The sequence below is a fragment of the Salvelinus fontinalis genome, unplaced genomic scaffold (assembly GCF_029448725.1).
Source record: "Salvelinus fontinalis isolate EN_2023a unplaced genomic scaffold, ASM2944872v1 scaffold_0484, whole genome shotgun sequence".
In the NCBI taxonomy this organism is placed as follows: Eukaryota; Metazoa; Chordata; class Actinopteri; order Salmoniformes; family Salmonidae; genus Salvelinus; species Salvelinus fontinalis.
The window spans coordinates 1-54,397 of record NW_026600693.1 but is presented as its reverse complement, the minus strand read 5'-3'; the positions used below and the strand labels follow the sequence as shown (position 1 = coordinate 54,397).

General features: G+C 40.4%; 1 protein-coding gene and 1 long non-coding RNA gene across 9 annotated transcripts; one reads left to right on the top strand and one right to left on the bottom strand.

Moving 5' to 3' along the window:
- The first annotated feature begins 929 nt into the window (after positions 1–929).
- Positions 930–29,202, top strand: LOC129846228 (zinc finger protein ZFP2-like). 2 transcript variants are annotated; one of them, XM_055914230.1, is made up of 2 exons: positions 930–1,492; positions 25,727–29,202. In XM_055914230.1, exons 1-2 carry the CDS (start codon positions 1,171–1,173, stop codon positions 26,947–26,949), a joined length of 1,545 nt encoding a protein of 514 aa, XP_055770205.1. In that variant the 5' UTR covers positions 930–1,170; the 3' UTR covers positions 26,950–29,202. The 2 variants fall into 2 exon arrangements, with proteins under 2 accessions (XP_055770205.1, XP_055770207.1); XM_055914232.1 differs by lacking the exon at positions 930–1,492 and adding an exon at positions 18,292–18,849.
- A 22,163-nt stretch (positions 29,203–51,365) lies between these two features.
- Positions 51,366–54,397, bottom strand: LOC129846225 (uncharacterized). Of its 7 annotated transcripts, none has more exons than XR_008758231.1 (4): positions 53,232–54,391; positions 52,221–53,031; positions 52,018–52,117; positions 51,366–51,695 (listed from the first exon to the last, which is right to left on the bottom strand). It is a non-coding gene; the product is annotated as an uncharacterized LOC129846225 (long non-coding RNA). The 7 variants fall into 7 exon arrangements; XR_008758229.1 differs by having other exon boundaries at positions 52,038–52,117; XR_008758228.1 differs by lacking the exon at positions 51,366–51,695 and having other exon boundaries at positions 51,702–52,117; positions 53,232–53,555; positions 54,324–54,397.

Genomic DNA, 54,397 nt, shown 5'->3' with positions numbered 1-54,397 from the left:
CTGTTCATTATATACATCTACATGATGTATTGTTACACCATGTAGGAGCAGTATAGACCTAGTCTGTTCATTATATACATCTACATGATGTATTGTTACACCACGTAGGAGCAGTATAGACCTAGTCTGTTCATTATATACATCTACATTATGTATTGTTACACCATGTAGGAGCAGTATAGACCTAGTCTGTTCATTATATACAAATACATTATGTATTGTTACACCATGTAGGAGCAGTATGGACCTAGTCTGTTCATTATATACATCTACATGATGTATTGTTACACCATGTAGCAGCAGTATAGACATAGTCTGTTCATTATATACATCTACATGATGTATTGTTACACCATGTTGGAGCAGTATAGACCTAGTCTGTTCATTATATACATCTACATGATGTATTGTTACACCATGTAGCAGCAGTATAGACATAGTCTGTTCATTATATACATCTACATGATGTATTGTTACACCATGTAGGAGCAGTATAGACCTAGTCTGTTCATTATATACATCTACATGATGTATTGTTACACCATGTAGCAGCAGTATAGACATAGTCTTTTCATTATATACATCTACATGATGTATTGTTACACCATGTAGGAGCAGTATAGACCTTGTCTGTTCATTATAGTAGCTAGCTGCGAATTAGTAGCTAGCTGCTAATTTAGATGTAATATAACTTAATGAAACTGCCTTAAATATTAAGTGGTAAACATTTTTTATTCGCACTAATCAATCAACACATTCCTGTCTTTGTATGTCCCAATATAATGGTATTATTTAATTAAATCCATTTACAATAATCTTTGTCTGAAAATAAAATATGATCCTCAACTGCGTTTCCCCTCCAGTCAGCAGACGGCGATGTGCGTCTTTCAGGCGACGCTGCCAGCGTGACGTATAATCTAGTGGACGGTTCTTCATAAACAGCTCGTCAACCACCTCGGTCGCTTGCTAGCCAACATAGCCGTAAGATTCAAGCTATTTATACGCTTTCGGTGTATATTAGCTGCTGTGTTTTCGACACACTTAGGTCGTATCAACTTGTTAACCTATTTAATATTACGTTATTTTGTATTAGTCAGCTATAGTAGCTGGCTGGTTAAGTTAGCACTGGGCTAGTCGCTAATGATAGCTAGCTAGCTAACATCCCCGAACATGAGCTCCATAAACTTCTCCCCTCCTGTTAAAGAAGAGGATAAGGTCTGCTGGACGGAGAAAGGAGGTCTGTGGCTGAACATTAACGTGAAAGAGGAGGAGGAAGAAGAGGATGTCACAGTAAATCAAGAAGTAGAGGGTGAGGCTGTTACAGTGAAAGAAGAAGAGAAAGACGTTTCAGTGAAAGAAGAGGAAGACGCGTTCAGAGTTAAAGAGGAGGAAGATGAGAAAGAGGAGGATGTAGTTTTTGGTGTGAAAGAGGAGGGGGAGATTACTGTCACATTGGAGGAAGAAGAGGAGGTTGGAGATCCGTTTAACACAAGTAAGTACCGTCTCTGCAGTCGTTGAACCAATATGCAGTAAAGGGGTTCTACACTGTAATGTTGTTCTGTAGAAATGGCTGAAGCTACACTGTAAAGTGTAGAACATCAAGAGTGGACCATCAACAAAACGTTAACAAGTGATCAAACGCATCTAATGACAATGCCTGAAATACTGTAGTCCTCAATATCTCCTATTAGATTAGCCCAATATGTAGTCTTAAAGGGGCAATCAGTAGTTGTTACATCCATTTTGGGACTTATACTTTTTTTTACTCCAATGTTTGTAAGTAAATATAAACAAACACTGTATATCCTCTAAACATGGTTAAAACTATAATGTTGATATCATGGATGGTTTCGTTTCTCCAGCCCCATCCCTCAGCTTTTTACCGAAACGGGCAGGGAGTACGCTCATATCAATTGAGAATAATTTCACACAATACTTTCATATCACATCAAAATAAGTAACCAGTCGCAATACCCCAAACGGTAAACCAAATTAGTTTCTCGTAATTTCACCTTCTTTTAGGCTTATTTTTCTTCTTTGGACTTTATATGGCGGTTGGAAACCAACTTTAAGGTGCATTACCACCATCAACTGGACTGGAGTGTGGACCTCAGTTCATCTTTCAATCACCCACGTGGGTATATACGAAGATAGTCATGAAGAGGGCACAACAAAACCTTTTCCCCCTCAGGAGACTGAAAAGATTTGGCATGGGTCCCCAGATCCTCACCTGGTGTGGCAACTGCTCGCCATCTGACCCTAAGGCGCTACAGAGGGTAGTGCGAACGGCCCAGTACATCACTGTGGCCAAGCTTCCTGCCATCCAGGACCTATATAATAGGCGGTGTCAGAGGAAAGCCCACAAAATTGTCAGAGACTCCAGTCACCCAATCATAGACTGTTTTCTCAGCTACCGCAGCGCCAAGTCTAGGAAATCTGTAAAATCACCACCGGACAATTTACATTGACCCCCCCGCACCTCCCTCCCTTTTGTGCACTGCTGCTACTCACTGGTTGTTTGTTACCTATGCATAGTCACTACACTCCCCTACCTTCATGTACAGATTACCGCAACTAGCCTGTAACCCCGCACACTGACTCGCTACCGGTGCCCCCTGTATATAGCCTCCACACTGACTCTGTACCGGTACCCCCTGTATATAGTCTCCACACTGACTCGGTACCGGTGCCCCCTGTATATAGCCTCCACACTGACTCAGTACCGGTGCCCCCTGTATATACCCTCCACATTGACTCAGTACCGGTGCCCCCTGTATATAGCCTCCACACTGACTCGCTACCGGTGCCCCCTGTATATAGCCTCCACACTGACTCGGTACCGGTGCCCCCTGTATATAGCCTCCACACTGACTCGCTACCGGTGCCCCCTGTATATAGCCTCCACACTGACTCGGTACCGGTGCCCCCTGTATATAGCCTCCACACTGACTCGGTACCGGTGCCCCCTGTATATAGCCTCGTTATTCTCATTGTGTTACTTTTTATTATTACTTTTTATTTTAGTCTACTTGGTAAACGTTTTCTTCTTCTTGAACTGCACTGTTGGTTAAGGGCTTGTAAGTAAAGCATTTCACAGTAAAGTCTAAGTTGGTGTCTTGACGGATTTGTTAAAAAAACGGTTTGTCATAAAACACTATATATATATATTTAAATGATGCTGACATCCCTCCCTAGAGGTGTCTCATTATTGGGATTCATTGCTGATTCCTACCTGTAGCTCACTATGAGGTGTCTAGTGATACAGGTTAAGGGCCCTGTTGGAGATTGGTGGTTGGTAGCGGAGTCGAGGGAACAAGCAGGGTTGGACAGGGCCATGTTATTATCCCACACACAGTCTCTGTGGTTCATATGAACCCCATTCCTGGGAATTAGATTTGATTACAAATCGCCTCTGTCTGTTACCACAGAAGGGTTCCGTCTGTCCCATCTATCCTGCTTTGTCACCAGTACCTTGACTGGTTGATAGGGGGAACCTCCATGCTTAATATAGAAACAGTAATTAGGGGAAAACTGTTTAGTAAACTGAAATAAAATAACAAACCTGTTTGACTCCAAAACTAAAATAGCCTAAAATAATAACCAGCATAAATTGTGTTCCGTTTGAATAATTTATATCTTAACTTTGGACAAAAATAGAATTGGGTTTTAAATATATTTTACGTGGGTTTTAAATCTGAACCTGGTGGCTGGTAAATGCTGCCATGGGATGGCAATGTTTCAAATAGACCTAGCTTGTGTATCACTATCACCTGCTATCACCAGAAATACTTTAAGAAATTAGGATATCGGAAACTACTTTCAATTTGTATTAACAGCTTAAAGAAAAGTACATTGGCATTAATTACCCTCCGTGAACAAGAAGCACAACAATACAAATATTTTCAGAGATAATTAGAGATATTTAACTTGTTCTCTGTAATATCGTATAGCTTTGCAATCGTACCATTACGTATTTTCAAGGAAAATAGGCATGTTTCTCGACTTATACCCTGACTTTAAAAAGATTTTGAAGATAGATTAGATGTTAGATAGATTTTTTAGTTAGATTTTCGTGAGAATTAGGAACTGCGTGTCACAGCATGACAATGTGAGCGCGATTGGTCGACAGTCTCTTGGACGGGCGTTATATACGCTTTGACATTTTCTGGAATAGTTTTTATTTGAAAACGTTTTTGTTTACTTGTCTGCCTATTGAATTTGGAATGGACTCTACTGTTCATCTCTGAAACTCACTGAGATAATTCCTTTGATCCAGCAGTAGCAATACAGGGATATAACATCTACAGAAATGACAGGAATGCTTATGGGGGAGGTGTTGCTGTATACAGTGCATTCGGGAAAGTATTCAGACCCCTTGACTTTTTCCACTTTTTGTTACTTTAAAGCCTTATTCTAAAATTGATTAAAAAATTGTTTTCCCTCTTTCATTTAGCTAATTTATTTGGCACACCTGCATTTGGGGAGTTTTTCCCATCCTTCTCTGCAGATCCTCTCTAGCTCTGTCAGGTTGGATGGGGAACATCACTGCACAGCTATTTTCAGGTCTCTCCAGAGATGTTAAATCGGGCTCAAGTCCGGGCTCTGGCTATGTCACTCAAGAACATTTAGAGACTTCTACAGAAGCCACTCCTGCGTTGTCTTGGCTGTGTGCTTAAGGTCGTTGTCCTATTGGATGGCGAACCTTTGCCCCAGTCTGAGGTCCTGAGCGCTCTGGAGCAGGTCTTTCATCAAGGATCTCTCTGCACTTTGCTCCGTTAATATTTCCCTCCATCCTGACTAGTCTCCCAGTCCCAGCTGCTGAAAAACATCCCACAGCATGATGTTGCCACCACTATGCTTCACCGTAGGGATGGTGCCAGGTTTCCTCCAGACGTGACTCTTGGCATTCAGGCCAAAGAGTTCCATCTTGGTTTCATCAGACCAGAGAATCTTGTTTCTCATGGTCTGAGAGTCGTTAAGGTGCCTTTTGTCAAACTCCAAGTGGTCTGTCATGTGCCTTTTACTGAGGAGTGGTTTCCATCTGGCCACTCTCCCAGAAATGTCTGATTGGTGGAGTGCTGCAGAGATGGTTGTCCTTCTGGAAGGTTCTCACATCTCCACAGAGGAACTTTGCAGCTCTGTCAGAGTGACCATCAGGATTTTGGTCACCTCCCTGACCAAGGCCCTTCTCCCCCAATCGCTCAGTTTGGCCGGGTGACGAGCTCTAGGAAGAGTATTCCATTTATGAATGATGGAGGCCACTGTGTTCTTGGGAACCTTTCCCCAGATCTATGCCTCGACACACTCCTGTCTTGGAGCTCTACGGACAATTCCTTCGACCTCATTGCTTGTTTTTTTCTCTGACATGCTCTGTCAACTCTGGGACCTTATATATACAGGTGTGTGCCTTCCAAATCATATCCAATCAATTGAATTTACCACAGGTGGACTCTGAACAAGTTGTAGATACATCTCAAGGATGATTAATGGAAACAAGATGCACCTGAAAGCAATTTCTAGTCTCATAGCAAAGGGTCTGAATACTTACGTAAATAAGGTATTTCTGTTTATTATCTGTTATCATTATGGGCTATTGATGTCACCCCTCTGAAACAAGATAGCCTAACCATCAGAAAAAAACTAAGTATATATATTTTTTTACCTGTTTTCACATTTGTGTTAATTATTGAGGATTCTATTGTGTGTAGATTATTGAGGATTCTATTGTGTGTAGATGAATGAGGATTCTATTGTGTGTAGATGAGTGAGGATCATATTGTGAGTAGATGAATGAGGATTCTATTGTGTGTAGATTAATGGTTGGTTTCTCAAATGACTGCCTCACCTGGTTCACCAACTACTTCTCTGATAGAATTCAGTGTGTTAAATCGGAGGGCCTGTTGTCCGGACCTTTGGCAGTCTCTATGGGGGTGCCACAGGGTTCAATTCTCGGGCTATTTCATATACATCTGACCCTTCTTTGGACACTGTGTTAACAAACCTCCAAACGAGCTTCAATGCCATATAACACTCCTTCTGTGGCCTCCAACTGCTCTTAAACGCAAGTTAAACTACCTTAGACTGCATCCAGTAAATCACAGTGCCATCCGTTTTGTCACCAAAGCCCCATATACCACCCACCACTGAGACCTGTATGCTCTAGTCGGCTGGCCCTCGCTACATATTCGTCGCCAAACCCACTGGCTCCAGGTCATCTATAAGTCTTTGCTAGGCCGCCTTCACTCAGCTCACTGGTCACCATAGCAACGCCCACCCATAGCACGCGCTCCAGGAGGTATATCTCACTGGTCATCCCCAAAGCCAACACCTCTTTGGCCACCTTTCCTTCCAGTTCTCTGCTGCCAATGACTGGAACAAAATGCAAAAATCGCTGAAGTTGGAGACTTATATCTCCCTCACTAACTTTAAGCATCAGCTATCTGAGCAGCTCACCAATCGCTGCAGCTGTACACAGCCCATCTGTAAATAGCTCATACAACTGCCTACCTCATCCCCATGTTTTTATTTACTTTTTTTGCTCTTTTGCACCCCAGAATTTCTACTTGCACATCATCATCTACACATCTATCACTCCAGTGTTAATTTGTTAAATTGTAATTACTTCGCTACTATGGCCTATTTATTGCCTTACCTCCGTACTCCATTTGCACACACTGTATAAAGATTTTTCTATTGTGTTATTGACTATACGTTTGTTTATCCCACGTGTAACTCTGTGTTTTTGTCGCACTGCTTTGCTTTATCTTGGCCAGGTCACAGTTGTAAATGAGAACTTGTTCTCAACTGGCCTACCTGGTTAAATAAAGCTGAAATAAATTCAATAATAATAATCGTAACTTTATTGACAACACCCAAATGGATACTGTCATTAACGTGGTTCTACATCATTCTTAATACTGTAGCTGTTTAGTTACAGTCACATGTTCAACTATCATCAGCTGATCCAGGAAATCATTTTCTGAATTCCAGTCACATGACAAACATCACGACATGCAACAACAACCAAAGTGCTTCTTCATTCATTACTCTGGTAAAGACAGTTATGCCGTGCTCCACGTTGGATCCAACATCCCTAACAAATTGATGTTTATAATGTTATTGTCTGCTTGATTTACAGTAGGGTCTCGTTAGTCTGTTTGGACACAGAGATACTTAGCTCATAATGTGTAGAGAACTGTTCCTTGATGGATAGGCTATTGTACAATACACAGAGCTATTTTCCTTTATTTGTAGTTTGGTAATGTTATGGGTCTTACAGTAGGTCTATGTTGTTGTTAGGTAAAGTTATGGGTCCTACGGTAGGTCTATGCTATTGTTATGTGTCCTACAGTAGGTCTATGTTGTTAGGTGAAGTTATGGGTCCTACGGTAGGTCTATGCTATTGTTATGTGTCCTACAGTAGGTCTATGTTGTTAGGTGAAGTTATGGGTCCTACAGTAGGTCTATGCTATTGTTATGTGTCCTACAGTAGGTCTATGTTGTTAGGTGAAGTTATGGGTCCTACGGTAGGTCTATGCTATTGTTATGTGTCCTACAGTAGGTCTATGTTGTTATGGGTCCTAGAGTACACTGTGTATGTCATGCAATAACAACCAAAGTGCTTCTTTGTTCATTACAGGTATATTTGTTGTTAGGTGCAGTTACGGGCCAATTTGACAAACTGCGTACAAAATCTCATTGTCAGGTTGATGGAAAAGCTAGACAAAGAGCATTTTACTGTTTGAAGTGTTTTTTAAATACAAAGCGGTTGATTTGTGATGATGACACAAACATTATATTAAGCAGGACATTCAAACAAGCCTTACAATTATAATCCAAAGTAGTGTGAAATGTCCTCATAATCAACCTGGAAATGGAGGTTCCTCCCCTGAGTTTTACCCCATTAACATTCAGAATACATTGTGAAAAACTAAAATCTTTGCTCACCATTTTTGCTCCAGGCAGATATACTACGTCCATAACTAGTGGTTTCCTCATTACCAGATGTACTACATCCATAACTAGTGGTTTCCTCATTACCAGATATACTACGTCCATAACTAGTGGTTTCCTCATTACCAGATATACTACATCCATAACTAGTGGTTTCCTCATTACCAGATATACTACATCCATAACTAGTGGTTTCCTCATTACCAGATATACTACATCCATATCTAGTGGTTTCCTCATTACCAGATATACTACGTCCATAACTAGTGGTTTCCTCATTACCAGATGTACTACATCCATAACTAGTGGTTTCCTCATTACCAGATATACTACATCCATAACTAGTGGTTTCCTCATTACCAGATATACTACATCCATAACTAGTGGTTTCCTCATTACCAGATATACTACATCCATAACTAGTGGTTTCCTCATTACCAGATATACTACATCCATATCTAGTGGTTTCCTCATTACCAGATATACTACATCCATAACTAGTGGTTTCCTCATTAGCAGATACACTACATCCATAACTAGTGGTTTCCTCATTACCAGATATACTACATCCATAACTAGTGGTTTCCTCATTACCAGATATACTACATCCATAACTAGTGGTTTCCTCATTAGCAGATATACTACATCCATAACTAGTGGTTTCCTCATTACCAGATATACTACATCCATAACTAGTGGTTTCCTCATTACCAGATATACTACATCCATAACTAGTGGTTTCCTCATTACCAGATATACTACATCCATATCTAGTGGTTTCCTCATTACCAGATATACTACATCCATAACTAGTGGTTTCCTCATTAGCAGATACACTACATCCATAACTAGTGGTTTCCTCATTACCAGATATACTACATCCATAACTAGTGGTTTCCTCATTACCAGATATACTCCATCCATAACTAGTGGTTTCCTCATTAGCAGATATACTACATCCATAACTAGTGGTTTCCTCATTACCAGATATACTACATCCATAACTAGTGGTTTCCTCATTACCAGATATACTACATCCATAACTAGCGGTTTCCTCATTACCAGATATACTACATCCATAACTAGTGGTTTCCTCATTACCAGATATACTACATCCATAACTAGTGGTTTCCTCATTACCAGATATACTACATCCATATCTAGTGGTTTCCTCATTACCAGATATACTACATCCATAACTAGTGGTTTCCTCATTACCAGATATACTACATCCATAACTAGCGGTTTCCTCATTACCAGATATACTACATCCATAACTAGTGGTTTCCTCATTACCAGATATACTACATCCATAACTAGTGGTTTCCTCATTACCAGATATACTACATCCATAACTAGTGGTTTCCTCATTACCAGATATACTACATCCATAACTAGTGGTTTCCTCATTACCAGATATACTACGTCCATAACTAGTGGTTTCCTCATTACCAGATATACTACATCCATAACTAGTGGTTTCCTCATTACCAGATATACTCCATCCATAACTAGTGGTTTCCTCATTAGCAGATATACTACATCCATAACTAGTGGTTTCCTCATTACCAGATATACTACATCCATAACTAGTGGTTTCCTCATTACCAGATATACTACATCCATAACTAGTGGTTTCCTCATTACCAGATATACTACATCCATAACATCCATCATTAGCAGGGAGGAGTTTCTACAATCAAATTGTATGTGCTTTGCCCTCGTGCCGCAATTTTATTAAACACAGAAAGGGGCCTATATTGGAGACCAAAAGTCATCTGTCACACTGCTTAGAGTTTCAACAACATGAATAACTTATTTCTAGCCTACAATCATCGATGTTACTACTAATGTGAAAGCAAGACAAAATATAACTTGTTGCTCATTTTAAGACCAAATAACTTTAAGAGTGTGCGGCTCTCCTTTATTTTTATTTTTTTAAGCATCACCTTTTACAATGGATTTCCGCTGTTGTGGGCCTTTAATCATCTGTCTGACTTTGTTGTTCACACAGGAGAGATACTTCACTATTGTGGATCATCTGGGGAGCCTCAACAATTTCAAGATGCTGAAGAGGCAGAGAAGAGTCTCTCCAGATCAGAACACCTCAATAAACGCCAGCGGAGACCCACAGGGAGGAGAACTCACTGCCGCTCTGACTGTGGGAAGAGATTCACCTCATCAGGCATTAAAATTCATCAGAGAACACACACAGGAGAGAAACCTTATAGCTGTGATCAATGTGGGAAGAGTTTTGGTCGATCTAGCCATCTGACTCAACACCAGAGAATACACACAGGAGATAAATCTTATAGCTGTGGTCAATGTGGGAAGAGTTTTGGTCAATCTTGCCATCTGACTAGACACCAGAGAACACACACAGGAGAGAAATCTTATAGCTGTGATCAATGTGGGAAGAGTTTTCGTCAAGCTGGAGATCTGACAGTGCACCAGAGAACACACACAGGAGAGAAACCTTATAGCTGTGGTCAATGTGGGAAGAGTTTTGGTCATTCTGCCAATCTGGTATCACACCAGAGAACACACACAGGAGAGAAAGCTCATACCTGTGATCAATGTGACAAGAGATACTCTGTTAAAAGACATCTGATCAAACATCAGAAAATACATGAAGCAGTTGTTTCATGATATCAATGAATTAATGTCACAATGTAGAATGTTTTTAACAATGTAGAAGGAGTATTTTAAGGAATTACACAATATAGAACCCTAAACGTTTGCCCCATTCAAATGATTTCAGCCTTAGTAAAAATCCAGGCTCTTGAAAGAGTACTATTTATGTGATTTAACAAAAAAGTGACTAACACAAAAAGAGCTGTGTTACACTTACCATGTTGGTGAACCATTTGAATCAAAATGCAACACTTCAAAATGTGGCGAGCGATCTGTTTCCTACAAATTGTCCTCTATCCAGGGATGTACACATTACTCCCACATTCCGTGTGGTTTTTGAGCTGTTAGTTTTAACAGGATGTGCAACCTCATCTCCCTCCTGTCACACAATTGATTTCAACATGATATCGTTGAGTGATGACAAATAAGTGTTGCGTTCCTTTGTTTTGCGACCCCTAAATTTAAATGCATCACTCCAAAATGTAGCTGACTGTCTTCTGCAGGTTGTCCTCTAATCAGTGAGGTAAAAGATATCTCCCATTTCCATGTGTTTTTTGTTGTTGTTAGTTTCAACAGAACATACAACCTGATTTCCCCCCTAATCGATATCAGTGATTTATTGCTACTTGTCAAAACAACAGCGTTTCTGGTGCTTGTGCAGTTTATAAGGAGCTTGTTTTAAAAATACAAGTAATATGATTATTGTGGAAGATGTTTGTGTAAATAGCACATTTTTTGTTTAGGTTTTCAATATATCAGAAACTGTTTCTGCACATTGGTTATTGATTTGGACACGTTAAAACTGTGTTTTGACATTGGGGGTATCCCACCTAGCAACATGTCCTTGAAAAGAAGATGTATTCTTTCAGTTGTGGTTGAAAGTGATAGTTGAAAATATGTATTTTCAGGTCTTTTTTTTTTTTTTTTTTTACTTGAAAACAACTTAATTTCAATGTACTTTCAGGTAGCATAGTGGTTAGAGCGTTGGGCCAGTAATCGAAAGGTTGCTGGATCGAATCCCTGAGCTGACAAGGTAAAAATGTAGTTTTGCCCCCGAACAAGTCAGTTAACCCACTGTTCCCCGGTAGGCCGTCATTGTAAATAAGAATTTGTTCTTAGCTGACTTGCCTAGTTAAATAAATGAGAAGAAATAATATATATATATATATATGGACGCAGAATAATAATCAATCGTCTATGATCCATTTTTTTTTACAAATCCTGCATCAGTTAAATAAAATGGGACGAGAGTTCTAGAAGCTAGTGAGTTTTAGGAAGACGAGAGTTCTAGAAGCTAGTGAGTTTTAGGAAGAGGAGAGTTCTAGAAGCTGGTGAGTTTTAGGAAGAAGAGATTTCTAGAAGCTAGTGAGTTTTAGGAAGAGGAGAGTTCTAGAAGCTGGTGAGTTTTAGGAAGAAGAGAGTTCTAGAAGCTAGTGAGTTTTAGGAAGACGAGAGTTCTAGAAGCTAGTGAGTTTTAGGAAGAAGAGAGTTCTAGAAGCTAGTGAGTTTTAGGAAGACGACAGTTCTAGAAGCTAGTGGAGTTTAGGATTCTATAGAAAGAAAATTTTGAAAAAAAATGAATGTATTTTATTATTTAGTAATAAGTGTTTTTTTCTTGTTTTTAATTGTTGACAGCCAGTAGACACCATGTTTATATTGGTGAAGGTGAAGCATTGTAGTTGATTATAATGTGAAATGGAAGTTATTTTCTGTTGGTGGTGAGCGAATTTGTCCATCAAAAATATAGGATATATTTGTTGTCTTAAGGGGGGAAGGTGTTACAGGCTTTGGTTTTTCCATTTATGTTTTGAGGTTGGACTTTAGCCCGTATAGCTCGTTAGCCCGTATAGCTCGTTAGCCCGTATAGCTCGTTAGCCCGGATAGCTCGTTAGCCCGTATAGCTCGTTAGCCCGTATTGCTCGTTAGCCCGTATAGCTCGTTAGCCCGTATAGCTCGTTAGCCCGTATAGCTCGTTAGCCCGTATAGCTCGTTAGCCCGTATAGCTCGTTAGCCCGTATAGCTCGTTAGCACGTAGGACGCACTGATTGGTGTCACCTCATTAGTCAGTATGTGTTACACCTGTGCTGGCTTGTCCATCTCGTTAGTGGGAAGGTGTTTCACCTGAGCTGGTCCAGGTTCTATTTAAGAGTGTCTGGCCCAGTGCTCCAGTTGTCTTGATAGATGTGGAGAGTCAACACCTTTAGTTGCGTCACCTTTTTGGTTTGCTTCCTGTCTTTAAGTTTGTTGTGGGTTTTTCTTTTGTTTCCCTCTTCTTGGTTAGATTTATTGGGTCTCATGGTGGGTGTCTTTTAGGTCCCAGTTGTTGTTACTAGTCAACTTTCAATCGACACCCCCATAGTGTCTTTGAGAACCCCTCCTAAAAAACAAGCTTATATTTTGGGTTGGATATTGCATCCAATTAGTGTTTTAATCAATGGCATTTCCTTAGAATGCTCATTGGTCTTTCAGTTGTTAATCTTCTGTTTTTTTTTATCCTGTTATTTTTGTGTACTAAGTATTTCTGTTTATTTTCATTGTTTTCTCCTGTGAAGCCATTGTGTTGCATCCATGTCTAAAATGTGCTGTATAAATAAAGCTTGATTTGATTTCAACAAATGAACCCAATGACTGATCAATCAACAGACCCTCCATCTTAGTATGAAAAACAGATCAATCCCACTTTTCAAGCCTGCTACCAGGGTCTACCAGGGGCTTGAGGTGGTCTCCCACAGCTCTGCTGGTGGAGTGGTAAACACCACCCCCGGCTCTACCAGGGGCTTGAGGTGGTCTCCCACAGCTCTGCTCATGTCATGTTCTGTGGCCTTGCCGTTCCATTTCATGACTGCCCCTGCAACACAGAAAGAAACACATTTAGTCATATTATATAAAACACTCAAACACAGTAATGGATATGGAGCATCTAGGGCCTCAGTTACACCTGGCACCTAAATGTGACTTCTGTCATCTGATCACTCCAAGCTGCATTAGGTTCAGATCTACCAGGATGGACCTTTGACATTGTCTGGATGCAGTCAGGCCACCGAATATGCATAAGCAATGTCAAAAGATGAGTGGGGAAAAGTACATTTTACACAAGTGACCTTCATAATAATTTAAATGTTATTTGTCACATATGTATGTTATTGCGGGTGTAGTTAAATGCTTGTGTTTCTAGCTCCAACAGTGCAGTAATATCTAACCAAATGCTTGTGTTTCTAGCTCCAACAGTGCAGTAATATCTAACTAAATGCTTGTGTTCCTAGCTCCAACAGTGCAGTAATATCTAACTAAATGCTTGTGTTTCTAGCTCCAACGGTGCAGTAATATCTAACCAAATGCTGGTGTTCCTAGCTCCAACAGTACAGTAATATCTAACTAAATGCTTGTGTTTCTAGCTCCAACAGTACAGTAATATCTAACTAAATGCTTGTGTTCCTAGCTCCAACAGTACAGTAATATCTAACCAAATGCTTGTGTTCCTAGCTCCAACAGTGCAGTAGTATCTAACTAAATGCTTGTGTTCCTAGCTCCAACAGTGCAGTAATATCTAAATAAATGCTTGTGTTTCTAGCTCCAACAGTGCAGTAATACCTAACTAAATGCTTGTGTTCCTAGCTCCAACAGTGCAGTAATATCTTACTAAATGCTTGTGTTCCTAGCTCCAACAGTGCAGTAATATCTAACCAAATGCTGGTGTTCCTAGCTCCAACAGTGCAGTAATATCTAACTAAATGCTTGTGTTTCTAACTCCAACAGTGCAGTAATATCTACCAATGTCACAACAAATACCTAATACACACAAATCTAAGTAATGGAATAAGAATAAATCAAATCAAATGTATTTATATTTATATAGCCCTTCTTACATCAGCTGATATCTCAAAGTCCTGTATAGAAACCCAGCCTAAAACCCCAAACAGCAAGCAATGCAGGTGTAGAAGCATGATGGCTTGGAAAAACTCCCTAGAAAGGCCAAAACCTAGGAAGAAACCTAGAGAGGAACCAGGCTATGAGGGGTGGCCAGTCCTTTTCTGGCTGTGCCGGGTGGAGATTACAACAGAACATGACCAAGATGTTCATAAATGACCAGCATGGTCAAATAATAATAATCACAGTAGTTGTTGAGGGTGCAACAGGTCAGCACCTCAGGAGTAAATGTCAGTTGGTTTTCATAGCCGATCATTGAGTATCTCTACCGCTCCTGCTGTCTCTAGAGAGTTGAAAACAGCAGGTCTGGGACAGGTAGCACGTCCGGTGAACAGGTCAGGTTTCCATAGCCGCAGGCAGAACAGTTGAAACTGGAGCAGCAGCACGGCCAGGGGACAACAAGGAGTCATCATGCCAGGTAGTCCTGAGGCATGGTCCTAGGGCTCAGGTCCTCCGAGAGAGAGAAAGGAGTCATCATGCCAGGTAGTCCTGAGGCATGGTCCTAGGGCTCAGGTCCTCCGAGAGAGAGAAAGAGAGAATTAGAGAGAGCATACTTAAATTCACACAGGACACCGGATAAGACAGTAGAAATAGTCCAGAAAAACAAACTGACCCTAGCCCCCCGACACAAACTACTGCAGCATAAATACTAGAGGCTGAGACAGGAGGGTTCAGGAGACACTGTGGCCCCATCCGATGATACCCCCAGACAGGGCCAAACAGGCAGGATATAACCCCACCCACTTTGCCAAAGCACAGTCCCCACACCACTAGAGGGATATCTTCAACCACCAACTTACCATCCTGAGAGAAGGCGCCAACCCAGACAGGAAGACCACGTCAGTGACTCAACCCACTCAAGTGACGCACCCCTCCTAGGGATGGCATGGAAGAGCACCAGTAAGCCAGTGACTCATATATATAAATATATGGACACGCAATATCAGAGCGGCAAAGACAGATACAGTAGAATAGGATAGAATACAGTATGTACATATGAGATAAGTAATACATAGACTAAGATACAGTAGAATAGGATAGTATACAGTATATACATATGAGATGAGTAATACATAGACTAAGATACAGTAGAATAGGATAGAATACAGTATATACATATGAGATGAGTAATACATAGACTAAGATACAGTAGAATAGGATAGAATACAGTATATGAGATGAGTAATACATAGACTAAGATACAGTAGAATACGATAGAATACAGTATATACATATGAGATGAGTAATGCCAGATATGTAAACATGCAGGAGATCCACGAAGGAAAGACAGTGATGGTGCTCAGTGACGTTGTTGCAAATGGTGGGTAAAATGGTAAAACGTTTGAGTTCATTCTGTCCATTATTACATCATTACATCAAGTGTTCCAATGGTAAAACATTTGAGTTCATTTTGTCCTGGTCACTTTGCCTACTGTTTATTGCCACGTTGGGATGCAACCTATGTTGGTTGTCATTTTTTAAACATTTTTTATCATTTTACCCCCGTTTTTTCTCCCCAATTTCGATCTTGTCTCATCGCTGCAACTCCCCAATGGGCTCAGGAGGCGAAGGTCGAGTCATGCGTCCTCTGAAACATGACCCGTCAAACCGCGCTTCTTAACACCCGCCCGCTTAACCCGGAAGCCAGCTGCACCAATGTGTAGGAGGAAACACCGGGCGACGCTTGGCCAATTGTGTGCCGCCCTATGGAACTCCCGATCACGGCAGGTTGTGGTAAAGCCTGGGATCGAATCCGAGTGACGCCTCTAGTGACGCCTCTAGCACTGCCATGCAGTACCTTAGACCGCTGCACCACTCAGGTCTATAGTGACACCTCTAACACTGTGATCTAGTACCTTAGACCGCTGCACCACTCGGGTCTATAGTGACACCTCTAACACTGTGATCTAGTACCTTAGACTGCTGCACCACTCGGGTCTATAGTGACAACTCTAACACTGTGATCTAGTACCTTAGACTGCTGCACCAGGCATAACATTTTTTAACCAATTCTGATGGTTGTTAAAAGTGGAATTTTGACATTATTACCGTTATATCAACACACTTAACACTCCCAACTATAATTCTCTTTGGCACTGTAGACATCTAGTGACCACTTGATTCCATGTGACATTATTACCGTTATATCAACACACTCAACACTCCCAACACTCCCAACTATAATTCTCTTTGGCACCGTAGACATCTAGTGACCACTTGATTCCATGTGACATTATTACCGTTATATCAACACACTCAACACTCCCAACACTCCCAACTATAATTCTCTTTGGCACCGTAGACATCTAGTGACCACTTGATTCCATGTGACATTATTACCGTTATATCAACACACTCAACACTCCCAACACTCCCAACTATAATTCTCTTTGGCACCGTAGACATCTAGTGACCACTTGATTCCATGTGACATTATTACCGTTATATCAACACACTCAACACTCCCAACACTCCCAACTATAATTCTCTTTGGCACCGTAGACATCTAGTGACCACTTGATTCCATGTGACATTATTACCGTTATATCAACACACTCAACACTCCCAACACTCCCAACTATAATTCTCTTTGGCACCGTAGACATCTAGTGACCACTTGATTCCATGTGACATTATTACCGTTATATCAACACACTCAACACTCCCAACACTCCCAACTATAATTCTCTTTGGCACCGTAGACATCTAGTGACCACTTGATTCCATGTGACATTATTACCGTTATATCAACACACTCAACACTCCCAACACTCCCAACTATAATTCTCTTTGGCACTGTAGACATCTAGTGACCACTTGATTCCATGTGACCAAACATTTCTGAGGCTGAGTCTCAAATAGTCGCCGGTTCCTTTTAATAGCCAGGCCGTAGCACACATAGCAAATACATTTTGGGGGTAAATTAAAGGAGCTACAATTATAGTTTAATTACATGTTTTAAATAAAATGTCCATAATATCTGCATTAATACGAACGAGCTACAAAAATCTCTGAAACTGGAAACACTTATCTCCCTCACCAGCTTTAAGCACCAGCTGTCAGAGCAGCTCACAGATTACTGTACCTGTACATAGCCCATCTATAATTTAGCCCAAACAACTACCTCTTCCCCTACTGTATTTATTTATTTATTTAGCTACTTTGCACCCCATTATTTATATCTCTACTTTGCACATTCTTCCACTGCAAATCTACCATTCCAGTGTTTTACTTGCTATATTATATTTACTTCGCCACCATGGCCTTTTTTTGCCTTCACCTCCCTTATCTCACCTCACTTGCTCACATTGTATATAGACTTATTTTTCTACTGTATTATTGACTGAATGTTTGTTTTGCTCCATGTGTAACTCTGTGTTGTTTTTGTCGAACTGCTTTGTTTTATCTTGTCCAGGTTGCAGTTGTAAATGAGAACTTGTTCTCAACTGACCGACCTGGTTAAATGTATTGTTACACCATGTAGGAACAGTATGGACCTACATGGTAGCTTGCTAATTATTTAGATGTAGTATGACTTAATGTAACTGCCTTAAATGTGCTGTAGTAAACATTTTTTATTCGCACTAATCAATCATCACATTCCTGTCTTTGTATGTCTCAATATAATAGTATTATTTAATTAAATCCATCTAAAATAATCTTTGTCTGAAAATAAAACATGATCCTCAACTGCGTTTCCCCTCCAGTCAGCAGACGGCGAAGTGCGTTTTTCAGGCGACGCTGCCAGCGTGACGTATAATCTAGTGGACGGTTCTTCATAAACAGCTCGTCAACCACCTCGGTAGCTTGCTAGCCAACATAGCCGAAAGATTCAAGCTATTTATACGCTTTCGGTGTATATTACCGACTGTGTTTTCGACACACTTAGGTCGTATCTACTTGTTAACCTATTTAATTTAATATTGCGTTATTTTGTATTAGTCAGCTATAGTAGCTGGTTGGTTAAGTTAGCACTAGCCTAGTCGCTAATGATAGCTAGCTAGCTAACATCCCCGAACATGAGCTCCCTAAACTTCTCCCCTCTTGTTAAAGAAGAGGTCTGCTGGACGGAGAAAGAAGCTCCGGGGCTGAACATTGTCGTGAAAGAGGAGAAGGAAGAAGAGGATGTCACAGTAAAACAAGAAGTAGAAGGTGAGGCTGTTACAGTGAAAGAAGAAGAGAAAGACGTTACAGTGAAAGAAGAGGAAGACGTTACAGTAAAAGAAGAGGACGAGGAAGAGAAAGAGGTGGATGTAGTTTATGGAGTGAAGAAGGAAGGGGAGATTACTGTCACATTGAAAGATGAAGAGGAGATAGGAGATCTGATTAAAACCAGTAAGTACCGCCTTAAAATCGTTTTTTACTTTCGATATTCGGAGTTGGCTCATCAACCTCTTCAACGGAGGGCCCAGGATGATGACTGATATGTCTAGAATCAGACGACGTAGAGAGCAAGCTACCTCTTGTTTTCTCCGTTCCGTTTCCAAAAAGTGACTTAACATATATATTTGAGAAGGTTCTATCTGCTGACCGCAGACTGGGGGGCACGGTATGTAGTGATTTTAATGTAGTGATGTTTTACTACACACCGTGCCCCCCAATAGTGCGATGCGAGAGTTGGGTTGGCTACACCAAAGATTATGGATATACTGACAAGATGTCTCTCCGCCCTAACAAGGGGAGTCGTTGTCCACAAAGCGGCACTGTGGGTTGTCTAGCTCCCGCCTATCCTTTCTTTGAATTGGTGAATACATCTTATTATTGTAATCTATTGTTTATATTCTATGAGGGTTGTTGTCGTCAACTGCCTGTATTCAATGGAGAGAGATGCTAAGCTATTAGCATGAATATGCACCGCCTGTATTCAATGGAGAGAGATGCTAAGCTACTAGCATGAATATGCATAGCGATCTGGAGACAACTCCTATAATGTTTTTATCAAAGTTGTCGGTATGTCACGTGTCCACATAACAACTTAAGCATTACGAAACTTCTGTTGGACCAAGTAAACCTCACGTAGCAAATAAGCCATTCATTTTGTTGTTGACCAAATTCGACACTTTCCACATTGGGTTGATAATTGTTTCCACTTGGATACAACCTACTGTAACCTACTGGCATGACCTAGAGAGTTACAACCTACTGTAGCCTACTGGCATGACCTAGAGAGATACAACCTACTGTAGCCTACTGGCATGACCTAGAGAGATACAATCTACTGTAGCCTACTGGCATGACCTAGAGTTACAACCTACTGTAACCTACTGGCTTGACCTGGAGAGATACAACCTACTGTAGCTCACGGGCATGACCCAGAGAGTTACAACCTACTGTAACCTACTGGCTTGACCTAGAGAGTTACAACCTACTGTAGCCTACTGGCATGACCTAGAGAGATACAACCTACTGTAACCTACTGGCATGACCTAGAGAGCTAAAGTTGTAAAATTCCTGGGTTTTAAATTAATTTTTTACAGTAATAATGATAATTTGTATCTTCCTATCCACATGTGGAATCCCTCTCCTTTGTCGTCCTCTCTACACCAATAATAGACAACTACTATGAGACCTCCCAATCACGGCCGGATGTGATACAGCCTGGATTGGAACCAGGGACTGTAGTGACGCCTCTTGCACTGAGATGCAGTGGCTTAGACCGCTGCATCCGTGTGTGTGTTAACTATTAGAATGCTGTACTAGAATGCTTAAAAGGCCGCTAAAATTTTAAATATCGGTTATCGGTATCGTTTTTTGGGGCAAGGAAAATATTGGCAAAAAAATGTGATATCGGTGCATCCCATTCTAAAAATGTTTTTTTTTTTTTTTTTACCCTCATCAATCTACACACAATACCCCATAATGCCATCACAATACCCCTTAATGCCAAATCAAAAACAGGTTTAGATTTTTTGCAAATGTATTAAAACGATTCCCCAGGATAACTAGTCTCAGAGTAATGTAAGATGTAAGATCCCAGGATAACTAGTCTCAGAGTAATGTTAGATCCCAGGATAACTAGTCTCAGAGTAATGTTAGATCCCAGGATAACTAGTCTCAGAGTAATGTAAGTCTCAGATAGTTTTAACCCATTACAGTCTAAGCCCTGTCTGAGGGGGAGGTTCTTCTAAGCTATATGGAAGTGTTTTAAGGGTTTAAACAACATGAAGGGCTTCCCCTGTATTGTACTGTTTTATAAGGTTATACCAAGGATAATTTTGCTATTTGATTTTGAACTGTAAGACCCATGGAAGTATCAACAAAAAATATTTGTCCATACTGCTATAACCCATAGTAACACATTGGATAACATTCACAACATGGAACAACAGTAACCATAGTAACACATTGGATAACATTCACAACATGGAACAACAGTAACCATAGTAACACATTGGATAACATTCACAACATGGAACAACAGTAACCATAGTAACACATCGGATAACATTCACAACATGGAACAACAGTAACCATAGTAACACATTGGATAACATTCACAACATGGAACAACAGTAACCATAGTAGTATTGTTTCTCCCAGAACATCTAAAGGAAGTTTGTTCTGAAGTGTCTGTCTTATATCTAAGAGATGTAAAAAATTATATCTATTTTTTTTACATGTCTTTAAGTCTTTAACCCCCTTTTTGTCACTTGTCTTTCCACATTTTGTTACATTACAGCCTTATTCTACATTGGATTAAATAAATAAAAATCCTCATCAGTCTACACACAATACCCCGTAATGACAAAGAGAAAATAGGTTTGGAGAAAAAATGTCACATTTATTAAAAATAAAAAACAGAAATACCTTATTTACATAAGTATTCAGACCCTTTGCTATGAGACTTGAAATTGACCTCAGGTGCATCCTGTTTCGATTGATCATTGTTGAGATGTTTCTACAACTTGATTGGAGTCCACCTGTGGTAAATTCAATTGATTGACATGATTTGGAAAGGCACGCACCTGTCTGGCTACCACAGCGTTCTGAAGCGATACGCCATCCCATCTGGTTTGGCTTAGTGGGACTATCATTTGTTTTTCAACAGGACAATGAGCCAACACACCTCCAGGCTGTGTAAGGGCTATTTGACCAAAAAGGAGAGTGATGGAGTGCTGCACCAGATTACCTGGCCTTCACAATCACCTGACCTCAACCCAATTGAGATGGTTTGGGATGAGTTGGACCACAGAGTGAAGGAAAGCAGCCAAAAAGTGCTCAGCATATGTGGGAACTCCTTCAAGACTGTTGGAAAAGCATTCCAGGTGAAGCTGGTTGAGAGAATGCCAAGAGTGTGCAAAGCTGTCATCAAGGTGGCTATATTTTGAATTGTTCACAACTTTTTGTTGGTTACTACATGATTCCGTATGTGTTATTTCATAGTTTTGATTTCGTCACTATTATTCCACAATGTAGATCAAATGGTAAAACAAATCATTATAACCCTTGAATGAGTAGGTGTGTCCAAACTTTTGACTGGTACTGTAAATCTCATGAATGTTTTTACATTCAGTTACATGAAGTCACTTTCTTACCACTTCTTCCATAGTCAAACATGTAAGGAAAGATTTTTTTAAATCAAAAGGGATGCTGTCAAAAATGTATTGAATTCAAATGGATTTACCCAGCCTACAAAGCACTACAGCCACTCTGTGATGACCAGTTCTGATCTTTTATTGAGGGATCTAGTCTAGATTAAACCTCATAGGAAGACAGTTTTATCATGTGGAGGTTTCATTTAGGTCTCTGTTTAACGACATACTCTGTGTGTCTTTGCAAGGAGAGGAACCAGACTCTCACTCTGACAGCGGGAAGAATCCTTCAGGGGAACCAGACCCAGAGACGCCCAAACCAGCAAGACAACACCACTGCTCCCACTGTGAAAATAGTTTTTGCTGGTTAGGGAACCTAAAACTGCATGAGAGGACACACGCCGGAGAAAAGCCTTTCCAATGTTCCCAGTGTGGAAAGAGTTTTACTAAGATAGGGCACTTGAAAGCTCATGAGAGGATACACACAGGAGAAAAGCCTTTCCAATGCTCCCAGTGTAGAAAGAGTTTTACCATGTTAACTAACCTGAAAAGGCATGAGAGAATACACACAGGAGAAAAGCATTTTCTGCTCCCAAAAATAGATTTTCACGAATAGCTCATGAGAGGATACAGAGGAGAAAAGCCTTTCCAATGCTTCACAGATGAAAGCAGGTTCACACTGAGCATGTGACAGACGTGACAAGAGTCTGGAGACGCCGTGGAGAATGTTCTGCTGCCTGCAACATCCTCTAGCATGACCGGTTTGGTGGTGGGTCAGTCATGGTGTGGGGTGGCATTTCTTTGGGGGGGCCGCACAGCCCTCCATGTGCTCGCCAGAGGTAGCGAGATGAGATCCTCAGACCCCTTGTGAGACCAGATGCTGGTGCGGTTGGCCCTGGGTTCCTCCTAATACAAGACAATGCTAGACCTCATGTGGTTGGAGTGTGTCAGCAGTTCCTGCAAGAGGAAGGCATTGATGCTATGGACTGGCCCGCCCGTTCCCCAGACCTGAATCCAATTGAGCACATCTGGGACATCATGTCTCGCTCCATCCACCAACGCCACGTTGCACCACAGACTGTCCAGGAGTTGGCGGATGCTTTAGTCAGGTCTGGGAGGAGATGCCTCAGGAGACCATCCTCCACCTCATCAGGAGCATGCCCAGGCGTTGTAGGGAGGTCATTCAGGCCACACACACTACTGAGCCTCATCTTGACTTGTTTACAATTGGCTCATTCATCCCCCTCCTCTCCCCTGTAACTATTCCCCAGGTCGTTGCTGCAAATGAGAACGTGTTCTCAGTCAACTTACCTGGTAAAATAACGGTAAATTAAATTAAGGACATTACATCAAAGTTGGATCAGCCTGTAGTGTGGTTTTCCACTTTAATTTTGAGTGTGACTCCAAATCCAGACCTCCATGGATTGCTAAATTTGATTTCCATTGATTATTTTTGTGTGATTTTGTTGTCAGCACATTCAACTATGTAAAGAAAAAAGTATTTAATAAGAATATTTCATTCAGATCTAGGATTTGTTATTTTAGTGTTCCCTTTATTTTTTTGAGCAGTGTATATACATATATATAGTCTGTTCAACCTCTCTTTCGTGTCGTCCGAGATTCCTAAAGATTGTAAAGCTGTCGTGGTCATCCCCGTCTCCAAAGGGTGTGACACTCTAGACCCAAACTGTTACAGACCTATATCCATCCTGCCCTGCCCTTCTAAGGTCTTCGAAAGCCAAGTTAACAAACAGATTACCGACCATTTCGAATCCCACCGTACCTTCTCCGCTATGCAATCTGGTTTCAGAGCTGGTCATGGGTGCACGTCAGCCACGCTCAAGGTACTAAACGATATCAGAACCGCCATCGATAAAAGACAGTACTGTGCAGCCGTCTTCATCGACCTGGCCAAGGCTTTTGACTCTGTCAATCACCATATTCTTATCAGCAGACTCAACAGCCGATAAGAACAACCTATCAATCAACAACCGATCGCTGCCCACACCCTCCCGACTAGCATCACTACTCTGCACGGTTCTTTCTTAGAATATGTGGACAACTATAAATATCTAGGTGTCTGGCTAGACTGTAAACTCTCCTTCCAGACTAATAATAAGCATTTCCAATCCAAAATTAAATCTAGAATTGGCTTCCTATTTCGCAACGAAACCTCCTTCACTCACACTGCCAAACATACCCTCGTAAAACTGACTATCCTACCGATCCTTGACTTCGCCGATTTCATTTTCAAAATAGCCTCCAACACTATACATAGCAAACTGGATACAGTCTATCACAGTGCCTCCCGTTTTGTCACCAAAGCCCCATATACCACTGCTCTCGTCGGCTGGCCCTTGCTACATATTCGTCGCCAAACCCACTGTCTCCAGGTCATCCATAAGTCTTTGCTAGGCCGCCTTAACTCAGAATACTGGTCACCATAGCAACACCCACCCATAGCACGCGCTCCAGGAAGTATATCTCACTGGTCATCCACAAAACCAACACCTACTTTGGCCACCTTTCCTTCCAGTTCTCTGCTGCCAATGACTGGAACGAAGTGCAAAAATTGCTGAAGCTGGAGACTCTCCCTCACTAACTTTAAGCATCAGCTATCTGAGCAGCTTACCGATCGCTGCAGCTGTACACAGCCCATCTGTAAATAGCCCATCCAATTGCCTACCTCATCCCCATGTTTTATTAACTTTTTTTGCTCTTTTGCACACCAGTATTTCTACTTGCACATCATCATCTGCACATCTATCACTCCAGTGTTAATTTTTAATTACTTCACTACAATGACCTATTTATTGCCTTACCTCCTTACTCCATTTGCACACACTGTATATAGATGTTTCTATTGTGTTATTGACTGTACGTTTGTTTATCCCAAGTGTATGTAACTCTGTGTTGTTTTTGTCGCACTGCTTTGCTTTATCTTGGCAGGTCACAGTTGTAAATGAGAACTTGTTCTCAACTGGCCACCTGGTTAAATAAAGGTGAAATACAAAGAAAACTTAACTTTACCCAAATGTATACTGTCATTAACGCGGTTCTTCAATAATTACACATAATTCTTAATACTGTAGCAAACATTTTTATTAAGCAGGACATTCAAACGAGCCTTACAATTATAATCCAAAGTAGTGTGAAATGTACTCATAATCAACCTGGAAATAGAGGTTACTCCCCGGAGTTTTCCCCCATTCACATTCAGAATACATTGTGAAAAACTAAAAGCTTTGCTCACCATTTTTGCTCCAGGCAGATATACTACATCCATAACTTGTGGTTTCCTCATTAGCAGATATACTACATCCATTACTATCGGTTTCCTCATTAGCAGGGAGGTGTTTCTGCAATCAAATTGTGTGCGCATCGCCCTTGTGCCGCAATTTTATTAAACACAGAAAAGGGCCTATATTGGAGACCAAAAGTCGTCTGGCACACTGCTTAGTTTCAACAACATGAATAACTTATTTCTAGTCTACAATCATCGATGTTACTACTAAAATATGACTATTCTTGCTCATTTTAAGACAATTGTCAAATAATTTTAACATTCATTACAGAAATCAATTGTTGTACAACATCATGGCTACGCTGTTGGCATCACCTTTTACAGTGGATTTCCACTGTTGTGGACCTTTAATCATCTGACTTTGTTGTTCACACAGGAGAGATACGGGACTATCGTGGATCCTCTGGGGAGCCTCAACAACCTCATGATGCTGACGAGGCAGAGAAGAGTCTCTCCCGATCAGAACGCCTCAATAAACACCAGCAGAGATCCACAGGGAAGAGAACTCACTGCTGCTCTGACTGTGGGAAGAGATTCACCTCATCAGGCATTAAAATTCATCAAAGGATCCACACAGGAGAGAAATCTAATAGCTGTGATCAATGTGGGAAGAGTTTTACTACATCTGGCTCTCTGACAGTACACCAGAGAATACACACAGGAGATAAACCTTATAGCTGTGATCAATGTGGGAAGAGTTTTGTTACATCTAGCAATCTGACTATACACCAGAGAACACACACAGGAGAGAAACCTTATAGTTGTGATCAATGTGGGAAGAGTTTTGTTACATCTAGCAATCTGACTATACACCAGAGAACACACACAGGAGAGAAACCTTATAGCTGTGATCAATGTGGGAAGAGTTTCACTACTTCTGGCTATCTGACAGTGCACCAGAGAACACACACAGGAGAGAAACCGTATAGCTGTGATCAATGTGGGAAGAGTTTTTGTCAATCTAGTGATCTGACAGTGCACCAGAGAACACACACAGGAGAGAAACCTTATAGCTGTGATCAATGTGGGAGGAGTTTTACTACATCTGGCTCTCTGACTTTACACCAGAGAACACACACAGGAGAGAAATCTTATAGCTGTGGTCAATGTGGGAAGAGTTTTACTACTTCTGGCTATCTGACTTTACACCAGAGAACACACACAGGAGATGAACTTTATAGCTGTGATCAATGTGGGAAGAGTTTTGTTAAATCTGACCAGCTCACAGTACACCAGAGAATACACACAGGCGAGAAACCCTATAGCTGTGATCAATGTGGGAAGAGTTTTACTACATCTGGCTCTCTGACTGTACACCAGAGAACACACACAGGAGAGAAACCTTATAGCTGTGATCAATGTGGGAAGAGTTTTGGTCAATCTAGCCAGCTGACTGCACACCAGAGAACACACACAGGAGAGAAACCTTATAGCTGTGGTCAATGTGGGAAGAGTTTTGGTCAATCTAGCCAGCTGACAATACACCAGAGAACACACACAGGAGATAAATCTTATAGCTGTGATCAATGTGGGAAGAGATACTCTGGTAAAAGATCTCTGATCAAACATCAGAAAATACATGAAGGAGTTTTTTCATGATATCAATTAAATAATTAAATGATGTCACAATGTAGATTACTGGAATCACAATGCAACACTTCAAACTGTTTCTGCATATTGGTTATTGATTTGGACACGTTAAAACTGTGTTTTGACATTGCACTATTCCCATTTAGCCAAATGTCATTCAAAAGACGTTGAAAATAAGACTATGCCCGACGTCCAATATATTTTCGGTTGTAGTTGAAAGTGAAAGTTGAAAAGATGTCTTTTCGGGTCGTTTTTTCAATGACTTGAAAACAGCTTAATTTCAACATACTTATACACCTATAATCAATTTTTATTAACAATCCTACATCACTCCAGTATTTCTTTACAACATTCAAATGCTAATTGTCTTTATTCCACTACTGAAGAAGCATGACTCAAATCACCTCATATATTCAAACATTCAGCCTGACAAAAGATACATGTTTTATTATTCCATGCCTCACCATTAAGTTAATTATTGCCAATACATATTAACAAAGGGGTGTACATTTGGGTTTGATAATTCATATTTACAATTATGTAACATTTAGTAATCATAGTTATTCATGCAACCAACTTGACATTTTTGGGTACATTTATATTGACATTGTTACCCTGCTTTTATATCCAACAACATGCCTATCTAGTGAACCCTGAAAGGAGAGAGAAGCTCTGCAGTGAGGTGGAAAGTTACTACGGATATCGCAGGAGTTTCCTCTTGAAATCAGACATGTCTGCGGTAAGGACAACTTGGTTGCTGATTATCTCAAGGGTGGGCAGTCAAATAGATTTGTGTTTTGCATTTAGCCAGTGAGTTACCATGATCACAATTTATTTTGACATGTTTTTCCCGTGTTGGAGATTAGTTTTATCTCTTATTCTTTTCTGTATTTAAAAAAAAACTGCACTGTTAGGGGCTCGTAAGTAAGAGTTCCAGTGTTGTATCCGGCTCATGTGACTAATACTATTTGATTTGAGTTTTGTTTGGGCTCGTTCCAAGGGGACGAGAGTTCTAGAAGCTAGTGAGTTTTATGAAGACGAGAGTTCTAGAAGCTAGTGAGTTTTAGGAAGACGAGAGTTCTAGAAGGGAAAAAATAATAGTTTAGGAATCTATAGAAAGAAAAAGGAGAAAAGATCTGATATTATTATACATTCTATATTATTATTTAGAAATACGTGTTTTTAATTGTTGACAGCCAGTAGACACCATGTTTACATTGTAAAAGGTGAAGCATTGTAGATGATTATGTGAAATGGAAGTTGTGGAGATACTCTGAATGATTGGCTATGAAAAGCCAACTGACATTTACTCCTGAGGTGCAGATCTGTTGCACCTTCGACAACCACTGTGATTATTATTAATTGAATGCATTCAACTGAAATGTGTCTTGGGAGCACTGATTGGTGTCACCTCGTTAGTCAGTATGTGTTACACCTGTGCTGGCTTGTCCATCTCGTTAGTGGGAAGGTGTTTCACCTGAGCTGGTCCAGGTTCTATTTAAGAGTGTCTGGCCCAGTGCTCCAGTTGTCTTGACAGATGTGGAGAGTCAACACCTTTAGTTGCTCCACCTTTTTGGTTTGCTTCCTGTCTTTAAGTTTATTGTGGGTTTTTCTTTTGTTTTCCTCTTCTTGGTCAGATTTAGTGGGTCTCATGGTGGGTGTCTTTTATGTCCAAGTTGTTGTTACTAGTCAACTTTCAGTGGACACAGAGCAAAACTGCAACATTATGTTATAATACTTTTATTGCATCAAATGGTTGTTTTATGCAACAGAATAGAGGGTTCTTAGAACTATTGTGTCTGTGTTCTACTGAGGATGGGCCTCTGGGAGAACACACTGACAGGACATTTACAATGTCTTTTGGGTGATAAAACCAAAAGAGACCGCATTCCAGAGCATGAGTTAATGTTTCTGTTCTATATGGTACCAGGGAGAGATGACCCCAGGGCCAGACCCTGGTCTCTACACAAAGAGTACTGTTTTTACAGCAGATACTGTTTGCTGAGTATTATAAGTATATTTCATACAAATCTTAACCTTGTGACCCGTTCTATACATCTGTTGTTGGTCATGTAGGTTGAAAGGGGTGTATCTTGGCTATAAAAGACCTTTGTACTTTTGTCTCGTGGCTCTCAAAAAATAATCTGGGGGTGATTTGTCGACCAGCCATCCTTATCGTAGAGCACTCAATTGATTCACTTTATATGTGTGCGTTGTATTGACCTGCTCCCTTATTAATAAGTGAATAAAGATTTAGTTTAAGAATAACTCTGACTTGTGTGATAAGTTTGTCTCCTCATTTGATATGGAAGAAAATAACCACATTTGGCGATGAGGATGTGAATCTTCACTTGGTGACGCTCCTGACGGACCTGGGTAAATGGTACACGAGGGATCCCTCAAACTTGGGATCACAGGAGACCACACTTTGGGAACGGAGCAGATGGACCCACCTTTGATCTGAGAGGCAGCGAGCCGAGTGGATACCACATCTCAAACGTAGTTTTAAAAAAAAGAAAAAGGTGAGTGAAACAAGCAGAGTTTTTATAAAAGCCTCATAGGCTTTGAGTGTGTATTCCTGTGTGAGGGGGACACCTTGGAGGCGTAAACAGGGCCGAGGCAATAGGCTCTGAGAGTGTATTCCTGAGTGAGGGGTGAGGGGACACCTTGGAGGTGTGAAGAGGGCCGAGCCAGCTATCTATGTGAACTGGAGGAAAACTATAATCTGTGTTTACTAGTTAAGACCATGTATGCTATAGTATAAGCTAGTAAGGTGCACCTGTAATTATTCCCAGTATGAGAGGAGTTGCTAGATTTATTAATTAAACATTTTTCCATAAAGTTAGAGTGAAACAAGGTGACTGACTAACTGTTGATGTTGAAGCGTCCCGTCCACTAGATTATACGTCACAGTGGCAGAATCACCTGAAAGACGCACATCGCCATCTGCTGACTGGAGTTGGTATCGTAGTTGAGAAAATACTTTCAGACAAAAAGCTAAAAAGCGACTGCATCTAAAAACCAACGACTCCCTTTGAAAAAGGGCTATGTGGCATCAGAAACATTTATTATAGTGTAAAAATGTACTACAAAGTGTAGCTAAATAGAATAACTTTGGTCATACCCAGTCAGCACGTGACGTCCAAGGACGTTGAATTATGGGCCATATCAGGTCTGTCTGTTGTGGCCGCTATTTCGCCCCAAAATACTAATCCCAAATTTGGCTGTGTATAACTATGTAAATGTCTCTCAGACAAGGTGAGTTTTATCAATATACACTCTAAAAAGTAAAGGTTCCTCGAGTATCCTTTAGGGGTTCTTCAAATGGAAACTGTGAGGGAACCCCTAAATGTTACTTGAAGAACCTTTTGTGGGAACGCCCGTAAGTTATTTGAAGAACCCCTTATCATGGTTCCTCGAAGAACCTTTTGGGGTAAATTTTTTAAACTCCCTGTCCACCCTCCCTCCATTATAAAAACATATTTTAATAATAACAATATTGATTTAAATAATTAATTAATTGTATATTAAATTTACCAAACAATTTACAAAAAAAAAACACATTACAAAATTGCAATATTTCTGCAGACATGTCAGACCATAATAAATAATACATTTACTTTGTACGTATAGTGCTTTTAATGACATTTAAAAAATAAATAAATAATGATGTACAATAAAAACAACATACATTAAAAATGAATCATAGGTAAACTAACAATATTGTAGACTTGATGCTAAATACAGATTTTTCAGCTTTAGTGTGTATATCATATCCACTTTGTTATGTTAGGAAGTTTGCCATCTTTATGACCGGCCCTGGTAACTTCACCCCAGGTTTGCTGTGTCTGTCAGCGTAGTGTCCAGAGCATGGAGGCGCTACCAGGAGACAGGCCAGTACATCAGGAGACGTGGAGGAGGTGCTCATGTGTTCAGTGTGAACCTGCTTTCATCTGTGAAGAGCACAGGGCACCAGTGGCGAATTTGCCAATATTGGTGTTCTCTGGCAAATGCCAAACGTCCTGCACGGTGTTGGGCTGTAAGCACAACCCCCACCTGTGGACGTCGGGCCCTCATACCACCCTCATGGAGTCTGTTTCTGACCGTTTGAGCAGACACATGCACATTTGTGGCCTGCTGGAGGTCATTTTGCAGGGCTCTGGCAGTGCTCCTCCTGCTCAAAGGCGGAGATAGCGGTCCTGCTGCTGGGTTGTTGCCCGCCTACGGCCTCCTCCACGTCTTGCCACAGCTCGCTAAGTGGACAGTTTGATTTCACAGAAGTGTGATTGACTTGGAGTTACATTGTGTTGTTTAAGTGTTCCCATTATTTTTTTGAGCAGTGTATATATATATATATATAAAATAAATATTGAAAGATAAATGGCATCGACATACAATGTAATGTAAAATAGAAGATCATATTGGAGAAAGCACTAGCCAATACAGTACTGCCATACAGTAACAGTACTGCCATACAGGCCTAATATCACATTTCAAGATATCTTTGTTCACAAATTGTTCAATATTTTATCAGGCTGACTTGAAAGATTATACGCAACATTTTGCTGCGTGGCAATACTGTGTTTGGAGTCTGAAGGGCATTTATACAAAAGAGGTAGTCTAGACACTGTATTAATACCATTATGCATTTGAATCCCATCTACAGCTACCATCTAAGATATTAATTTCCCTCCACAAGGGGGCGGACATGTAACGTTTCCAAAATGGGATAGTATTGTCCATGTAACGTTTCCAAAATGGGATAGTATTGTACATGTAACGTTTCCAAAATGGGATAGTATTGTACAGGTAACGTTTCCAAAACGAGATAGTATTGTCCATGTAACGTTTCCAAAATGGGATAGTATTGTACAGGTAACGTCTCCAAAATGGGATAGTATTGTCCATGTAACGTTTCCAAAATGGGATAGTATTGTCCATGTAACGTTTCCAAAATGGGATAGTATTGTCCATGTAACGTTATGCCCCCTTGTGAGTTAATAGTATTGCATGCTGTAGCGGGCTATATAAAGAGGAAGACCTCCATTGACGATTCAGTTCGTTGTAACATCTCGTCTGGACAGGTCACCGTCCTTAGTTAGTTAGTTAGTTAACGTTAGCTAGTTCATTCTCACAAAAGTGAGAACTGCTCTAGATTGGAAACTTACGTTAATGAGTGTAAAGCCATGTTGCCTTTATGGAAACGATATACAATATATGGGAAAGAATATAGTTCAGGGAAATAATCCAAACCTAGTTGTGCCTAGTTAGGACATAACGTTAGCTAGCTAGATAACGGTACTGTACTGTAGCTCATACAACGCCGACGGTCAAACCCGGCTTTCTAATATTTACGGTAATTAACTATAGTAACGTTATGGAAGATGTTCACAGAAAACCATCATTGTCTTCGTTATTCATTATTAGTATGTGATATTTTTATATATAAATTATTTCGAGACATATTCAGAGCCAAACATCAACCCAACTTAACCTTTTTAACTGTTGTCGCATCCAAACTTGTCACCATCGTTTTCAGTTGTAATTGCGAAGTTCCCGGAAGAAGTCCAGCAACAACGGAGGTTCCTCGATGAACCCACCTTCTAACAAGTTCTTTGAAGAACCTTTTGGGGCTGTTTTTCATTGACCAAGAACCCTACGGTTCTTAGGGGATCTGAGGACAACTTCAGTTGAACCCTTCATTTTTAGAGTTGTAGTCGGATCTATTTACTCTCAGATTCAAAACATGATGATTAGCATCAACGATCAAGTCAGCTGCTGCTGCTCCAATACAGTATGAGGTGAGACGGTGAACTGATGTTGAACCGGGCAGTCAGCTGCTGCTGCTCCAATACAGTATGAGGTGAGACGGTGAACTGACGTTGAACCGGGCAGTCAGCTGCTGCTGCTCCAATACAGTATGAGGTGATACGGTGAACTGATGTTGAACCGGGCAGTCAGCTGCTGCTGCTCCAATACAGTTTGAGGTGAGACGGTGAACTGACGTTGAACTGGGCAGTCAGCTGCTGCTGCTCCAATACAGTATGAGGTGAGACGGTGAACTGATGTTGAACCGGGCAGTCAGTCATTCATTCTGTACTCAGTCTGATCTATCATTGTTGGTATTGAAAAAGCCTGCTGCACATTGTTAGTTAACTAAGCTAACGTTGTTACTGAACATTGTGGTAGAAATTCTAACCAACCAGGAGAGACTTTGCCATTTCTTCAAACAATCAACCTTTATTTGATAAGAATTGCAATAATGTAGCTGGTCAGCCCTACACTCTGAGGTGTAAGGCCGAGAGCTCGATGACACAAGGAGTTCAGAAGCCTTATATAGTCAAACTATCTTGTGTATATAGAAAACACGTGATCTTGGTGTGTGTCCGTGTGTGGAGAACGAGACACAGACTAACTGTGAATTGGTCGTCTCGTTCTGTAGCAACAGATAGTTATTCTAGTTTTCCAGTGAAGTGTCAAAACAACAGGAAGTCACTCTAGACACAGTTCCTCTGAAGTAGATCAATGGTTCCCCGAATTGATGCAAGCAAGCGCCTTTGGCCTGTCTGCCCAGAGGGTGTGTTTGGAACTAGTCTAGAGATAAATCAGACAAATCAGATCCAGCCTGAACTGTGTGATGTAGTAGGGAGTTGTAGTTTCTCTAGAGATAAATCAGATCCAGCCTGAACTGTGTGATGTAGTAGGGAGTTGGAGTTTCCAACAGGCCAATATTCTACATAGTTTAGCTCATAAAACGTAATTAACTACAATGACCATAATCCATTGCGTGCCTACTTGTCTTGTCTAGCATTTCACTACAATAACATCTGCCTGTGACCTATAACATTTGATTTATGAAGGTAATGTGTGTAAAATGTACTTTTCCCCACATCTCTTTATATTGCTTATGCATATTCGGTGGCCTGACTGCGTCAAAGGCCCATCCTGGTAGATCTGAACCGAATGCAGCTTGGAGTGATCAGATGACAGAAGTTACATTTAGGTGCCAGGTGGAACTGAGGCCATAGATGCATCATATCCATTACTTTGAGTGTTTTATATAATATGACTAAATGTGTTTCTTTCTGTGTTGCAGGGGCAGTCATGAAATGGAACGGCAAGGAAACAGAACATTACATAAGCAGAGCTGTGGGAGACCACCTCAAGCCCCTGGTAGAGCCGGGGGTGGTGTTTACCACTCCACCACACCTTCAGCAGGCTGGAAAAGTGATACTGTTTTTCATACTAAGATGGACCAAGAGTCTGTTGATTGGTCAGTCATTGGATTCATTTGTTAAAATCAAATCAAGCTTTATTTATACAGCACATTTCAGACATGCAACACAATGGCTTCACAGGAGAAAACAATGAAAATAAACAGGAATATTTAGTACACAAACATAAGAGGCTAAAAAACAATAACACCAACTTAAAGACTAATGAGCATCCTAAGGAAATGCCATTGATTAAAATATCCAATCCAAAATTATAAGCTTGTTTTTTAGGATGGGCTCTGAAAGTCACTATGGGGTGTCCACTGAAAGTTGACTAGTAACAACAACTGGGACCTAAAAGACACCCACCATGAGACCCACTAAATATGCCCAAGAAAAGGCAAACAAAAGAAAAACTCACACCAAACTTAAAGACAGGAAGCAAACCAAAAAGGTGGAGCAACTAAAGGTGTTGACTCTCCACATCTATCAAGACAACTGGAGCACTGGGCCAGACACTCTTAAATAGAACCTGGACCAGCTCAGGTGAAACACCTTCCCACTAACGAGATGGACAAGCCAGCACAGGTGTAACATATACTGACTAACGAGGTGACACCAATCAGTGCGTCCTACGTGCTAACGAGCTATACTTGCTAAAGTCCAACCTCAAAACATAAATGGAAAACCAAAGCCTGTAAAGACAACAAAAATCCCCCTTAAGACAACAAATATATCCTATATTTTTGTTGGACAAGTTTGCTCACCACCAACAGAAAACAACTTCCATTTCACATTATAATCAACTACAATGCTTCACCAATATAAACATGGTGTCTACTGGCAGTCAACAATTAAAAACAAGAAAAAACACATCCTTCTAAATAATAATATAGAATGTATAATAATATCGTATCTTTTCTCCTTTTTCTTTCTATAGATTCCTAAACTATTATTTTTTCCCTTCTAGAACTCTCGTCTTCCTAAAGCTCACTAGCTTCTAGAACTCTCGTCCCCTTGGAACGAGCCCAAACAAAACTCATCTCCAATACGGAAAACCGTGCAGTCAAAATAAATTGTGATCCATGGCAACTCACTGGCTAAACGCAAAACACAAATCTTTTTGACTGCCCACCTTTGAGAAAATCAGCAACCACGGACAAGTCTGATTTCAAGAGGAAACTCCTGCGATATCCATAGTAACTTTCCACCTCACTGCGGAGCTTCTCTCTCTTTTCAGGGTTCACTAGATAGGCATGTTGTTGGATCGGGGCCCAGTCCCCAATGTCATGCTCTAGTACATTTGGGTTGGCACATCTGAGAATTAACCCTGCTATTCTAAAAGAAGGGCAACAATGTCAATATATTTATACCCGAAAATTGTCAGTTGATTACATGAATTGTAAACATGAATTACCAAAACCAAATGTACACCCCTTTGATCATATGTATTGTCAATAATTCACTTAATGGTAAGGCATGGTATAATAAAAAATATTTGATTGCATAGTCTTATTTTCAACGACTTTTCAATTACATTTTGCTAGGTGGGATAGCCTCAATGTCAAAACACAGTTTAACATGTCCAAATCAATAACCAATATGTAGAAACAGTTTGGGATAAATTGAAAACCTAAACATAACATGTGCTATTTACACAAACATCTGCCACAATAATCATATTACTTGTATTTATAAAAAAAAAAAAAAAAAAAAGACTTTATAATCTTCACAAGCACCAGAAACAGTGTTGTTTTGACAAGTAGCAATAAATCACTGATATCGATTAGGGGGGAAATCAGGTTGTACGTGATGTTGGAATGCATTTAAATGTAGGGGTCGCTAAACAAAGGAACACAACACTTATTTGTCATAACTCATCGATATCATGCTAAAATCATTTATGTGACAGGAGGGAGATGAGGTTGCACGTACTGTTAAAACTAGCAGCTCAAAAACCACACTGAATCTGGGAATAATGTGTACTTACTAAATCTCATAAATAGTACTCTTTCAATTCAGAACCTGGATTTTCCCCCTGAGGCTAAAATCCATATCATATTGAAATCAATAGAACAGGGGGCAAACATTTAGGGTTCTACATTGTGACATCATTAAAATACTCCTACTACAATGTTTAAACATTCTACATTGTGACATCATTAAAATACTTCTACAACAATGTTAAAACATTCTACATTGTGACATTAATTCATTGATATCATGAAACAACTCCTTCATGTATTTTCTGATGTTTAGTCAGAGATCTTTAATCAGATTACCTCTTCCCACATTGACCACAGCTTTACGATTTCTCCCCTGTGTGTGTTCTCTGGTGCACTGTCAGATGGCCAGATTGACTAAACCTCTTCCCACATTGATCACAGCTACAAGGTTTCTCTCCTGTGTGTGTTCTCTGGTGTATAGTCAGGTGGCCAAATCGAACAAAACTCTTCCCACATTGATCACAGCTATAAGATTTCTCTCCTGTGTGTGTTCTCTGGTGTAATGTCAGATTGCCAGATGTAGTAAAACTCTTCCCACATTGACCACAGCTATAAGGTTTCTCTCCTGTGTGTGTTCTCTGGTGCACTGTCAGATTGCCAGATTTAGTAAAACTCTTCCCACATTGATCACAGCTATAAGGTTTCTCTCCTGTGTGTGTTCTCTGGTGTATAGTCAGGTGGCCAAATCGAACAAAACTCTTCCCACATTGACCACAGCTATAAGATTTCTCTCCTGTGTGTGTTCTCTGGTGTAATGTCAGAGAGCCAGATGTAGTAAAACTCTTCCCACATTGATCACAGCTATAAGGTTTCTCTCCTGTGTGTGTTCTCTGGTGTTTAGTCAGATTGCTAGATGCAGTAAAACTCTTCCTACATTGAACACAGCTATAAGGTTTCTCTCCTGTGTGGATCCTTTGATGAATTTTCATGCCTGATGAGGTGAATCTCTTCCCACAGTCAGAGCAGCAGTGAGTTCTCTTCCCTGTGGATCTCTGCAGGTGTTTATTGAGGCGTTCTGATCTGGAGAGACTCTTCTCTGCCTCGTCAGCATCATGAGGTTGTTGGGGCTCCACAGAAGATCCACGATAGTCCCGTATCTCTCCTGAGTGAACAACAAAGACAGATGATTAAAGGCCCACAACAGTGGAAATCCACTGTAAAAGGTGATGCCAACAGCGTAGCCATGATGTTGTACAACAATTGACGTCTGTAATGAATGCTAAAATTATTTGACAATTGTCATAAAATGAGCAAGAATAGTCATATTTTAGTAGTAACATCGATGATTGTAGGCTAGAAATAAGTTATTCATGTTGTTGAAACTCTAAGCAGTGTGCCAGACAACTTTTGGTCTCCAATATAGGCCCCTTTCTGTGTTTAATAAAATTGCGGCACAAGGGCGATGCGCACACAATTTGATTGCAGAAACACCTCCCTGCTAATGAGGAAACCGATAGTAATGGATGTAGTATATCTGCTAATGAGGAAACCACTAGTTATGGATGTAGTATATCTGGTAATGAGGAAACCACTAGTTATGGATGTAGTATATCTGGTAATGAGGAAACCACTAGTTATGGATGTAGTATATCTGCCTGGAGCAAAAATGGTGAGCATAGCTTTTAGTTTTTCACAATGTATTCTGAATGTGAATAGGGGAAAACTCAGGGGAGTAACCTCTATTTCCAGGTTGATTATGAGTACATTTCACACTACTTTGGATTATAATTGTAAGGCTCGTTTGAATGTCCTGCTTAATATAAATGTTTGCTACAGTATTAAGAATTATGTGTAATTATTGAAGAACCGCATTAGTGACAGTATACATTTGGGTGTTGCTAAAAAAGTTAAGATTTCTTTGTATTTCACCAGGTCGGCCAGTCGAGAACAAGTTCTCATTTACAACTGTGACCTGCCAAGATAAAGCAAACCAGTGAGACAAAAACAACAGAGTTACACGTGGGATAAACAAACGTACAGTCAATAACACAATAGAAAGTCTATATACAGTGTGTGCAAATGGAGTAAGGAGGTAAGGCAATAAATAGGCCATAGTAGCGGGATGAGGTAGGTAGTTGGATGGGCTATTTACAGATGGGCTGTGTACAGCTGCAGCGATCGGTAAGCTGCTCAGATAGCTGATGCTTAAAGTTAGTGAGGGAGAGTCTCCAGCTTCAGCGATTTTTGCAATTCGTTCCAGTCATTGGCAGCAGAGAACTGTAAGGAAAGGTGGCCAAAATAGGTGTTGGCTTTGGGGATGACCAGTGAGATATACTTCCTGGAGCACGTGCTACGGGTGGGTGTTGCTATGGTGACCAGTGAGCTGAGTTAAGGCGGAGCTTTACCTAGCAAAGACTTATAGATGACCTGGAGCTAGTGGGTTTGGAGACGAATATGTAGCGAGGGCCAGCCGACGAGAGCAGTGGTATATAGGGATATGGTGACAAAACGGATGGCACTGTGATAGACTGCATCCAGTTTGCTGTGTAGAGTGTTGGAGGCTATTTTGAAAATGACATCACTGAAGTCAAGGATCGGTAGGATAGTCAGTTTTACGAGGGTATGTTCGGCAGCGTGAGTGAAGGAGGCTTTGTTGCAAAATAGGAAGCCAAATCTAGATTTAATTTTAGATTGGAAATGCTTAATATTAGTCTGGAAGGAGAGTTTACAGTCTAGCAAGACACCTAGGTATTTATAGTTGTCCACATATTCTAAGTCAGAACCGTCCAGAGTAGTCATGCTGGACGGGCGGGTACGGGCAGCGATCGGTTGAAGGGCATACATTTAGTTTTACTAGCGTTTAAGAGCAGTTGGAGGCCACGGAAGGAGTGTTGTATGGCATTGAAGCTCGTTTGGAGATTTGTTAACCTTTATGGGATAGGGGGCAGCATTTTCACTTTTGGATGAATAGCGTGCCCAGAGTGAACTGCCTCCTACTCTGTCCCAGATGCTAATATATGCATATTATTATTTGTATTGGATAGAAAACACTCATATGCCCAAATAACCACTTGTTGTTAGCGTGTTCAGCCCAGTAATCCACCTTCATGAGGCGCAGGCACTTCGTCCAGACAAAAACTCGAGAAGTTCCGTTACAGTCCTTTAGAAACATGTCAAACGGTGTATGGAATCAATCTTTAGGATGTTTTTAACATAAAACATCAATAATGTACCAATCGGAGAATTCCTTTGTCTGAAGAAAAGCACTGGAACTAGAGGTAACTCTGTCGGGAGCGTGCGTCATGAGACCAAGGCACTCTGCCAGACCACTGACTCAGAGGTCTCATGAGCCCCTCCTTTATAGTAGAAGCCTCATTCAAGTTTCTAAAGACGGTTGACATCTAGTGGAAGCCGTAGGAAGTGTAACTTTATCCATATCTCAATGTGTATTCGGTAAGCCAAGCTTTAAAAAACTACAAACCTCAGATTTCCCACTTCCTGGTTGGATTTGTCTCAGGTTTTCGCCTGCCATATGAGTTCTGTTATACTCACAGACATCATTCAAACAGTTTTAGAAACTTCAGAGTGTTTTCTATCCAATACTAATAACAATATGCATTTATTAGCATCTGGGACAGAGTAGCAGGCAGCGTACTCTGGGCACCTTATTCATCCAAGCTACTCAATACTGCCCTCCTGTCACCAAGAAGTTAAGTGTCCAAAGTGTCCAAAGAAGGGCCAGATGTATACAGAATGGTGTCGTCTGCATAAAGGTGGATCAAGGAATCACCCGCAGCAAGAGCAACATCGTTGGTATATACAGAGAAAAGAGTTGGCCCGAGAATTGAACCCTGTGGTACCCCCATAGAGACTGCCAGAAGTCCATAAAACAGGCCCTCTGATTTGACACACTGAACTCTATCTGAGAAGTAGTTGGTGAACCAGGTGAGTCAGTCATTTGAGAAACCAAGGCTGTTGAGTCTGCCGATAAGAATACGGTGATTGACAGAGTCGAAAGCCTTGGCCAGGTTGATGAATACAGCGACACAGTATTGTCTCTTATCGATGGCGGTTATGATATCGTTCAGGACCTTGAGCGTGGCTGAGGTGCACCCGTGACCAGCTCGGAAACCGGATTGCACAGCGGAGAAGGTACGGTGGGATTCAAAATGGTCAGTGACCTGTTTGTTGACTTGACTTTTGAAGACTTTAGAAAGGCAGGGCAGGATGGATATAGGTATGTAACAGTTTGGGTCTAGAGTGTCACCCCCTTTGAAGAGGGGGATGACGGCAGATAAGAGAGGTTGCATCTCTGGAGGCACTAGTTATGCTAGGTGAGGTCACCGCATGTGTGGAAGGTGGGACAAAAGAGTTCTCTGAGGCATGTTGAGTGGGACTAGGGGCTCCGCAGTAAAATAAAACAATGATAACTACCCTAAACAACAGTATACAAGGCATGTTGACATTAGAGAGACATAAAGCGAGGCATAAAGCAATCACAGGTGTTGATTGGGAGAGCTAGCTAAGACAACAACGGTTAAGACAACAGTTAATCAGCTAAGACAACAACAGGTAAAATGGAGATGAATGGGCAGAGAGGGTCAGTTAACTACACACGGGGCCTGAGTTCGAGGCTGGGGCCGACAGATAAACAAAATGGAGAACCGTGACTAATGAACAGTCCAGCAGGCATCAGCTATGTAGCCAAGTGATCATAGGGTCCAGTGAACAGCAATATATGAACCAGGGAAGCCGTTAGGTAGTCGATACTACTATTACTACGCTAGCCGGGAGATGCGCTTGGCTCGAGACTAACTGGTGCTAGCTCCGGGACAAGGGCGTAAGCCACTATACCCAATCCGGTACAGAGCTTACGGCAGGAATCCGGTGATGATCCGGCTTCTAGTCGTCTTAGTGAAGAGTCTGGGAGGCATCAGCTGTGCAGCCGAGTGATCATAGGGTCCACTGAGCAGGCCGGGAGATGGGCCTCGCTCAAGGCTAGCTTCGGGGCTGGGCCACTCGGTGGCAGCTAGCTAGCTGTGATTATCCGGTGTAATGGTCCAGAGCTTACGGCAGGAATACGGTGATGTAGTGGAGAAAAACAGTCCGATATGCTCAGGGTTGATATCGCGCTGTGCAGACTGGCAGGTGTTATCCAGGCTAAAAGCGGCTGGTGTCTGAGCTAAAAAGTTAAAGGTAGCAATGGCTAACAATGACTCAATAGCTAGTAGCTAATTAGCTGGTTAGCTTCTGATAGCTAGCTTCTGCTGGAGTTTCCAGCTATAAGGTCTAAAAAATTGCAGTTCCGTATCACATTGGGTGAGGTGTGTTGCCAAAAATATATGAAAAAAACATAACATTTACAACAAACACATCTTACTGCTACGCCATCTTGGATTACAAGGTGGCTCAGTTAACTTTTACTTGGTACTCATCCCGGATCCGGAAGCACCCTCATCAGTAAAAAAGCTGACTAGCATAGCCTAGCATAGCGCCACAAGTAAATACTAGCATCTAAATATCATGAAATCACAAGTCCAAGACACCAGATGAAAGATACACATCTTGTGAATACAGCCATCATTTCAGATTTTTAAAATGTTTTACAGGGAAGACACAACATGTATTTCTATTAGCTAACCACGATAGCAAAAGACAACTTTTTTCCCCCACCATTTTTTTACTGCATAGGTAGCTATCACAAATTCGACCAAATAAAGATATAAAAAGTCACTAACCAAGAAACAACTTCATCAGATGACAGTCTGATAACATATTTATTGTATAGCATATGTTGTTAGAAAAATGTGCATATTTCAGGTATAAATTATAGTTTTACATTGCAGCCACCATCACAACTCTCACCAAAGCAACTAGAATAACTACAGAGAGCAACGTGAATTACCTAAATACTCATCATAAAACATTTATGAAAAATACACAGTGTACAGCAAATGAAAGACAAAGATCTTGTGATTCCAGACAATATTTCCGATTTATCAAGTGTTTTACAGCGAAAACACAATATAGCGTTATGTTAGCTTAGCACAATAGCAACCATAACAACAGCATTGATTCAAGGCAAAAAGAGCGATAACGTAATCACCACCAAAATATATTAATTTTTTCACTAACCTTCTCAAACTTCTTCAGATGACAGTCCTATAACATCAAATTACACAATACATATATGGTTTGTTCGAAAATGTGCATATTTAGCGGCACAAATCGTGGTTATACAATATGAATAGTAGCCAAAATGCAAACAAAATGTCGGTAGAAATCTTGGGAGAGGCACCTAATCTAATCAATAACTAATCATAAACTTGACTAAAAAATACAGGTTGGACAGCAAAATAAAGATACACTAGTTCTTAACCTGTTAGGCTTGCTAGCCCGATGCCGGCACACTTAGGACAACAGCCAGCTCAAAGTGCAGGGCGCGAAATTCAAAATATATATTTTTTTAATATTTAACTTTCACACATTAACAAGTCCAATACAGCATATGAAAGGTACACATCTTGTGAATCAAGCCAACATGTCCGATTTTTAAAGTGTTTTACAGGGAAGACACAATATGTAAATCTATTAGCTAAACACGTTAGCAAAAGACACCACTTTTCTTACTCCATCAGTTTTTTACTCCATCAGTAGCTATCACAAATTCGACCAAATAAAGATATAAATAGCCACTAACCAAGAAACAACTTTATCAGATGACAGTCTGATAACATATTTATTGTATAGCATATGTTTTGTTAGAAAAATGTGCATATTTCAGGTATAAATCATAGTTTACATTGCAGCTACAGTCAGAAATTGCACCGAAAGCAGACAGAAAAATGACAGACACCAACGCCAAATAACTAAATACTCATCATAAAACATTTCTGAAAAATACATAGTGTACAGCAATTGAAAGACAGGCATCTTGTGATTCCAGACAATATTTCCGATTTATCAAGTGTTTTACAGCGAAAACACAATATAGCGTTATATTAGCTTAGCACAATAGCAAACATAACAACAGCATTGATTCAAGGCAAAAAGAGCGATAACGTAATCACCACCAAAATATATTAATTTTTTCACTAACCTTCTCAGAATTCTTCAGATGACAGTCCTGTAACATCATATTACAACATACATATAGAGTTTGTTCGAAAATGTGCATATTTAGCCGCACAAATCGTGGTTATACAATGAGAAAAGTTGCCAAGCTGCCCAGAAAATGTCGGGCGCCATCTTGGAGAGGCACCTATTCTAATCAATAAATAATCATAAACTTGACTAAAAAAAATACAGGGTGGACAGCATATGACAGACAAATTAGTTCTTAATGCAATCGCTTTGTTACATTTGTAAAATTAACTTTATTGCGCAATACATCGTGCGAAGCTACACAAAAATTAATGGCGTCTTATGCATTTAACATTTTTCAACAAAACAACGATTTATCAGCATAAATAGTTCTTACTTTTCGATGAACTGCCATCAGAATCTTGGGAAAGGTGTCCTTTGTCCAAAAGAATCGTTGCTGGGTTGGAGAACGTCCTTTTCCACGATGCAATTAGCAGTAAACAATGGCATGCGAAGGAGAGATACCCAACTTTCTACAACGTCATAAAATGAAATACCCGAAAATCGCAATATACTGACATAAACTGATATAAATCGGTTTAAAATAACAAGATTATGATGTCTTTAAAGCCTATATCGAATAAAAACAGAGCCGGATATATCTAGGAGCTAAAACCAGAGCTTCTAAAACGACATGCCAAGACCCTTACTGCGTCAGCGCGAGGATCCAAAAGGAGGGACACTTCGGTTCCAATCAATTTATAGACTTTCGGCTCTGCCTAGAGACTCCATTTGAAGGCCCTCTATTCGCTGACACCCAGGGGAAGGCGTATGCAGTGTAACTCAACCAATAGAAGACAGGGAGAGTTATACACAGCTCTGGGAACAGGTTGTAAAAATCTGCATTCTCAACTCCACATAGGGAAATTGCTCTAAGTCCAGTTCTGTTTCACGCACAGACATAATTCAAACGGTTTTAGAAACTAGAGAGTGTTTTCTATCCAATAGTAATAATAATATGCATATTGTACGAGCAAGAATTGAGTACGAGGCCGTTTGAAATGGGCACTTTTAATCAGAGCTACTCAATACACCCCCTGGAGCCCAAAGAGGTTAATGCAACCGCTGTGTTAGATTTTTAAAATTAACGTTACTACGACATACAGCGTACGTTAAAGCGAGACCGCACCGAAATTAATGGCGGAATAATAGTTTAACATTTTTCAACAGAACAACGAATTAACATCATAAATAGTTCTTACTATTTGATGAGCTTCCATCAGAATCTTGTGCAAGTTGTCCTTTGTCCAGAATAATCATTGCTCGGTTGTAGATTGTCGTCTTCAACTTTGGAATTAGCAGCAAACATTAGCCATGTGGCGAAGACGTGTCCAACTCAACATAACGCAGCACAAATAAAATACCGAAAATCGCAATATACTGATGTAAACTGATATAACTCGGTTTAAAATAACTACCGTATGATGTTTTTAACACCTATATCGAATAAAATCAGAGCCGGATATATCTAACGCCTATAACGAGAGCTTTTCAGAATGCAATCCTGAGGTCTGTCTTGCGTCATGACGAACGTTGAAAAGACTGCACACCCGGTTCCAAGAGCTTTTGTACGGCCTCAGATCTACCTAGACACCCCATTCCAATTCTCACTGCTTACTGACACCTAGGGGAAGGCTTATGCAGTGCATGTCGACCCATAGATTACATGCAAATTAATAAACTGACCCTGGAACAGAGTGCCCGATTTCAGATTTCTCACTTCCTGACAGGAAGTTTGCTGCAAAATGAGTTCTGTTTTACTCACAGATATATTTCAAACGGTTTTAGAAACTAGAGAGTGTTTTCTATCCAATAGTAATAATAATATGCATATTGTACGAGCAAGAATTGAGTACGAGGCAGTTTAATTTGGGAACGTTTTTTTACAAAGTCGAAATGGCGCCCCCCCTATTGAGAAAAGGTTAACCTCTACCGAGTACCTAACCCGGATCCGGGAGCACCCCCCACCCCCCCCACACTGATTAGCATCGCTAGCATAGCGTCACAATTAAATAGTAGCATCTAAATATCATTAAATCACAAGTCCAAGACACCCAATGAAAGACACAGATCTTGTGAATAAAACCACCATTTCAGATTTTTTAAATGTTTTACAGGGAAGACACAATATGTAAATCTATTAGCTAAACACGTTAGCAAAAGACACCATTTTCTTACTCCAACAGTTTTTTCCTGTGTCAGTGGCTATCACTAATTCGACTAAATGAAAATATATATAGCCACTAACCAACAAACAAATTCATAAGATGACAGTCTGATAACATATTTCTGGTATAGCATAGTTTTTTTTTTTTAAATGTGCATTTTTCAGGTATAAATCACAGTTCTACATTGCAGCTGCAATCTGATATAGTGCTGATGCAGCTAGAACAATTACAGAGACCAACGTTATATAACTAATTACTTGTCTTAAAACATTTCAGAAAAAATACACAGCGTACAGATATTGAAAGCCCAACATCTGGTGAATCCAAACAATATTTCAGATTTATTAAATGTTTTATAGCGAAAACAAAATGTAGCGCTAAATTAGCATAGCCACGCCAGCCAGAACCAGCTGGGCGCGCCCGACCAGTTCACATGCACGACAGATATATGAAATAACATCGTAAATTGGGTCTTACTATTGCTGATCTTTCATCAGAATGTTGATCAAGGTGTCCTTAGTCCTGATGAGTCGTTCAATCCATTCACAATGGCAACTTTCCCTCTTCATTTAGCCTGGGTACTGGTCGACTGGCACGGTCCCTGTCCAAAGTTAAAAAACTCACAGAACGGAACAAGGCAAAACTCCCGAAAAAATTCAAATAATCTGATTAAACTATATTGAAAAAACATACATTACGATGATATGGTCACATGTATCAAACAAACTTCGAGACGGAGATAGTTTTCATCCGTAACGTCAGCATAACAAAAGACAATTGCACCTCTAAAACGCGCGTTTCAGAAAACCGGAAGTTGTCGGTCACGCTAAAGAAATAGGTCTTATTTCGCGTCAGTACAAGATAAACAAAAAGTTTCTCCTCTGACGTCTTCCTGACACCCAGAGGAAGACGAATGAAGTGTGTTTCGGGTCATAGGTGGCGTGACCATATATAGGCAGAGCGTTGAAGCGAGCATACACATCTTGCAATCTTCTTCTTGCTCAGGGAAAGTGCTGTCAAATGATCTGTGTTTCACTCAGAGTCAAAATTGAAACGGTTTTAGAAACCATAGCTTGTTTTCTATCCAATGGTATATGGTTATATGCATATAGTAACAGCAATAATTGAATAAGAGGCAGTTTAATCTGTAGAGGCAATTATGCTAATGTGAAAACAGCACCCCCTGTATTCTCAAGAAGTTAAATGTAATACCGCTCTTCACCGACCCAGGAAAGGGGTGGGGCCAATCAGGTGTTGTGCCTCGTTTCCCTCCTTCAGGGAACACTAATTATAGTGTTCGGTTCTAATTATTCAGAGTAAATAACTCACGGACACTAGAGAAGCTTAACCAAGTTTAATTCTTCCCAAAGGGTCGTTACAGCCGTAGTTCAGACAAAAACATGTTCTCACCATCACAAGTATATACACCCCACTTTGGACACTCCTCTTTCTCTCCAGTCCTTACATCTTCTGGGTCGACAGGAAGAGGGAAACAGGATACTAAACCCTTATTACTCCCTTCAGGGGATCTGACCTGACCTCAACCCCTCCTTCACCTAATCCACAGATGTCCATCCGCTTCTCCTATAGCAATCCTGTGATCTCCTCCCGTCCACCCAGCACATTCCACAGCCACTGTCTTTCTACAGATCTCACCCCTTTATATACTCTGTGTCTGATCTATCATGTCTTTAATATCTCAATGTAGTTTAGAATCCAACAGTCATAAAGTTACATTCCCTTCGTCGGTCAACTTCGGTACAACATACTATGGGAAAAGACAATCATTCCCCATGCCGACGCAAACGGATACTAAATGAAACGGCCCCTGGCAGACCACCCAGACCTCATTGTCTTTTGTTTGAAACACTCATGTCAATGTTGAGTAAGGACGCACACCTAACTACGCATATAGAAGTAGGACTAGTCTACCTGGCCTGTGTGCAAATGTAGGCCTATAAATGTGCCCATTTGAGGATGTCTGATAGTATTTCTCATTGTCTTAATGCACCACCACTAATGAGTTGTGGAGCTTCTCAAAGTAATTTTTTTCTTCACCTCAAACAGCAAGTATACTAAGTCTAATCAAAATCAATTGCGTACGACAATAGTTCCTCAAAGTATTTTCGTAAAATATTTCCACTCGGCATGAAAGGAAAAAATGTAATTCTCTGATCCAGTGGAAATGTCATAAAATACCTGATTACTTCTTATCTTTTGCACAAATAGCCTACAGCTGTGTCTGTCCCTAACTCACTGGCGCGGAAAACTCTCAGGGCCCAGAATATTTTATACAATGTCGTAAGCTTGCTATCACAAGTTTCGGAGGACCCAGTTGATAGTTGATACAATGTTTCAAGTTTGTTGTAGACAGGCCATGAGCAGCCAATGTGATTTCTAGGATATTTATTTTTATCAGGATATTTTCTACCTGCAGGCTGCAATGTTTTTATTTGTTATGTAGGCAATTTTTTTACATAGTTGGCAATGGCAATAAAGGTTACTTTTAGATTTGTATAATTTTCATTTAGATTTAGATAGAATGTAGATTAATCACAGACAATGATTTTGAGATAGTATTATAAATTAAATGAAACTGTTCCACAAAAATGTGCATATGAAAATGCCATAACCGGCACGCAGATCGGTAGAAATGGTCAGATACATTGTCTCTAAATGGAAAAGTTTGACGACCGCTGGTGTAGTTAATTACTGAAAACTTCAGGAGCATAACGACAGAATTTACAAAGTCCAGTAGCAGCGGGAGGGAAGAGTTTTTCTCGGTTATATTGATGACTGGCTCCCTCGAGTAACTTGTGTATCTGTAATTATTTAATCAAACAGCATGCTTCAAGCATCAGGCAACTTAAAGCAACAACTTTGAGAAGGGTTTAAAACAAAGGTTTCAAACCAATTCATGAATGTAATTACATCTAGGTATATGTCTTGCCTTTAAAGTAAGGGCATGGGGAAAAAAATAGCTGAATATTATACAATGACTTATCAACAGCTCTAATAATTTGACCCCCACAGGAAATCTACACTGGTAATTCTAGAATATACTATATAGCCTAGAAACCTGGTTAAACTATCATTATGACATCATGGATGAATTCTAGAATATACTATATAGCCTAGAAACCTGGTTAAACTATCATTATGACATCATGGATGAATTCTAGAATATACTATATAGCCTAGAATTCTGTTTAAAACAATAATTTTGACATCATGGGTGGCCAGTCTTTGTATTCATAGTGTAGTGAATTCAGGGGATAGCCTGAAGGTTGCTACAATGTCTTTCTCTATGAATTTGAGAGTGGTTACATTTCTCCAGCCCCCATCCCTCAGCTGTTTAGCAAACCAAGTTTCTGAGCAGCCATTTTGTTGCGGTTTTAAAAAATCTTTCCACCACTGTTTTGGTAATAAGAGAAATGTAACTACTTTCAAATTCATAGAGAGACCATCCATGATATCAACATTATAGTTTTAACCTTGAGGCGATACAGTGTTGGTTTACATTGTTTCTAAACATTGGAGTAAAAAAAAGCTTATTTGAGGTTCTGATGGGGTAAACAGTTGAACTAAGCTCATGAGGCATGTGTTATATTCTTCAAGAATCAATGGCTATATATAAATAATTTAAAAGTCCAAAAATGGATGTAGCAATTTCATATTTCCCCTTTAACGCCACACATCAGTTCAACAACTGCTGAGTTTGGTATTTAAGACAGTACTTACTAGTATTAATCAGGACGCTGTTTCTCAAAACCATCTTACGGCTAATTTCATCGTTGGATGCCTTAAGATGCGTTTGGGAAACCGGCCTCAGACATCCAGTTTCCTCCTCGTTCTCCTTTTTCGATGTGACAGTCATCTCCCCTTCCTCCTCTTTCACTCCAATTACTGCATCATCCCCTTTCTCTTCCTCTTCTTTTACTGTAACATCCTCTTCCTCTTTCACTCTGAACGAGTCTTCCTCTTCCTTCACTGAAACGTATTTCTCTTTCACTGTAACAGCCTCATCCTCTACTTCTTGTTTTACTGTGATATCCTCCTCTTCCTTCTCCTCTTTCACCAGAAAGATCAGAGCTTCTTTCTCCATCCAGCAGATATTATCTTTAGCAGGAGAAGAGTAGCTAAGTGACCGCATGGTCGGGGATGTTAGCTAGCTAGGCTAATGCTAACTTAACCAGCCCGCCAGCTGACTAATAACAACCGTAAATATGAAATTAAATCGGATAACTAACTAGACGACAGAAGAGGGTTTAAAACACAGTGGCTAATAAAAAAACGAAAGCATCGAAAAAGCTTTATTGGTTCGGCTATTTTGGCTAGCAAGCTACCGAGGTGTCTGACTAACTATTTCTGCTGCGGAAAGAAGCGTCCACTAGATTATACGTCACACCAACAGCGTCGCCTTAAATTCCCACACCGCCAACTGCTGACTGGATTGGGTAGTTGAGTAAAATGTATATTTAATTTTCAGATAAAAAGTTAAAGGGTAGGAACCAGAGACGTCGCTAGAACTAAAATATTAATTAGCCCCCCCCTAAATAAATCAATATCAGTCTATACATTTTTTCTGTGATTTATTTTTTTCGTCAACCATTCCATCGCATCTTAAACTTCTTACAGGGCCGGCACTAGAACCGGGGGAGGCTGCTGCTGCACTAGTGATTGTTAGACTTTCTTCAGCAAAGATGGCTGAAAGAAATACTTCGAGAGAGGGGTACCACTACACAGAACTGAACTGGATCAAAGATGGTGGACAGAAATACTAGGAGAGAGGGGTACCCCTACACAGAACTGAACTGGATCAAAGATGGTGGACAACAGTACTAAGATGGAAGCAAATGTAAGCAAATGTAACGTCAAAACGAATCATGCAAAAACATGCACAGTTGACAGGAATGTTAGTTAATGTAGAGACAAACGATTCTGCATTTTTTTATCATAAAGTTCATTTCCAAAAATCGTGATTTAGCAAGCTAGCTGACTAGCTAACATTAGCCAGCTAGCTGACTAGCTTTATGGATGTTGTGACATGAGTATGACATTGTAATTCTGGTTGTTTTAGGGACTCATGAAACAACCAGTGAACCAGGCTGCCATTTTGTGAAACAGTGGATGTATAGAATCTAGCTAGCTGAATAATTTACTGCAAATTGAAGGTACAATTTTGTAAGCTTTCCTTGCTGATATTTGCCATGCAGATAGATGAAATCACGTAGCTAGCTATGTTCGTGCTTATTGTGCAGTGGATGATTAAAATCCCTGTATGCCCATGGATGTGTAGCTAGCTATCTAGCCAATCTGTGTATGGACCCAAACGTTTGGTATACATATTAGTTCAGAACCTAGCTATGAACCTCAGCTATCATAGCCAGTTGTATCAACTTCAAAACAGCCTGAATGACATTAATGAAGCCTATGGATTAGTAGAATATAATATCATGTTGTGCCAAGAATGCAAGTCTAATATACATGTAGTTATTACCATGCATGAGATCCCCACATTGTAGCCTGTACGTTTAATATATTCACTGATCATGTATTCTACCATGGCAAATAAATGTGCAGTTTAGGTATGAATGTCCTTGAGATGATTATTCAGTCATATCCAATACCAGGAGAATCAAATTCCAGTCTTTGAATGACGCTGTGTCTGCATGTATGTATTACAATTCTACACTTCAACAGTGTTTACCAATCTTGGTCCTGGGACATCAATGGTTACACAGTGTAACTAAGACTAGAAACAGGATTTAACTAGTTAATTCATATATACAGAAATATAATGTTAAAAACCAGAACACTACACTTCCTATGCATCATGTAAATACTCCAACACCGGTTCATCTCAACATCTAATGCCCTTCATCTGCATTGATCTGATAAACACAGGATAGGTGGAGTATTTCATCACATTACACTTCATTTCAACCAGTAGAGAATGTGAAACGCTTTATTGAAAAGCTCATTATCCAAGTGTTATAAATACAAGTTCAATCTGTACTTCAATGCACATCTGTTGTGAATTATAAAAACAGAGGAAGAAAGAGGAGGTGGAGAGAGAGGTGTAAAAGACAAAGGGAAAGAGGTAAGCACATAGGAGCAGGGAAGGCAGCACATGATTAATGAATCACAGTGCTACATAAATATTCTCTCAGTTCATCACAACTACATAGCAGTGTCTCTAGTCGGCCCAAAGGTTATCTTAAAAGCAGGTGAGGTGGCGATGATGGGACTGGGGGTTGGCATCCTCTCACATTAAAACATATCTGCAGACGAGAGACAGATGGAGAGAGAGAGCATGTTTAAGCCTTGTGTTTTTAGTTTTTATTCTAACATTGTTAGTCATCAATCAGGAGGTGAAATGCAAAACTGACCTGAAAGCACCTCTTTAATAATACCTCCTGTATAATATAAACTGACCTGGGATCATTAACTCTGGGACTACTGCATCTATCTGTATTTCAATGTAAAGCATCTCTTTAATACTTCCTGTATAATATAAACTGACCTGGGATCATTAATTCTGGGACTACTGCATCTATCTGTATTTCAATGTAAAGCATAACTTGAATAATACTTCCTGTTGACCTGACCAAGTGACCTTTCACCTCTGATCATGCTGTGCCCTCTATGTAGCCAGTTCAGATGCAGGAGGGGTTCACCGACACAGCTGATATAACCTAGAGGACTTAGGGAGAAGGGGAGAGAGGGATGAAGTGAAGGAGAGAGACTGTTATTGAGAAAGGTAGTTAAAGCCACAGTGTTCAACAGGCATCTGTGTGTGGCCTCACCTGGTGTCCACACCACACTTATTGGCTGCTGAGTACTTTATGCTGAAAAACATGAACGGACACACAAGGACAAACAATATAGCGTAGTTATAGAAATAATGAAGTGTCTTACTATTCTCCATGGTTGGCCCTCTTGCCTATTCTTTGAAGGTGGAAGGAGCCACAGTTATACACCTGAGCCTGCTTACTGCACAACACAATCCATCAATCAGATTGATACATGAGTGTGTAGGTGTGGGTTATAGGGTGTCTAATTGCTCTACATTTTTTCAATATGGGTGATTTAAAATAGCCTGTTTTGTTTTTTGCACAGACATCACACCCTTACCTAAACAGCACCCTCATCTGAGAAGTAGAAATCAAAGGGAGAGACACTAGGAATTGAATAACTGCAGTTGACATAGCTAAGTAAATGGAAGAATACTCTTATTGCAATGTGAATGGCTCTTAAAAGAGCCTTTGGTTGTGCATAGTGTAGTCTATGGTGTTGCCAGGGAACAGCACCCTCTTTGAAGAAGTAGGAGGTGAAGATCTCCTGCACACGGATTGCCTCTCTTGCTGCGTTGTTGGACCCCATCCTTGAAACATCCTGCAGAGCAGCAGACTCCTCCTCTGGGACACGGCGGCGATCTGCAGATCCCCTCCTGGTCCGCGTGTCCATCCTCATGAAGTTACGCAGGACACAGGTAGCCTTCACACATCTGAATTCCTCCAGGAGGCAGTCCCAGATGACCCTGGTCACCCAACCTTGCAGTGCCCTACACGGTAACTGTAGGCAATCGTTTTGAAGGAATCTCCAGTTACAAGGTATCTGTAGCAATATGGAAGACAATGTAATTATTAGACTTTTACATCACCAGGTCATTGTGGATTACTAAAGTATAATATCCCTGATAACAAATCATGATAACATTGGATTGATAGATGCATGGGCACACATATGTACATGTGTAGCATGTGACAATAACAGGATCATATCAAGGATAGCATCACAAATGAATACATAAATACCACTTGAAGCTTGATAATGAGTTGATCATTTGAATCAGCTGTGCAGTGCTGAGGCAAAAACAACAATGTGCCTCTTTGAGTCCCCAGGACTGAGAACCACTGCTCTTCATTGGGACCTCTTCATATGTAGACTGGCTTTCATAGAGCTCTTTATCTGAGGACAGAAAACCTCACAAGAAACACACTTCATTATAGTCAAATTACACCACACTGAATATTATGTTACTATTATCTCCGTCCTCACTTATCCAGAATAGCCTCCTCTCTCACTGACAGTTGGGGCTGCTATCCTTTCACCCTCCTCCATGGCTGGTAGCTAGCTACCTACAAATGCATTTGGAGTTAGTTTTTTACAGTGATAAATACATCAAGATAGCTAATATGAAGTTAGGTAGCTGGTGATATTTAATTCACTTAGCTATCTATCTATACAGACTGGTTACCTATTTTGATGTGATATGAAAGTATTGTGTGAAATTATTTTGATGTTAAAGTATTTTAAATTATTTTGATGTGATATGAAAGTAAACTGTGAAATTATTTTGAGGATTAACGGGGGCAGCAATAGAAACAATAACAAAGCGTACTCCCTGCCCGTTTTGGTAAAAAGCTGAGGGATGGGGCTGGAGAAATGCAACCATCCATGATACCAACATTATAGTTTTAACCATGTTTTGAGGATATACAGTGTTTGTTTATATTTACTGACATACATTGGAGTAAAAAAAAGCTCATATTTTGGGTTCTGATGGGGTACAACAGTTGAACTAAGCTCATGAGGCATTTATAAGTGAATTCTTCAAGAAACAATGGGTACATATCATTAATGTATAAGTCCCAAAATGGATGTAACAACTGCTGATTGCCCCTTTAAGACTGCATATTGGGCTAATCTAATAGGAGATATTGAGGACTACATTATTTCAGGCATTGTCATTGGATGCATTTGATCAATTGTTAACGTTTTGTTGATGGTCCACTCTTGATGTTCTACACGTTACAGTGTAGCTCCAGCCATTCCTACAGAACAACATTAAAGTGTAGAACCCCTTTACTACATATTGGTTCAACGACTGCAGAGACGGTACTTACTGGTGTTAAACGGATCTCCAACCTCTTCTTTCACACCAAAAACGACATCCTCCTCTTTCTCATCTTCCTGCTCT

Coding starts and splice junctions, on each gene's coding strand:
- LOC129846228 (XM_055914230.1), top strand. CDS start 1,171: ATGAGCTCCATAAACTTCTCCCCTCCTGTTAAAGAAGAGGATAAGGTC. Junction 1,493..25,726: donor TGGAGATCCGTTTAACACAA/GTAAGTACCGTC, acceptor TTGTTCACACAG/GAGAGATACGGGACTATCGT.